We start from the raw sequence: 64310 nt of genomic DNA on the forward strand, positions 1-64310 counted from the left end.
AGGTTCTGATGACATTTGGAGAAATAGTTGATAAATTTAATATACCACGTAATCACTTTTTTAAATATCTACAGTTGAGAAATTTCATCAGTACGCACCAAAATCAAATGCTATGCTTTCCCGAAATGTCTACCACAGAAAAACTAATGAATGATAATTGTTTAAGGAGGGGTTTAATTTCCAAAATGTATAAACGCGTGGTAGATGGAAGCACAGAATCATCTGCAGGACGACTGGGGGCATGGAGGGAGGACCTGGAGGAAGATCTCTCAGTGGAAAAGTGGGAGGAGGCATGTACTAAAGCACAACTGAGAACTACTAACACCCGCCTAAGACTACTGCAATACAATTGGTTGATGCGAACGTATATAACCCCAGAAAAACTTAACAGATATAACAGTGCTATACCAGATACTTGTATTAAGTGTGAAAAAGCAAAAGGTACATTTTTCCATTGTATTTGGCAATGTACAGAAATACAAAAATTTTGGCAAGAAGTGAAACAATGTTTTCAAAATATTTTACAAATTCAAGTACCCTTAATTCCACAGCTGTTTTTATTAGGTTTATACCCAGATAAATTGAAGATTAGAAAGAATCAACGAGTATTTGTAGATTTAAGTATACTGACAGCAAAGAGAGTAGTAGCCCTCTCATGGAAGAACACCAGGAGACCAACACTGAGCAGGTGGTTGTCTGAGTTATCTTCAACGCTCCCCTTAGAGAAAATTACCTATACAATAAAACACCAACAGCATTATTTTCATCAGATATGGGACCCCTTCATTTATTATGTGTCAAGAACAGATCTGTCATGTGTGATGGAAGAGCCCGGGGATATGTAAACAGTAGCCCACTGCAGTAATCAATAGAATAGAAATGTGTGTGGGGGTCTATTTTTTACCCCTTTTTGCAATATAGTGAATTGAAATGGACTAGAACTCATTATCTTGACCCCCATCCAAGAGACAGAGTAATTTGACGTGTTTGTTTAATATGTTATTGTATTTTTGTTATGTTGTGAAAACAATAAAAAGACTGTTGGTAAAAAAAAAAATTATGTCAATCGTTTGTGCTATAATGAAAAAAATGATGTTAATATTATCTGATGTCATTTTAAAATGCTTTAATTGAAACCTTGAAGTGCATATGACACCAAAAAGCATGTTTATTTCATATTTCATTTTATGCTCCTGAATTAAATGGACCGCTTGGATGTGTGTGGAAGCAATCATTTTATAAATTCAATTTTTGAATCACGCTCCATGAAAATGAGTGATTTCCGGCTCCAGTCTCCGGTCTAGGACGAATGCAAATGTGACATCACCTGGGTCAGCATCTCACAATACAGCACTGCTTTATAGCATGCAGATGGACTGCGGATTCAGCTGATTGTGCAGATTAATTTGTTTATTTTTTGCATCACGCCAGCCAAACGGCTGCAGGCTTTTGTAGCTGCACCAGTGAGAGGCGTGTGAGCCTTTTTGGGTTTCAGAAAGTTACCGTTCACCCCAAGATCAGCCAAAACAAGTGTGCAAAGACTGTGGGACCATTGGACTTACGAGGAAGTAGTAAACAATGTGTTTTGTATTATGTCAAATACTGGGATCATGGCACACATTTTAATACGCTGGCTTGCATTTTGTGGCTGACAAAGCTCCTTGTCCACCGAGAATGCCACTCGGCCGACGACCAGCGGTTTGTCGCACACCCGCCTCCTGTCGGGAAAGTGCTATGCTCTGCTTATATCAAATTTCCCACCCCATCAGAAATTGCAACTTTGTGTTAAAAATGCCCGCAAATACAGCGATTACAAAGTAAACACTCCAAACTTTCTTTAAATAAAGGATTATTTACTTACGTTTGATCATGGACAGACGTGTAGAAAAGTTCTCCTCAGACACATCCTGCCTTGTTAGCTGCACACAACAACTGCACGCCGCTCTTTCACTGTTTACATCTTCGCCGTGTTTTTAAGAATTAATTCACGCCATATACGTGTTGACCATGTGGCAGCTGCGCTCCTCCAACGTCAGCCGGTTTTTCCGGCGGTCATTCTTCAGCTGCTTCCCCGGCAAACGAGCTCTCCTGCCCGCAGCAAGGGAACGAGTCCGACAATCTGTAACTTGCTCACCACTGGGCGGCTTGTCGCTTGGCGGAGACAATCGACAACCCCACCGCCGTGTGACATGCTCCTGGGTAGTTTTGTGTGCTTTTTCGCTTCGAAAGCCGAGAATATGACTTTAAAACATCACTCAGTCCGGGTTAGCATGTCGGCTAGCTGTCACGCCTCCTGATTTGTTTACGCTCTTCTATGGCATAAAATATAGTTTGGGAGGTGCAAGAAGTGGACAGTTTTGACCATTATGGAGTAATTTTGCCATGTCGTACTGAATAAATGCATTTTTAATATTTCATATTCCATTTAGCACAAGACTGTTTTTTGTCATGACCATACCTTTTAATTAGCAAATTGGGAAAACTACTTCGATAAAAAGAATGTCCTGTAAAAACATTGGAGTAGAGAGACGGAAACAATGATATTTTGCGGCTCTCTTCGTCGCATTTTCCTCGTTCTGAATAATTCCCCCTCAATGAGCTGAATTCGAAATCAGATGAAACCATGGCCCTGCCAACGTCATCCTCCTGTTGGGGATGCTAAAGCCCTGTAATAGGTAGGTGCGGCTAAACGGCAGATTAAAAAACTAATTTCTGGTCATCTGCGCTTTGCCAAATTGTCGTACATAGTCGAATCGTCTAAAAATATGATTGTAATTCACATAATAAGGCCATTTAAGACTTTTTTTAATACTGTCATACACACTTTAAAACATGCTATTTAAGAAACAATGATGCAGTTTTTTTTTTGTTTTTTATTAAATTACATCCTTTGGATGGTGTGTTCCTGTACGAATGCATTCTTGAAATCTGAATATAATTTGGAATTCACCATGGTTACTAAAATGGCTGGGTGTTTACTTGCTCAAGGTCACTTTCTCACAGTGCTGCCAGTTACCTTTGTCTGCCAATACGCAATTTAAAATTTCCCATTTTTCTGGATCACCCTTTTAAACTGGCCCGTCATCCACACTAGAGCATGAATTATTTCGGGAAATCCGATGGGTCACAAGATTCACTCCCGCGGGATCATGCGCGGAGATTAAGGAGAGCTGCTTAAAATGTCATTGCATATAATTGACTTCGCAATATATGAATTTAAAAATAAGACTTTGCCGGTAAACTGTTGTCTATAAAAGTTGCAAAGCAGCTAAACAAACAACAAAAATACTGAATGAAATGAACAAAAAAATATTTTTATCAAATGATCAAATGATTTTCCAAACAGATCATGTGAGTAGCACCTTAGAGACGGTCATTTGCTTTGCTTATCCCCCCCCAAAAAAAACACCTGAGGACAGAAGAGGCAAGATGCATGAATGTAAATTTTTCAAACCTAAGCTTTCAAAAGCGATAACAACTACTGAGCGAAACCAAGGATTGAAGATGTGGACCATGAAACGACAGAGACCACCGACAAAATGGTGAGCGGAGTTTCAGTTTGCTCCATTAAAGACGTTAACCCTCAAAAATGATGGGAAACAAAAAAAAACCAAAACGCTAATTTTCAACGTATTATTATAACTGTTCCTGGCTGGAATATTCAGTCAAAATGGATGCTGCGCCTACTTCTCCACTAGGTAAGGCCAGTGCTTAATTTGTAAATCACATGGTGCCGGAACGCAAAGTACATAAGACAGCGCAGGGATGACGAGACGAGCACAGGCCCCGGAACATACGCAGAAAATGGTGCTGAAACAACACGCAAATGCCCACTTGCTGTGGGACTCAATTTCAGATAATATCCGTGGTATCAATGTTATGACTGTTAGGTTTTATGTTGGTTCCCTCCTTGTGTGTCCCTGTGACTGCCCATTGATTTCACTTGTTGTGCCTGCTCGTAGTGTATCCTCCAACCTGCATTTTCCTGTGTCACCCAGCTGTTCCTCGTTGTCTCGTTACCCCTTGTCTGCGTGTGTGTATATAAGCTCCCAGTTTCTTTTCACTCCTTGTTGTGTCATTGTCAATGTCAATTTCAAGTCCTGTCCAAGCCCTCGAGTACCAGTCCCTCAGATTAAGTAAGTTTTGTTTGAACATTGCCTTTTTGATCCCTAGTCCTTTTGGTTGTACTTTTTGTTAGTAATTATTAAAACGTTTTTTTAATTTCACCGCCACCTGCCTTGCTGCGTTTTTGTTTCCATGCACTTGGGTCCACACCACCTGCCTGCCCACGATCCGTGACAGAATGACGCAACCACTCGTGGACCCAGCGGGAAAGATTCTTTTTTGGCAGGCACACCGACAGCCAATAGCCCATTCTCAACCCACCAAACGACCACAATACGTTCTTTTGGACTCTGATTTTTCAGACTTTGAGGAGGATCACAATTTATATGACCTCCTCTATTCTGACTCTGACTCCGACCCAGATTTTGATTCCATGCCCTTTTCTTCAGCCTCTCAGTTGTTGTCACGCCTCAGTCATTCCCAGTCTCCTTCCCAGCCTTTTACCATGGACGCTTACCTGGGTTCCTGTTTGGCCATCTACCCTGGACTTCCGCGTGGTGGCCAGCGGGGGCACCTCATGTAAGGGCCGTAGTTCCTACAACCCTCCTTCAATTTCACCATGTAATGTGCCACCCAGTCTGCCAGAGAACATCGTACGGAAGCCTTGGCGTGCTCGTCTACGCCGACAGCATGGGCCCGCGCCGGCTCCTTGCATCCAAGTGCCCGCGCCGGCTCCCCGCATCCAAGTGCCCGCGCCGGCTCCCCACATCCAAGGGCCCGCGCCGATTCCCCGCAGTCCAGTGCCCGCGCCGACTCCCCGCAGTCCAGTGCCTGCGCCGACTTCCCGCAGTCAATTGCCTGCGCCGACTCCCCGCAGTCCTGTGCCCGCGCCGACCGCTCCTGTTTCCTCCTACGACCCCGCTGCTGTCCCGCCAGTGGACTCCTGCGGCCCCGCTGCTGTCCCGCCAGCATACTCCTGCGAACCCATGCCTGGTCCGCATGACGACGACCCCGTGCCTGGTCCGCACGACAACAACCCCGTGCCTGGTCTGCCCCAAGACGACGACCTTGTGCCTGGTCCGCCCGATGACGACCCCGTGCCTGGTCCGCCCGACAACGACCCCGTACTTGGTCCGCCCGACGACGACCCCGTGCCTGGTCCGCCCGACAACGACCCTGTGCCTGGTCCGCCCGACTCCAACGACGACTCAGTTCCTGGTCTGCCCGACTCCAATGATGACCACTCCGTTCCTGGTCCGCCCGACTCCGACGACTCAGTTCATGGTCCACCTGACTCCGACAACTCAGATCCCAGTCCGCCCGACTCCGACGACTCAGTTCCTGGTCCGCCCGACTCCGATGACGACTCGGTTCCTGGTCCACCCGACTCCGACGACGACTCGGTTCCTGGTTTGCCCAACTCCTAAAACGACTCAGTTCCTGGTCCGCCCAATTCCAAAGACAACTCAGTTCCTGGTTCGCCCGACTCCGACGACTCATTGCCTGGTCCGCCCCACAACGCTCCTCGTTTCCTGCCACGGCTGGAAGGTATGGACGACTGAGCCAGTCACCCTCGTCCCGGAAGACCACCCCATCGACCCGTGCGGGCACCCAATGTCTGGCACCCAAAACGCCCGCCTGATCAACCCGTGCGCACACCCCAAGTCTGGCACCCTGGACGCCCTCCCGATTGGCCCTTGCGGTCGGCCCACGTCTCGCGTCCTGGACACCCGCCTGACTAGCCCTGACGGGCTGATGTTGATTCCTCCTCCGAGCATCCTTTTTCTCACAGGGACTTTTGTTTCTTCGGGATGTCTGTGATCCGTCCCGGGGGCGGGGGGGTACTGTTAGGTTTTATGTTGGTTCCCTCCTAGTGTGTCCCTGTGATTGCCCATTGATTTCACCTGTTGTACCTGCTCCTAGTGTATCCTCGAATCTGCATCCTCCTGTGTCACCCAGCTGTTCCTCGTTGTCTCATTACCCCTTGTCTGCGGGTGTGTATATGAGCTCCCAGTTTCTTTTCACTCCTTGTTGCGTCATTGTCAATGTCAATTTCAAGACCTGTCCAAGCCCTCGTGTACCAGTCCCTCAGATTATGTAAGTTTTATTTGAACATTGCCTTTTTGATCCCCAGTCCTTTTAGTTGTAATTTGCTTTTTTGTTAGTAATTATTAAAACGTTTTTTGAGTTCACCGCCACCTGCCTTGCTGCGTTTTTGTTTCCCTGCATTTGGGTCCACACCACCTGCCTGCCCGCGATCCGTGACAATGACAACAATTCACAATTATTTAGTCTATACCCTGCACAGCACGGGCAATTGCCCACATAACCACAGGTGGGACTTACAGTACACAGTCAGCAATTAGTTTCTCAACAGGTCTAACTTGTAACACATAAAAAAAAAAAAATCTGAGATTACAAGAACACAAATCTCCCATCATTATTATTTATTATAATAACGGGTGGGTTCAAGGAAGCTCTCTGATTGGTTAGTTGCCGTGTATTAATCACAATATAACATGGCTAGATGATTATTACATGGCAGGGGCCGCACCTCTGCGATCCTTGTGAGGAAAAGCGGCGTGGCAATGAATGAATAAAAAATGCGCGGGACAAGTAAAGTACTGAAGTTACTCGTTGACAAGTCGTAATCTTAAAATCATTCATCCAAAAAGAACAAAACAACAAAGAACAAAAGAACAACTTTCATAATGACCAACTTAAAGGTGTTGAAGTCTGGTTGGCTATTTCTCATCAGCTGCAATAAATTGTGAATGCTGTTCGATAGATTAAATCAGGCATGTCCAAAGTCCGGCCCGGGGGCCAAATGCGGCCCGTGGTCAAATTTCATCCGGCCCCCAGCCTCTGTCATAAAATCAATAACATCTGGCCCGCACACAGACTTAATAAATTGGTCAGCAGTACTGCAACCAGCATATGAAGAAGCTTACACACAAAATGCTGCTCCTCATTTACCCACTAAAAGGCAGCAGCACTTTAACCCTTTATTGCCAAATGTATCACATTTGATACACCTAAAATTTCATGATTTTCAGACTAATTTACAATTTTGACATTTCTTTTTGGAAAAAAAAAATGATGGATGCAAGTCAACACATGCATCTGCAGGTTCCATATGAAAAAAACATGATTTAGCATGGGTTATAGATATTAGATCGCTTATTACACATATTCATTTTGACTTTTCTTTTCACAAATTTGAAAAAAAAGTTTCATTAGGACCTTATTTTTCGAACTTTGGGATTCTCTGATAATTGCTTCATGTTGCAGGTATTTAAGGGCTAAGCAACATTACTCCGTGTGACCCTCTACTTCCAATTTTCTAAAATGGCGACAATCAACAACAAAAAAGTTGATTGTGACGGCCGACGCTTCAAGGATAGATGGAAATTGGACTATTTCTTCACTAAAATACGCAACAACTGTGTCTTGCCTCATTTGCAAAGAGACAGTCGCTGCTTTTAAAGATTTCAATGTGAGGCCAATTTACCAAACAAGACATGCTGACATGTACGACAAGATTACAGGGAAGATACGCAGCGAGAAATTGAAGCAACCTGAAGCTAGTTTAATTTCACAGCAGCAGTATTTCGCAAGAGCCCGAGAGTCGAAAGAGAACGCCGCAAAGGCTAGTTGCGAGATTGTTGAAATTATTCATCAAAAAAATGATAAAGCAAATGTGACACACTGAATGGCTTGCTAAATATTGCTTAAATATATTGTTCTACGTAAAGGACGTCAGCCAAGGTCGGCCCCCCACATTTTTACCACACCAAATCTGGCCCCCTTTGCAAAAAGTTTGGACACCCCTGGATTAAATAGTAAAGTATTAACAGTGGAATTCAAAAAATGGCCTCAAAAGTTAACATTTACCAGTTTTTTTTTTTTTTTTTTTTTTGTAACGGAGGACATATTTTAAAATAATAATTAATCAGACTTGCGGTGTATTTTCATCAACAATAACATTTTGCACAGTTTATAGATCATATTTGTGTAATTAAATCGTAAAAAATACTAATTAAAGGTCAAACTTTTTTGGGACAATTTATTTAGTTTACACGACCGTGTTTTCAAATTGCAACGTGCCCAAGAACAAAACAGTGTTCTGCTAAAATATCCTACACGGCGAAACGTCCTACCAATGCCCAGTGCACTTGCGCATGCATGTGCACATCAGTTAAAAGCAGCAAGTGCTGTACTTATTATTTTGAGTCTTTTTTGTGTTTTCCTCTGATAGCTTTTGAGCATTATTTTCTTGTGGTAGCTTTAAAGCAGAGTGTTTATCTGTTGACAACATTAGTCACGTAGTGTATTTAAACCACCCTTATTTTATATTATTACGTTTAAGTATTTTCATAAGGATTTTTTTAGTACGTTCTTCCTGTATGCATGTAAACAAAAGAAGCTGAAAGCGCACAGTAGTACTTAGGGTGTAAAATTCGACATTGGGAAATGTGTTGCCCGTGTAGGTTATTTTGGCAGAACAACTGTGTTAACAAGGAACATTTGTAACAAACAAAATTCTTAAGAACAAGATTTTTTTGTGTAAAAGCAATGTGAGCATTGAACTGCTCAAAAGAAGTGAACCCTTTATAAGAGGAACAACTTAACAAAGCTCAGCTGCAGTTATTTTGTTATCCAGAGGGTGAGGGTTCTTGAAAAAATGTTTTCAATGTCAATGCACCTGCTGCTCGCTTCATTCTTTTATGTTCCGTGCTCTTTGAGAGACGTTCTACAGCTGCTTTGCCCCTGCTGCTCACGTCCAAGTCACAATGGCAAAGCATGGAGAAACCGTGGAATGAGTCTCCACTGCTTTTGGCAAGTAAATCATGCTCTTTCCTCCATTCAATGTTTAAAGATGTCCGCCATTTTGGCAAGGTTACTAGCACTGTTGTAACATCTCGGCTGGTTGAAGCCTGGGACCGTGTGCTTTGGTCAGATGAGACCAAGATTGAGCTTTTTGGCAACAACACTCTAAGTGCCACGAAAGATGCGCATGCTGAAAAGCACCTCATACCCACTGTGAAGTATGCGGGTGGGTCAGTGATGCTGTGGGGCTGTTTCGCTTCCAAAGGCCCTGGGATCCTTGTTAGGGTGCATGGCATCATGAATGCTTTGAAATACCAGGACATTTTAAATCAAAATCTGTTGCCCTCTGCCCGAAAGCTGAAGATGGGTCGTCACTGGGTCTTTCAGCAAGACAATGACCCTAAACATATGGCCAAAGCTATACAGAAATGGTTCACCAGACACAAAATCAAGCTCCTCCCATGGCCATCTCAGTCCCCAGGCCTTGTTTTGTTTGCAAAAGGGGGTTGTACAAAGTATTAACAATAATAAGTGCTAATAATTGTGACACACATTATTTGATGTCAAATAATTATTTCTTTACGTGGGATTTTTTTCCCCACAGAATAAATGCACTTGTATTGAAGGTTGGACTTTTCTCTTTTTTTCCATTAAGGTCCCATATTATTTGAGTAAAAAAAAAAATATTAGAAGCTAAAAAACACATCTTAACCAGAGGGCACTGTATGCAGTAACGTACCGCACGAATGTTATTTTTAGACCGCAAGGCTGTGTGACGTCACCATCGTAAACCAAAACGGGGTCAACACAGAAACGCGCTCACATACAACCCATGCAAGTACTGCTTGTTTTCTAGCTGTAATCTTTCAAAGAAGAACATGCCGAGAAAACACTGCTGCTGTGGAACTTGTACAAACGACTCTAGACATTACGGCCGTTCACATATGAAGGATGCTTTCTACATATACGTTTCCCGATGCCAAAAACTCAGAGGGAAAAAATGTGAACACTGGATCAACTTGTGCAGACGTTCAAAGACCAGTTTAACGCCAGCTAGGTGAAGCCATTCACCTTCAGATGCAGTAAAAATTTTGTTGGGGGCCATGGTCCTACAGATGACAATCCTGATCCATCGCCTGCCACGAAAAGGTAACCCATTTTGATATTTTTACTTATTTTTTAGCGTGGCGTTTTGCCGTGCTGCTTCTGTCTGACAACGAATAACGTGAAAAAAATTTAAATTATTTATATCTCACAACAGTCATGTAGGCCTATTTTTCTAGAATACGGATATTTAAATAAATTAACCATGTTTGGCCTTGGTCTTTTTGTAGTAAGCCTGTTTATGCCTACAGGTAGGCTCTAGATTTAACAGATTTATTTTTTCCGTTGTAAAGAAACAATCTTACTAAGGGAGAATTGTAAATAAATTAATAGAATTCAGATTTGCTATTATTGAAAAAATTACAAGTGTTCGGTGCTACTCGGTCACCAAGTAGCATTTGTGATCGCTACAGAAAAATAGCAATATGAGTTACCCTCAATAACAGTCGTAGAGAGACGTAAGACAACCAGAGGACACAAAATATAATAAAAAAGACAGGGCATATGGTGGTAAAGGATAGCTTGTGGAAACAGGAAAATGTAATTGTGTCGTAAGGCAATGGACACGAGAAAAAGGTATTAATAAAAAGCTACCTCTGGATCAGGTCAGTCTTTTTCAGCCCTCGCACTCAAGCCATGTCTGTAACTAAACATTTGTATGTTCTTCCACATCTTTACCAGTGAATTTGTCACCGGGGACATCATTTCTGGACAAAATTGGTAGGCTTAGCTCAGTAAATATCTCGTTCCTACACTATTTACATGCATCTAGCATGAGGGACAAATGCGAGTTTGACCAAAAGTAGCTAAGTTCATGATTATTAAGGAGCAAAGGTGACGTGTTACAAGCGGTACGCTATTGGGAATTGATTCCTTCCCAGACCAAAAATGAGATAGTTCTCTGCTTTGAGTAGGGGGGCACAATCCTTTTTGGGGAAATGCACGGCCCTTATGGCCCACTCATGTTGACGGTTCTGGGCTTGACAACTTTATCGGTTCATACCCAAACCTTGTTTGTTTCATCATTCCTATTGATTTGACCATTGTCAGTGTCATTTTGAAGTTGAGAGCTGTCGCCGCTTTCTGATTCCTCACAGTCACAACCTTCACATTCCATTGTCAACACACAAGTATGTGGACACTAGTTCATTCAACTGCCATGCATTTGCAGTACCACCGAAATTGAAAGACGGCGGCTGATATAGACTTTTGGCAACCTAGTCTTCGCTCGAAAGAATAACCCAATTTATTTTACCTTGTGAATCCATATAAGTCTGCCATTTTGAACAAGGCACATTCCTAAACTCCTCCCCAGGTTTCATTTTTTTCCTATTCCACTTGGCCAATACTCCTTCCAAGCCACTTGAAAACAATTTAATTCAGCAACTCATGAGATATGATTTATAAATGCATATTCGGATTTTAAGGGGGGCCAGGGGGCCAGGCCCCCCCGGTGGCAGTAAAGTATCATTGCATGTAATTGACTTTCCAATATATATAAAATTTGTAAAGCAATAAAACTGCAACAAAAATGAATGAAATGAACAAAAAAAAATATTTTTATGATGGGTCAAAATTATTTTTCGAACAGATCATGTGACTAGCAACTTAGATGGTCATTTGCTTTGCATATAGTTAAAAAAAAAATAGAGGATGGCAATTTTATTTTTCAAATGATTTTTTTCTTTGAAAATAGTTATTTTGATTGAAGCAACTTTTTGGGGGGATTGAATGATTTTGACACAAATGTCCTACCCATAATATGGCCCAAACACAAAAAGGATTGCTTCAATCAAAGAAAACTTTTTCAGTGAAAAATGAAGTTTTCAAATGCAAATTTTTCAATCTCAAATATTTTTTCGCATTCAAAAACTTTTTCTGTGATTGAACATTTTCTTATTTTGATTGAAATTTTTCTTTTAGAATACATATCTTTTGAAGCAACTTATTTTTTTATTGAATAATAAAGACAAAAATGTCCTAGCCAAAATGTGGCCCAAACACAAATCAACATTACTTCAATCAAAAAAAAGTTGCTTCAATCAAAAAAAAAAAAAAAAATAATAAAATAAAATAAAAATAAAAAAATCAAAGAAAAATAGCTTTCACGTGCATTTTTCTTTAGTTTTTTGAATTTCAAATTTATTTTTGCATTCAAACATTTTTTTTTTCAAGCGACTTTTTGGGGTTGAAAATATATATTTTGATCGAAGCAACTTTTTTTTGATTGAATAATACACAAATCTACCTCCATACGGCTCTGCCCAGGGAATACAATTTTTGAATGTGGTAACTACATTGGCACGACACCGGCAGGTGTACCATATTCACTGGATGACGATCTTGGCGAAAACTATTGCCTAAGCAAAAATTTAGAATTCCCCTCAAGAATGATGGGAAACAAAAAGCGCTCATTGTCAACTTATTATTCTAAATATTCTTGTTAATTTTATTGCTGACACTGCGTTTCGGGGTCATCAACATGTTGTGCCCACCCTGCCCCAAAAGTCAAACTCTGCCTATGATAAATGGTCATCAACTAGTATGATGTTATGCAGGGGCAAAAAAAGGTGTCAATGTTAAATGTCACTGTGGGACGTTAACGCACATGGGTCATCATGCAGAAACTGTTAAAAACGTGTTGTTTGACTGGTTTTAAGGACACTTTGGTCATGGTTCAAGCTCAAACAAGGCCTTCAATGGCAGGGGATTTTTAATTAAGCCTGAGGGCACTTTTACGAGGCTGCATGTTAATGGCCCGACCAAGAAGTGAACTTAACAAAGAGAAAGGGGAAATCAAAGGTATAAATTGTTAACCTCGGGCAAATTACCTGAGCAACACGGACGAGTGTGTCAACCCGAAAAACGAACGCAATTTTACAAAGCAACCAATTGAAGACAAAAATACATTATGAGCTTTTTGGAACAATTTAGGATTCCTCCATGAATTGCAAGCCATGAACATAAAAACAAGTGGAGGGTATACAGAGAGTTCCATTAGGGATAATAGGTCATTAAGACTCAACTGGTTAAATCAAGCATATTGAGGCAACAAACACATTTACAAAAGCGCTCTGGGATACTGAGGGATGGTCTCCTGAAGAAAACCTATAGTTTGCAAATCAGGTCCGTCCAAGTATCCTTTGAGAGACCTTAAAAAAGTCATACTCATGTGATATGATAGCCAGGTGCAACTCGCACTGTGCTGCTAAAACATGATTAAATTAACAACCAATGGACATTGCACCTCAAGACGTAAGCGTGTGCTGACAGTCAGTTTTTTATTATTATTTTTCCATTATGAAAACAGCAGGAAGTCTTGGTCAAATTAAAGTGACACATCCACACACCGACATCATTTCTCAGTGGTGGCACTATATGAGAGGCTGGGTGGGGAGGGGATCCGTCACCATGACATCTGTTCCAATGTAAAGCCATTCATTGCACAATAGTGGCCAGTCAGCAAGGTACCACTTAAGCGTGAGGCTGACCGAATCTCACCTCTGCATCAGTACATTTATGGGTGAAAGTGTAGTGGTTGCCATTTCTGTTGTGTGCTGGTCCTGGATGAAGTTGTAAAAAGGCATTTTTCTTTTTCGGGACAATCAAAGAATAAATTGAGGAGCTACTACTATAATTCACTGTAGAGCCACACCTACTACGCACAACATATTACATGGTGTCCTTATCAGAAATCATCCAGTCATCATAAACATAGCAAAATAGACAAAATCTGAGGTCTTAAAATGGCCAAATGTGTGCACATATCTGGAAAATAAGGCTCATAAAATGTTTCCTTCATTTTATACCATGTTTTATCACTTAAAGTACACTCTGCCAACTAGAGGGTGTATATATGGTGAAATAATACTAAATCAAGGTCTTACATTGTTTTAGTGTACACAAGCAACTACCTGAAATTGCTGTGCAGTCATTCAGGAGGAACCAACCTTAAAGGTGACCTTGAGTTGTTAATTATTTCACATTATCTTTAATAAACTTTGATGCCATTTTATCAGATTTGCAAGCCTATTTGAAATGAAAATGTCTGTTTTCAAGGTATTTTAGTTGGTCACTTTTACATGCTTCTGCAAACAGCATTTATCTAACATTAACATTTAAATTTCTTGCTACGATTGGGCCTTAGTGAGTGGATGTGTCAGAAGGATAAAGTGGGCAGGTGGGTACTTGATCTTTTGCAAGAGTGGGGGGAAAAAAGGTGGAATTCATTGCAAGGTCACCTTTAACCCTTTATACGGCAATCATTTAACTCATTGGCTGAATTTGACTCAATTGTTGTCAATTGCAGACGAGTTAAGTAGCATAAAATTCAAAGAAAATATGAACGCGTAATTGGATTCATAACCGGAGTGTATTTGTTTATTATTCTTTAATTAACATTTTATTAATGCCTAATTTATTCATTAAAAAAATCTATTTCAAAATAATATATTTTATAAATATTTGGCGTCCACATTTGTACACATCACATTTTTTTTCATGTAGGCCACAAATGTATAACAAAATGTATTCCATGTTTTTTGTTTCTTCATGGTTTTTTTTTTTTTTTTTTAAACCAATATATTTATGAAGGGTTGGGAAACCTGATGTTTACGGTGCCATTACAACCACCAGTCTGCCATTCTCCAGTAAAGAGACAAACATTAGGTAAACATTTACATGTTTCATAATTTGTCTCAAATTATGTGTGCGTTTGATTGGTTCCCAGTACTTAAGAAGCTTCCATCTGAAAGCACCGAAATACAGTAAAACATTTTTTGATTACAGCAGCATCTAGTGGTTATTGGTTTAATAGTCATACGACGACTCGGACACACTTGTTGCAAACAACCTAGCAGTGTATTTTTTTTCCCCCACAAAGGTTGTAGGCGACAAACACTCATCTACTGACAATTTCGAGTCTAACGGTACACAGAAGAGGGTTTAATTTGAGAGGAAGCATAAAGAGATTCACTGCTAACTCAGGATTAGAACACCAAACCTTAGAAATCCACTTTTATCCTCAGAACGAAAACATGCCTTTATAATGAGGACAATGCTCATTCTTGATTAAAGATCTGTTTTAATAATTCACAATGTTGTTGCCTATTGTTACTGATACTTTCAGCAGGGGATAATTAAGTGAAAATATTTTTAGAGATACCGCTGCACCTCATGTGTCTCATATTGTAATAGTTAAATCACTAAAAACATTTGTGCCCCTTTTTCACCACACAGGTATCAGGTGGCATGCCTGTAGAAGGACAGCATGTCGTCCAGACTTTGGGGGGGATCTTGAGGTAGCTGCTGAGCCTGAACAGGTTCCACTGGTTCTGTGGGTGCCTGAGGTTGGCTTGGCTCTGCGGGTTTTGGTGGTAAGTGGGGCTGGTTGGACTCAGTGGATTGGGGGGGCACCTGTGGCTGGAATTGACCTGGCATTGAAGGTGGACACTGAGGGGGATATTGGTTTTGGTAATGTGGGGGGAAGTGTGGAAATGGGTACGGTGGGCTAATAAAACGTGGAGGCGCAAATGAAGGGAAAAATGGAGGAAAGGGGTATCGGAGGTTGGCGGGGGGGGCCGGCGGGCGACAGGGCGGTGGTTGATGTGTTTGTGCTGGAGGATTTTGTGGTGGCGGTTGAGGTGCAGGAGCAGCTGCAGGGGGAGGAGATGGCTCATCATGCTGGATCTCCGTGCTCCCAAATGGGACTTGCGTCTGTTTGAAAGCCATTTGTGGACTTTTCTTCTCAGGTACTGGCATCTTTGCTGCTCTCTGGCTTCTTGTGTCAGTAAAGTATGTGGAGGGAGGCGCAAACTCGGAATCCCGCTCTGATTGGCGCCGACTTTTCCACTCACTAAACATGGATTCTTGAATTTAAGAAACAAAAATAAGTCAAAAAGGCATATGAGTTGAACTGTCAAGAGCATAAACTCTAATAACTTTTTTATGGATGTTTCTGATTGTAAATTGTTATTTAATTGCCAACCAGCAGGATACTATTTACAGTGGAGGCATGGGAGTGGTTGAAACTGCACATCTGATGTTGACTGCGATTGAGCAAATTGTGTTTGAGACAATAAGAATATGTATGGCTAAATGAATATCCCCTTTGAAAGGAACGTTCATTTTTGTTCTGGAATTTTGGTCTAGGTGAACTGCTCCTGCATAATACATGGCAAACCCCAAGAAACACACCTGTTGACCACATTTTTGGAGTGTGCAGAACTCATCACTTCATTGGAGCAGTGAAACACAGGCATTAGAGGTCTTTTATCGGTGATAGAAAGTGCCAAAATAGCGATATTTATGACAAAGAAATGGAACAAATTCGCGACAAACCGCTCTATGTGAGTTGAGATGATGACTCTTTGTTGCAGCTTTTAATTGAAATATCCTGGACAATTACAATTAGCATGTAACACGGGTAAGGCTGCAACAACTAATCGATTAAATCAATAATAAACGATTAGAGCTGAAACAAATACTCCAGCAACTTGAGTAACTCGAGTTTAAAAACTGATCCGAGTAATTTTATTCACCTCGAGGAATCGTTTAATTTTGCCAGCTCTAAGCATCACGTTTTGCCCGGACTACTTTTAACGCAGGACAACGCGCTGACGTCACGTGCGTAGAGGAAAAAGCAATAAAAAAAAAAAAACAACCTTACTGCAGCCGACAGCCGCTATAAACTACGCCAACGTTGCTAAAAACTACGCCCGCATGATGCTAGTGTGCTAGCAGGTAGTGTCCGATGCGTCTCATAGATATCGCATGCATTTAGAACTAGATGCGAAATGACAGACTCGGCCGCGTCTGGGCAGTGTTAGTAAACAGCCGCCATCTTTAAGCAGTAGACTTCCCGGCGCTAATAAATATAACGTTACTGTCACTCGCTCACGTAACGTTAGCCCTTCGGAAGGCTAGGTTTCTATTGATTATGACCACTGTCGATGCGTGGCTAACGTGTCTTACATACAGGCTTTATTTAATCTGTAAAAACACAGCGCTGTAGAGTGATGAGAGTGTAAAATTAAAACATAATAAAGCTAACTGTCAGTTTTAGCTAAGTAGTCATTGCTGAATAAAACACCAAGTAGCGCTGCTCCCTAATGTGCTCCAATACAGCAGGTATTATACATTTATTTTGAACACTGCAAAAACTCGAAATCCTATCAGTACTTATAGTTTAGACCAGACATGTCCAAAGTCCGGCCCGGGGGCCAAATGCGGCCCGTGGTCAAGTTTCATCCGGCCCCCAGCCTCTGTCATAAAATCAATAACGTCTGGCCCGCACACAGACTTAATAAATTGGTCAACAGTACTGCTACCAGAATATGAAGTAGCTTACACACTAAATGCTGCTCATCATTTACCCACTAAAAGGCAGCAGTGGTCTAAGCAACATTACCCCGTGTGTTCCATAACTTTCAATTTTCTAAAATGGCAATAATCAACAACAAAAAAGAAAGTTGCCAGAGACGGCCGACGCTTCAAGGATAGGTGGAAATTGGACTATTTCTTCACTAAAATACGCAACAACTGTGTCTGCCTCATTTGCAAAAAGACATTCGCTGTTTTTAAAGAGTTCAATGTGAGGCGATATTACCAAACAAGACACGCTGACATGTATGACAAGATTACAGGGAAGATACGCGGTGAAAAATTGAAGCAACTTGAAGCTAGTTTAATTTCACAGCAGCAGTATTACGCTATAGCCCGAGAGTCAAAAGAGAACGCCACAAAGGCTAGTTGCGAGATTGTTGAAGTTATTAATTAAAAAATAATAATAAAGCAAATGTGACACACTGAATGGCTTGCTAAAATTTGCTTAAATATATTGTTCTACGTACAGGACGTCAGCCAAGGTCGGCCCCCCGCATTTTTATCACACCAAATCTGGCCCCCTTTGCAAAAAGTTTGGACACCCCTGGTTTAGACTAACTTAAAACTTAAATAGAACCTAAAAATAGCTTGACACAAATGGAAATTCAATTGCAACACGTGGGAAAAACACATAGCTTTCAAGTGATGTGTGTTATCAAGCGTAATTACATTTTTCAGGCATGAAAATGGGTCAGGGGTTAAAAAGGTGAGAAAGGTGTGGAGGAAATATGTTCCGGCGTTCTGCCAAAATGTCCGCCGTCGGCAAAACGTCCTACATGTGGCGAATTTGACCATTTTAATTTTTCACATAAGGCTTAATATTCGAGTTAACGGGGGTTTAATTAGTTGAAGGAGTTGATTTCAACCACCATTGACTCGCGCTAGCTTAGCCACTCCGGAGCCCTGAAACTAACAAATAACTGTCAAACTGCACAGAATTTGTTCAAATCATTTCCAACGACTAATTAAACCCCGGCTAACTCAAAGATTAAGCCTAATGTAAAAAATTCTGAACTTCCCCTTTAAAATAAAGACCATTGAATATGGCCCTTAAAATGTTGTCTATAAAAGTTTTAGAGCAATAAAACAAACAACACAAATGAATAAAATGAACAGGAATCCTTCAAAGTATTTCATAATGGGTCCAAATTATTTTTCGAACAGATCATGTGACTATAGAACCTTAGAGACAGCCGTTTGCATTGCTTAGCCAAAACTACAGCTGAGGAGGCAAGATGGATATTTAGAATTTCTTTAAACCTAAGCTTTCAAAACCCTCAACAACAACTGAGCTTGAACCGAGGATTGAGCACGAGCAGTATCAAAAAGTCCTGGCTGTCGTGTTACCTGTTGTGCTGTAATTCCAAGTGGTGCTTGAATTGGATGCTTATAGCGGTGGACAGTCTTTTTGAGCCAGCGCAAAGTTTGCAGCGCACGGAGATATTTTTGTTATCTTTACTGGACAAAAATGTGAAGTAATGGCTTTGTTTCCAGTGTGCAAATGCAGCCGTTTGTAGTATATCTCCTGCCTATTTCATTGCATCCTGGCGAGGTAACAAGGCTATGTTGTTTTGGCCGCAAACTCCCAGCGCTCACGCATCATGGTAATACACGTGACCCTTTTTGTTCCATCCCCGATTAAAAAATGTGACATGTGATGTCACTCCCATGACTACAGTATTCTTCATTCTACACACACATTATGGGGCAATAACAAAATAGTAACGCACAGACATCAAGGAAAGTAATTTTACTCAGATTGCTGATTTAGAAAAATGAACGCGTTAGATTGTTCTTTACTGAAAGAAAGTAATCAGATTAGTTACGCATTACGATACCGCGTTATTGACAACACTGCTTTTATATTACCGTTAAATACACAAGCTTGACGCTACCTTAACGGGAGCTATTTTTTCACCGGACGCTCCGGCAGTGTTCAACGCAAGCTGCAACGAACGGCAGTAACTTTGTCATACCACAAAATATGAAAACGAAAACCATTACTCACTAAATTCAATATGCTGGCAAATGCATTCATCTAAAAACAATTGGGAGTGACCACCTCCAGCGAATGTGAATTTGTGCTTAGTACAAGATCATCTGTCGCAATTAGCGATCTTTGACGCTCTTTTTTTTTTCCTCCCCGCATACAAACTTGTTTCTCTCTCAGCGGCTGTGATTAACCTCAATGAAGTTGGTGTCGTAGCTAAGCCTTGCCTATCATTCGTCTTTGTAAGTTTTTAGTAACTTTGTGTATTGAATTTGAAAGGAAAATGTGTGTTTTGTTTTTGACGAACTTTTTCATGAAGCTAAACTGTTGAAGCTACTCACATGTGGAAAAATACGAGTGTACAACATTTTAAATGTATTCATTTGGTATATTTCAGTTACCACGATTTGAGAGATCAATAAATTGAAGAATTTACGCCTTGCGTTTGGAGTGCTTGTTTTTGGGTTTGCTGGAATAGCGTCACTGACACACGCAGCATCAAACAGGGGAAGGGGTAAGCGCTGCGGCGCCAAGCTAATTCTGGCTGCATTTTCGACACATGAAAAATAACGAATACGTACTACTGTATGACGGAAAATTTTAGTGGTTTTGTAACCGCGACGTTCTCATAGCATGGTAATCCGTGAAGGTAACTGGCACATGCCTACAAACGACCCCCCCCCCCTTAAAATTTTTTCACCTCGGATCTACACGATTCACGTAGGTCATCCTTTTTGACTTCAAAACGGCGAATTTCGCCGAAAGGTGAGAGATTTTCATGCCTGATTTTTAGGTAAGAAATATGTTTTTTTTGTAAGATTTAAGTTTTTTGAGTGAAAGCAATGAATTTTTTTTTTCTAGTCACTCTAGTCTTGTCTAGGCTACTCCGTCACACTGTTATATTACACATTATAATTTATTTTCAGAGCAGTTACCCCATTAGTCAGCTATTCAACTAAAGAAACTTGATAATGTTGACAGCTGGAGGCTGAATTGTTTCTGCAACGCAACGAGAACAATAAACCAACGTACCTTTGCCTCTGTCCCACTCTCGGACATGAGGGACTCCAGGTTTGGTATCCCTTCTTTCCTGAATCTCCACTTCCACCTTCTTCACTCTACTGACCTCTGGTGGATCCTCAGGTGGAGGCGAGGGCGCCATCGTGTCCTCTAAAATGTGACCATAATCACAAAAGTAAATACTTTATCAAATAAACCAGAATTACACATTGGATTTAAACCTTCGTTGGACTCTTCGAGTTGCTCGTCCTCTGCAACACCTCCCTTGGCCTTCAACTTCCTCTGCTTTATTTTAGCCAGCCGAGCCTGCAGGATGGCCTTCTTCTTCTCTTTCAGTCGCTCCCTCTTGCTCCTTTGGTCGGTCGTCTAAAAAAAGGGGCAGTCATCTTCAGTCAGATTCATAGTTGCTTTATAACTCGCATTTTCATTTCCAATATCGATAGCGGTCAATGGCACTGAAGCATTATCATTTATTGCCGACCTCCTAGTTCAAATGAATTGAATGTCTATTGCCATCAATGGCAGACAAGGAGTTTAAATAATATTTTGTAAAATGTGTTCTGTGTGTGTGTGTGGGGGGGGGGGGGGGGGGGTGGCGGTACAAAAATGTCCAAAATATGATTTAAAACCTTATACTACTCCAAATTATGAAGCACAAGAGATTCTCGGAGCTTGGAGTGAGTAGCAGAATTGCATCAACTGTTTATTTCAACATTGATACCTTAAAACAAAAGTAAATGTGTCAGAGCCGATGTATAATAGCCTCTCAAACAAAAACAGAAAGGCGCAGAGGCCTTTAGTTTCATTAAAGGGCAAACTCTGTTGTTGGAAAATGCAGGCTGGCTTCAAACCAGCCATTTACATGGACCATCCATTTTAAAATGTTTGATTTCACTTTCAAACTAAACTGGTTTATGGTACAAAACTTTGGTCAATATGGCGAAATAACTGCTTAATGACAAGTGTACGTGACTTGAATTGGGATGTCCCCGTTACAATCAAGTCATAGGAAAATCGGGCCTATCGGGCCATTTTTCAGAGGATCGGAACCGGGTGAAAAGGATCATGTTAATTTTTTTAAAGAATGTTTTTAAGGGTTAAAAAGTAACAAAATAATCGTGAAATACAATGGCATTGCCAAAAGAAACAAAAATACATACGTTTTATACTTTTATAAAAAGCCAAAGAGGAACTACTGTAAACAGTACAGTACTGTAACATATTTGGAACTATTGTTAAAATACATTTATATATTTATTTAATTTTTTCCTGCATCAGATCTGGACTCTGTATCGACACTTAACAGAATCTCAAAATCAGCTGACTCGGATTCGGGTGCAAAAATATGCGAACGGGACATCCTTAGACCTGCATATTGTCATGGCCACGCCCTAAACAGTGAGCGGTGGGAAACAAATACAAGCCGTAAGGCCATTGGTGCCGTCACCAAAGGTTTGCCCATTTATTTTCTCCCCCAACTTCCGAGTTTTACAGAAGTACACGAAATAAAAAATAAGAAGTAATGAAATGCACACAGCTGCCATGAGCAGCTCACCTGGTCCCTGAGCATGTCTAAAGTCTCTCTCTGCTTTCTGCGGTCCTCCTCGTCATGAGAAAAAGCAAAGTAGCCCACACCAAGCTCCCGAGCCTCTGTGAAATGACACGAAAATGTCAAACTGAAGCAAACTTGTTCATTTCCATTCAGTGAAGCCCCTATCAAGAGCAAACCTTGAGCTCTGATATTCTCATAATGTACTGGTCCAACGGGTTTCTTCATGGCTTCTTCTTCTTCTCGCTCCCACTCTTGTCTCTGTAGCTCTCTGCGCATGTCCTCTGACAGCAAGTCAGCAGAGACTTGTCTACATGGGTCAAAGACATGCTCAAAACCCCATTCACTACCTAAAAAATAAACGACTATGTGATTACCTATTTCCTTTGAAGCCTAAGTCCATTTTCACAAAATCTGGCAAGTCTTTCTTCATGCACCTTCGAGACCGTCCTAGAGCATCCACAAAGTCCACCCTAAAACAAAACAAGATATGCCGGATTATATTTGAGAACTTGCCTAATCAGCAAAATAAACATACAAATTATACGCAAACAAAATTACACTTTACCATTCTTCATCTGGGTTCTGAGGAGGAATAGGAGATAAACTGGCAATTTCCTCCTCCTCACTGTCAGCATCCTTTTGTTCACGTATATCTTTTCTTTTGTCAATAATTTTTTGAGCAAAATCTACCAGGTACAATCCCTCCGTTTCCTCATCTGACAAAAAGATAAATACAATTTGAAGGAAAGCCCCATTTTGGGTCGTATATAGTCAGTCATAACCAACCTGGGAAGTTTCCCTTTGTCATCTGCTCATAGAGTTTGGCTTTTTCCTCTAGCTTGTTCCTGAGAAGGAGAGAAAAAAACAAACAATTACAGGAATGACGGGTTTATTTTATTAGTAAAGCTAGAGTAGACACCTCGACGTCTCCAGGTTCTTCTGCTCCTCAGCCAACTGCTCTGCATCTTTCTCAGCTCTTGCCGAAACGCCAGTGTTTTGCTTGACAAAGACATTTGGTTTCTGCCCAAGGGGATTCGAAAGTAACTTGAATTGACAGGTATTTAAAACACAGAAATTCTAAAGAATGTTTGCTCTACCTTAACTTTGGGCTTAGGTTTATGTCCAGTACTAGTATTTTCCTGTCCAAGTCTCTGCTGTTTGAATTGTTCCTGCTTTCTGTAGAGCTCAGCTTTAAGATCCACCAACTATAAAACATATGAGGTGCTCAAGAACCAACTAATAACAGTGCTAGCAAAGTAGCATGTTTACTAAGCTTAGCTGGGTTTCCCGCAGCGTTCATGTCACACTACGCCGATAAAATGCAAACACAACTTACCGAAGAGGCAGTCACATCAAAAGGTCTCTTCCTTTTGTCCATTCTAGAATATATTCTCCATTAAATTGGGAGTCATTTGTTGCAAGACTGTAAAATGAACACATCTATAGATATCCCATGCATAAGGATAGATGTTTGTAGGCTGAGTCGGCGGCGCAGTTAACTGGCGGCCACCTTGCGTCGGGGGTCTTTTGTAGCTAACGCGAGTTATTTTTTTCCCCACGAAAATATTCTTAACCCGATGAAATCTTGGCTCAAATCAGGGCCTTGTTCATAACAGGCTATATCAACGTTGATACGATCCGATTGTTTTTACTACATGTCTGACAATAAGTGGAAAATTGAGCAATTTATGTCTTACTTGAGTTATTTAAGAATAAACGCCTCACTGACCATATTATATTTAGCGGACCCGACGCAAAATTGCCGACATGCGACGACGCTCGTCCACGTTGGTTTACAGCACGCAAAACACTTCTAGAGAGATATGATATCTATGAACAAAACAAACAAAAAAACACCTTCTTCTACGATTTTTCTAGTTGAAAATGTTACAATACTGCCAACTGGCGGCCATACTGAAGCGCATCACCAATTTTTTGAGGCCACAAATGTCTAACAAAGATTTGACTAGGAGACGTTCGCTGCTAGCCCTTCAAGTCAAAATGGTTTGGAATCAGTTTTTAACCCTTGGGCGTTATTTTATCTTGACTAAATTCTTGTGATTTTGTCCAAAAAATGGCTTTTCCTTTGAAGTGTGATAACTAAGTCATTTCTGAATATTTTTTCACTTTCAGCCACTCAAAATGTTCAGTGGCGTCAGACCTATCTACACATATATAGTTTTTAATTTTTTTTAATTTTTCAATGCCCCCTATGGACAATAATAGCAGCATTATCCGAATAGCAAAACTAACTATGCTGTATATATATAAAAAACAAAAGTCTAATTTGAATATTCCATATCACATAGTTAGAGGCTTGAATAAGTCGTTAAGTCATAACAACCGATTTTTTTATGCATGCCCAGTTTTTACACATTTGCAGTTTTCTCATTTACACTAAACTCTTGTGATTTTGTCCAAAAAATGGCTTTTCCTTTGAAGTGTGATAACTAAGTCATTTCTGAATATTTTTTCACTTTCAACCACTCAAAATGTTCAGTGGCATCAGACCTATCTACACATATAAGGTTTTTTATTTTTTTATTTTTTTCAATGCCCCCTATGGACAATAATAGCAGCATTAACTGAATAGCAAAACTAACTATGCTGTATATATAAAAAAAAAAAAAAGTCTAATTTGAATATTCCATATCACATAGTTAGAGGCTTGAATAAGTCGTTAAGTCATAACAACCGATTTTTTTATGCATGCCCAGTTTTTACACATTTGCAGTTTTCTCATTTACACTAAACTCTTGTGATTTTGTCCAAAAAATGGCTTTTCCTTTGAAGTGTGATAACTAAGTCATTTCTGAATATTTTTTCACTTTCAACCACTCAAAATCTTCAGTGGCATCAGACCTATCTACACATATAGTTTTTAATTTTTTTTATTTTTCAATGCCCCCTATGGACAATAATAGCAGCATTATCCGAATAGCAAAACTAACTATGCTGTATATATATATATAAAAAACAAAAGTCTAATTTGAATATTCCATATCACATAGTTAGAGGCTTGAATAAGTCGTTAAGTCATAACAACCGATTTTTTTATGCATGCCCAGTTTTTACACATTTGCAGTTTTCTCATTTACACTAAACTCTTGTGATTTTGTCCAAAAAATGGCTTTTCCTTTGAAGTGTGATAACTAAGTCATTTCTGAATATTTTTTCACTTTCAACCACTCAAAATCTTCAGTGGCATCAGACCTATCTACACATATATAGTTTTTTATTTTTTTTATTTTTCAATGCCCCCTATGGACAATAATAGCAGCATTATCCGAATAGCAAAACTAACTATGCTGTATATATATAAAAAACAAAAGTCTAATTTGAATATTCCATATCACATAGTTAGAGGCTTGAATAAGTCGTTAAGTCATAACAACCGATTTTTTTATGCATGCCCAGTTTTTACACATTTGCAGTTTTCTCATTTACACTAAACTCTTGTGATTTTGTCCAAAAAATGGCTTTTCCTTTGAAGTGTGATAACTAAGTCATTTCTGCATATTTTTTCACTTTCAACCACTCAAAATGTTCAGTGGCATCAGACCTATCTACACATATATAGTTTTTTAATTTTTTTTATTTTTTAATGCCCCCTATGGACAATAATAGCAGCATTATCCTAATAGTAAAACTAACTATGCTATATATATATATATATAAAAAACAAAAGTCTAATTTGAATATTCCATATCACATAGTTAGAGGCTTGAATAACTCCACAAGTCGTAACAACCAATTTTTTTATGCACACCCACTTTTTACACAATTGCAGTTTTCTCATTTACATTCAACTCTTGTGATTTTGTCCAAAAAATGGCTTTTCCTTTGAAGTGTGATAACTAAGTTATTTCTGAATATTTTTTCCACTTTCAACCACTCACAATGTTCAGTGGCATCAGACCTATCTAAACATATAGTTTTTTTGTTTTGGCCCCCTATGGACAATAATAGCAGCATTATCCTAATAGTAAAACTAACTATGCTATATGGGCTATATATAAATCAAACTAAAATATTTTATATTACATAATTACATCATTGGATAAGTAAAAGTCGTAACAGTAGATTTTTTTTTTTAAGAACAAGACTGTGACAACGTGACAATAACTGATTTGATGATAGAATTTATGTTAACAATTTTACAAAACATACATACAATATAACAGTTAACATAATAACAATATACACAATTCATGATGTGCACTTTGAGATTTGTTGTTCAAATGTAAAGTGCGTTATAAATAAAATGTATTATTATTTATTATTATGTTCGAAGCGGCTTTGTGCAAAGGCCACATTGTTTGCGCTTGGACGGGGGTCCAGCTCGCTGCTCAACCAAGCCTTCGGCAGAAGGCGGTGGTTCCCGTTTTAGGACTTCTGGGCGAATTAGAGCCTTGCCAAGTTCCTCAAGAAATAGTCGGCGCTTGTAGCTTTTCTTCACGTTCCACTCAGGGTAGATCTCCGTGAACAGCACAAACGAGGGTAGATCTCCGTGAACAGCACAAACGCGCTGCATGACGAAATGTCCGGCATGTGAAAAAACTCACACATTGGCCACCTGAGTGCGCGCCGGCGGCAGGAGTATGTGCCACAGGCCTGCAAAGCACAAGCGCACACAACAATAACAGCTTTGATCTTTGATCAGCTTTTACAAGACAAACCTTGATATGCAAAACATTTGCTTACTCACTCTCGTCATTACCTCGATCGCCGTCATTTTCGTCATGCGCCTCAACGTGGTCATGTCCGTGCCCCCGCCTTCTGCTCCCCGCTTTCATCTCATTATGTTGTCAACTATTTCCTAATCCTCGTCATCAAAGCCGTCCTCCTCCGGCATCGAAAGTCCGGAAGAATTTGTTCAATGTCTTCTGGGCTCTCCAAAGAAGCGTCCGAACAAAGGTCGTCGTCGTCGGAATCAGGATTTTCTAACACCATTCGAATCGTGTCCTGCGGTGAAATACTTCTCGCCGCCATCGATCACAGTTGTGTTGGAAGAAATGCAAAATGGTGATCCTCGCGAGAACAGAGACTCCCAAAATGCCCAGAACCAATGAGAGTAAAGAAATTCAAACACCCAACCAATAAGAGTTGAAATTCAAACGACAACAATAAACACGTGTTTTTTTGTTTTTGTTTTTTTGCATTTCCGGGAAGTACCTTTTTATTGTCTTGTGCAAACGTGCAAAATTGCAAATACGCATGCCCAAATAGACTGAAAGTGAGCTCAGACAACATTATCACCAATTTTTTTGTAAAGCCAACCGTCTTTATTGCATTAATTTTTGACCGATCTAAAGCTAGCTTCGCAAGCAAATTCATGTATTGGCCTATGGCTCCATCTAGTGACTTCTGGGTGTCAACACAAAAAAAAATTTTTCTGCATGTTTTTGACTCGCCAAAGAAGCGATTGCATCAATAATCACGGAAAATGCATTATAAAACATCAGGTTTACAGCATATTAAAAATCATGATTTATAATGGGAGTCAATGAGCCAAAAAATGGCAAAATAACAAGAGTTTAGTGCAAATCTTCCCAGCCTGTTTGCAGTAAGTTAGAAATTGCCTGATGGTGCCATTTCGAACTTCTACATGATTTAGTATCCTGCAGGAAATATCAGCTCCCTAGTGTATTTTTTCAAATGCTTTTTTTCCTTTTAAACACAGAAAAAAACGAAAAAAGCCAAAAAATGGACAAATAACACCCAGGGGTTAAAGCGGAATGGCATTCAAAAGGTGTATGGGCTGTTGCTCACATGTTAGATGAAAATGGGAATTGGTTGCTTCATCATGATTTTTGCCGTAAATACCAAATACAGTGTAGTCTAAAAGAATTCACAAAGTTAATGAATGCAATCCCAATGGCAGTTAAAACAATGGTGAAGGAGGATATGCAGAACTCTCGAGTCTCTTAGAATCTGAGAAAATTACACATTGGGGGGCAGGATTTTTGGGATAGTAAATGTAATAATAAAGTTATCAGGAAATTGTTGATAAATGAATATTATCCGAATCCAATTAAGAGGATATATATTTTGAAATTATTTGAGATCGATAAGATTAAAGGTATACGAAAAAATTGTTTCATTTCCGGTGCCTCCTAAAGCTAAGGAGGTCCAATTCAAGATTTTGAATGAAATTTACCCAACGAAAGAATTTTTAAGATTGAAATTTGGTTTTGAAGCGAATAACTCTACTTTTTGTGATGTACAATTAGAAAATTTAAGTCATATATTTTTTCACTGTAATGTTGTTAATTCCTTCTGGAGTCAATTAAACGAATGGCTGCAATCTAAGAATATTGATCTACCCCTGACGGAAGAAACAATTTTATTTGGTGTTTATCTGAAGGATAAAAATTTAGAATTTGTTTTAAATGTAATTCTGCTTATGGGGAAATTTTTTGTTCATAAGTGTAGGTTTTTTAAAACCAAACCGTGTATGGCTCACTGGAGAAATGAGTTCTCTATATATTGCAAAGTTTTGAATGTGATCGACGGGAAGGTCCATTATTTGTTTTCTTTATTCAAACATTTTAAGTTGGTTTAGGAAGTCCTCTCAAGAGAAAAAAGTTGATTATTTATTTTTGTTTACTTTTGTGTTTGTTGTGGTGGTTGTTCTTGTCGTTGCCATTGGTTGTTCGGTTATGCTCAATCTATAATATTGTATTTGATGTAGATACTTGAGTGCTTTGTTTTGTGTGTATATTGTTCAATAAAAAAATAAAATAAAAGTCAAAATGGTTTGGACCTCAGTGCCGTTAACGGCATTGAAAGAGTCAGTCCTAGTTTGAATGAATTAGAAAACAATCAACAAATTAACATTTTACAATTAATAGTTTTAATTTTTCAAACAAAGTAGACAGAATATTGATTATTCATTTGGAGAGAGAGAATAAAAATTGAGACCAGGCATCCAAATATGTGGACATGACATTTTGGGTTATGTAAACCATTCTTGTATACCAAATGCTAATATTATTGATATATTTTTTTGTTTTGTCAAAACAAAATAAACACACCTTTGTGAAAACCTTTTGTATTCCATCCTACTAGCACACTTTCATATTTCAATGCCTAACTTTTCTCATGTGACTGAGAAATCACTTGATACTTAAAATACTGTATGTAAAATATACCCCAAAAAATCTTAAAACGAGTCGATAGCAGAGAAGAGTAGCCAAACACAAATTTCTACTTATAGCAAGTGGGTCAGAACTATCAGAGAATAGGTGACTGCGTTACTGAATGCATCAGACACATTTGTAGCACCGGGAACAAATTATGCTCTGACCTACATGTTGAAATAGAATTTATTTGGAACATCAACAGCACACACCTACCTCTCTGCCATGACTCAGTTTTCAACATCACATCGAGACCTTTCCTGGTCAAAATAAAAATCCCACAAAATGAACATCTAAGTGGAAATGCGCTTGTCCCCCAGAGCTACTTCATTCAATCAATAAAGTGCCTTCAATACGCATTGGTTGTCCACTTCACGTCTTAATGTAATGCTGGGTCTTCTCAAGGTGGTGGTGCTGCATCAAAAATAAATTGCAGGAGTCGGAATCATTTATTTGGCACGATGTGAACTCCAGCCATATGAGAACATGTAAAACTTGTTAACTTCCTTAAACTACAACAATGAAAACAATGAATGCTTATAAGGCAACTACAGGCTGCTCCACAATTTACATTGCGCATATAAAAATAAGAACTTAAATGACGAAATAAACATCTCTCATCTCTCTAAACAACCTCTCGTAACATCATCTCTCAGATGCAGTAAAGTTGAGTGGTGTTGTTTCTTATGGTGGAGAGCACGGTAGGCATGTCTTCACCTTTGAGCAGACTCAACTCCTGCAAAGTATGGATACCCAGTCCCGGATGGGAAAATCTGCATTGGTCTCTGTTCACCTGAATATAATAGAATAAGCATAATAACATGAGATCTGGGACAAAAAGTGAAGGTGACCTTTGGATGGGTATTTGCAATTGAAATGTAAATCATTCCCAGTTGAAAAGGTTTTAAGGCGGAAGAAGTCCACTAAATTAAGTCCTATTTTGGCATGATACCCTTGAATATCGATGAGAAATGATGGCATGCCATCTGCTGCTAAAGCTTACTTTGTCTTTAACACATATTGCAGGAGCATGGTTTACATTTTTAAGGCCCGGTTGGAAACGTACCAGTCTTGGCAGGAAATATGGCGCGTCTGTCTCCAACACAATGCGATCAAGAGGAATTTTACGAACGGCGTCTCTAGCCTCCATGGCACTTGAATATGTTATCAAGGCTGTGAAGCCCACATACATGTTGGGAAACTCTTCCAGGAAGGGCTGGATCACCGCATAGCTGTTTGTGAAACAGTGTCTATAATCCAAAGCAAAAAAAAAGCATATGACAAAATAAGTTGGGATAGAAGTTTAAGTCCAAAATTAGGCGGGGGAAAATGTACACATAATATAGACAGCTTTATTAAAAATTATCCAACCCCAAAAAATGTTTCAGCAAGTTTCTCATTTTTGTACATCCTGCTCATAGTCAAATGAACCCCTTATAATGCATTAATTTCCCTCATTGGCGGCGCTATACATCCATTCCCTTTTGACCTGGGAAAGGTGGGCGGGCAGCCTCCTAGTCAAAATGAAAGCACACAGCCAGTCCTCCCAGTTAAAATGAATTGGGCATCTATTGTTGTCAATGACAGCCAATGAGTTAAATACAATGAAACCCCCCCTAAATACTTTACTTTTACAGGTTAATGAGTAGTGTAATATCTTGTAATGTACTTTGTTTAAATTGAAACCCTATATAAAATTTATACAATTCTTTTTATTAAATTAGATCTTTTATCTTTTTGTGCCGGCCCATAAAAAAACACATGCAGCTGCAAATGACATTCATACGGGATTTTGGACACCCCTGAGGTAGTCGTAAACTGTTAAGAGGAAATAAGACCATGTCAGTACATACCTGTGAATTTTGTAATCTCTAGGGACACACTTCTTTAGGATTGTCATTAGGTCGTCATCTGCATCCCTGCAATGGATGACCACAGGCTTGTTCATAGCCACAGCCCACTGCAGTTGCCTCTCAAACACCTTTATAAAAAAAAAATAATAATAATAATAAATTTAAAAAAACAGTCAGGACACTAAAGCTTCAATTAATTCCAATTAAAACTATGTAATTCTGACCGTACCTCTTTTTGCTTAAAGACGCATGTAGAGTTTTTGTGGGAGTAATCCAAACCCATTTCACCAAACGCCACAGCTTTTGGATGCCCCATGGCTTTCAGTATACTCTGTTCTCTGGCGCTGCAGTACTCGTGAGCAAAATGTGGGTGGCACCCAAAAGCCCCCCAGACCATGTCCTCATCGAGTAGACCCTTCCACAAAGCTTCCTTGGACATGAGCCGTGGGTTGCAAAAGTCCGCAATGCAGCCTTGAAACTCTGATGGAAAGCTGTTGCAGTAAATACTTCGGAAGTGTCTGAATGAGCCGCGAAAGCGCAGTTTTCCGTAAAGCATGTCAAGATGGCAGTGCGAGTCTATGAAGCCCCTAGCACTGTGGGGGTAACTTGACCACGTGGGTTGAGGATTCCCCACGGACCGTCTGGTAATACTAGGTGTGCCATCATGCTGAAATGCGTAGCGGGGAGAATGAACAGAAGAGCCACCGTATGAATGCCTTAATGCTCTGGAGGTATTTTCTGTAGAGATGGAAAGTCTTGGCAAAGCAAAGGTGTCCATCAGGTTTGAGAAGTCCAGAGCCTGGGGTTTTAGGGTCTCTTGATAGACTGTGGCCACCGCTGAAGGGTTTATTTCTTTTTGCTGCTCTTGCAGGGAAACTGTCCTTTCCGATACAGGGAAAGATCTCATTACAGCACTCGAGTCTCCAGTGTTTAATCTTGGGGATGAAGAGGGTGTATCACCAAAGCTATTATTAACTAGTGAACTCTGAAAGTTCCAGCCATTGGGGGAGTCACCCTGAAGAGCCATCCAATAAGAAAAGGGATCTGGAATATACTCAAGAGGAGGACATGAAGTCTCAATGTCCTGAGCTTGTGGTTCAAATGCAGAAGCAGAGACGTCTTGGGAGTAATGAGGATTCACTCCAACGTCTTCCAGAACAACCTGAAAGACAACGACATTGCATCATCCCACGTCACTTCACCTCTTTAACACTTTTTTGGTATTTAACATTTTTTAAAGAGCAATAAGATGACATATTTTACGTTCATTTTTTAGAGGTGTTCAAACTGCGGCCCACTCCCAGCAGGAAATCATTGAATACGGCCTGTGCAAGATGCTTAAATTCAGCCTACATTCTGTTGCACTTCAATACTAGAGGGAGCTAGTAACTTAAACAGTGCCTCTCAATTAGCTCAAGAAATGGGAAAATGTGTAGCATTTCAGTACAGTAATTTGTTGTACATAAACATAAATAATCCAGTGTGATAAATGGAGCTATCTTGGTGGTGATTTTCTTTTTTGACTGTCGCTGGACATTTTCTCTTTGCTCTGCAAACTTTGTTTCATTTATGTATGTATGTGCATATATATACATATAATATATACATATAAATGAGGAGTGCATGAAAAGTTTTAAACATCGTATATAAGAAGCGTTGATGCATGGTCAAACCTATGATTTTCTAAGTATTCCAGCCAAATCTTAAGATTGTGATTTGCTTATATTTTTTGCTGATTTTTTTTTTGATAAGCAAGCATCAAGGATTTAGTGAAAAAGGAGAAAACTGAAATTCATGCGCACCTCAGTGGCTGCTATGGCAACAATTCACGAATGTGGATTGGAACATGTTCCCTATCCACCTTATTCGCCAGACCTGGCCCCCTCAGACTTCTATATTTTCCCCCAAATGAATAAAACCTTGGCTGACATTTTGCCAGAGATGTTAGTGCTGCAGGTTGAGGGATTTATGAGTGTCCATCAAAATTGTCCATCGTTGTTACAAAGCAGATATTTGTAAGTGTGTACATCTGGGTTGGGGGGAGTCCCAACAAAAGAGTTCTTCTAAAGGGATAAAAGCGCTTCAGTGCCGTTGGGAGCAGTGTTCAACCCTTTTAGGGGACTATGTTGAAAAATAAACCAACAAAAATCACTTGTCTTTCCGATGCTTAAACCTTTCATACACCCCTTGTGTATATATTGAAATATTCTTATACCTCTGGATTATTTTGTTGCTAGTTGCCCTTATCTCATTCACTATCATTGACAGTTATGACATCAAATCGGGGAGGTCTGGCATTGAGTGATATTTAACTGCCATTGACAGTGGTAGACATCCATGAGGGACCGGCAGCGATCAAACAACAACAGTGTTAACCAGATTTTAAACAGATTTTTCTAATTTAAGAGGCTTGAGAGTAACAGACTGTATTCAACATGGTATTTAAGCTCAACTGTCAAAAGGTTTGATTCCCTGACTGCCTTCGACATATGTGCCTGTAGAGTATATGAGCAACAAACTCATGTATTCTATTTCCGCAGTGAAAAGGATGCCCTTGAGCATGCAATTTGTTCAACTGCTCCCAAAGCAAAAGAACACTGCACCACATCACCATGTGTCGTTAATAGTTTGTTCAGTCGTAAGCTTCGTTTAAACTGCCAATAAAAGCCAACACTGTTTTGTCGTCCACATCAAACACATCAAAGACGGTAATGACAAAAAGTAGCATGCAAATAGTTTGCTAGAGGTAGCATCTGAGCTGGAGCAAAGGCAGGACAGCCGACAAGAGTCCAGCTCAGATCCTACATCAGACAGCGGAAGTTGGTTAATCATCTACTTTCTATAGTAGTACAGCTCCAAGAATTGTCGCAAGCGAATTACAGGAAAATTGGTCAGATAACCAATCGTACTCACAGTCAAGCCTATCAAAAATGTACAACAGTTCAATGACCCTAAAATGCCCTTCTTGGATGGGATGTTATTTTAGCTGACGAAATATAACACAAGAAATATTCATGAACTGTGAGACAGATGTGTTAACCATTAGGTCGGTAATATGGTAATGTCATAGAAAGCATAACTCTGTAATGAAAATCGAGGTTTTCTAATCAATCTGTTATGGAATACTCTATGACAATCACTGTACAAGACAAAAAAATCTTATAACTTGCTTAACTTGAAATTACCCTTCCACTTGTTTGAGGCACTGCATCATCCTTTTGTTCAACTGAAACCACAAGAGCCTGGGAAGCTGAGCACTGATCTCCAATGACATCACTTTTTTTCCCCAGCCGAAGCGACTTGGAGGAACGAGTTGAAAGCAAAGCCTGACAGTGTTCTTCAGTCTTCACATGAGGGCTTGTAACAGCGTCAGCGTTGAATTTTGAAGGAGTGGTCTTCAAGCCACTGCTGCCTATGGCTGCCAATAATGCCATCGTGTATATTGCCTTAGAGCCCTCCTCTGGTGTCCTGTCCTTTTTGTTGATTAAAGAATGAGTGGGAAGAGGGGATACGTCACCCTGTGTGGACTCTGGCTGATTGGCTTCCTGTGAGATGTTCAAAGAACAAAACAGTCAGATCTTCCTCATTAACTCAAACGATTTCACTCATCTTCTTAGTTCTTATGTTTTATTGCTGCTACTGCACAAATTCACCTGTAATGTGAACGCTTCAAAACTCTTCCTGGTCCGCTTCCTCAGCTCTACTTTGCCTTGAGAAGCACCAGTGTCAAAACTTGCCTCCGATTTCCTCTTTGGGGTGCTCAGACTTAGCACACCAAAGCGGCTTGATCCAGGGGAGTCGTTGAAAGGCAAATGTGCTTTGGGTGACACCGCATGAGGTGTGAGTGTCAAATCTCTTTGATGCAGACATGTGGGCGGGGAGAAAACTTTTGAAGGCTTTGAGATCTTAAAAGATAACTTCTTCCGGCAGCTATCCATGTTGAATCTACATGGATGGGTGAAAGGATGGCGAGAGAGTCAGGCAGATACAAATACAATAGGTTTAACAAAAATGAATATATACATTAAAAAGCAAAATCCTTATTAATGATATTCGTTGACTCATTACACAACAGGGGTAATATATTAAGAAAAAATAGAGATATAAAATTAATCCCCTCCCTCCTCCCCCAATATTTTTATTGTTTTTCCAAAAAATTCAAACACGATGACCACAAAGAGGTCATATTTCACAACCGAGAATCAGTCCTCTAAAGTAAATTAGTACGATGCCCTAATAAAAAAAATGGAGGACACAATTACTGTACCATTAGGTCACTCAATGACATTTTAGTGGCAGTGAATTAATAATAAGCCAGGATTGAATGTACTTCTTAAAGTGTATGACTAGCAAAAACGTTAGAATTTATCAAGAGGGATGACAGAAACGTGTATAACAAAGCAAAGATTACATAATTGTACTTCGACAGCAAGCATTTCGCTCTTTAGCCAACCCAACTAGCAAGCTTAGCCTTAGCATCTTTGACTTACACCTGCGCCACTCAATTATCAAAATAGCGTTTTTAAGCCACGTCATTAACGTATGCTTCTGTTTATAATATTGATAATATTGATAAAAGTGAACGTGTACGTAAGAGAAGTTTTAAATTTTACGAAAAAAAAGGTAAAAATATGCGTAAATGACATGACTCACCAGGTCCCTCTTTGTTAATGAGTCAGCATTTACTACAAAGTTTGGACAGTTTCTTTAACGAGTAAGTAACTTGAAAAAAGTTTGAAGGCTTGTCTGAAACATCTTGTAACGCTAGATGGAGACAAAGTTGCGTGTTGGTCTAACCTCGCGAGATTTGAGTACAGCTGCAAGTATTTTGGTGATAATCTAATCAATATAATTTCGCCTCCACCGTCCGTCTACTTTTTTAAAGGCGCCGGAGGACGGAATTGGAACATAATATACGTTTGAAAGAATGCATGCACAAAATACTGTCTGTAGAATATTTTCCCCAGAAGGAGCAGATGTCCTTTAAGTATAAATTATGTTTCAAAGGCAGACATACATATACTGTATATGCAATTTAAGCTTAATAAAAGAGACGTGCTTTCATTATTAGTTTGAATTATTATTTTTCTTTTAGTATATTTTGTATTTCATTTATTATGTGTCCATTCTACCCTGTTAAACATTTCAAGTTTTGGCCCTTTATGAAAACAAAAATAGCTCCCATATTTATGTCCTCCCCTTTAATTCATTCATTTTCTTTAGAACTTATCACGAGGTTCTAGGGCTGGGGTCCTCAAATACAAATCTTGAAGGTCCACAATTGTTTTTTTCATACAATCATGGGTCCATTTATTAATGTTGGTCAAGTACAAGGCAGGTCCAAGGTGGTAAAGGTGGTTCTCTTTTGACCAAACAGAAATACAATATACATTCTGATGAAATAAAAATAAATTAACAAAACATTCTCTTGACTTAAAATAAAAATGAAAAAAAAAAACATACAAGTACAATGTTTACTCATGTACACAAAATAATTGACAAGATCTGTCATTGAGGTGCAAACAATAACTACTGACAGTACATTTTGTAACTGTCAAACACTGCTGGAGAAAAAAGAAAACGTGCAAGTAGTACAGTGCATGTTCAAATGTACATAACATAAATGACAAGGTCTGTCATTAAGGTGCAAATATAATAATTATTGACAGTGGCTTTAACTGTAAAACACTGCTCAATGAGAGAAATGGCATTTGGGGTTTGAAGCCATGGCTTTGAACTTTGGCACAAATGTGATGGCCATGCGGAGACACTGTCTTTAAGCATATTAGGCAGTGAGCACATAGGTTTGGTACTTGCAGGTGGTAAAATGGACGCATATTTTTCAGTCTATTCCTCATTGAAACGGCGATTTTCGGTGTCCACTTTTCTTCTTTGGTAAAATTTGAGCATGCCGTTTGGTTAGATTCGGTCTTCTACTGGTGGCATGTAAACAAACAGATTGCAAAGTGCCGGGTGCGAGTCGTGTTTCACACTGCTGCGATGCGTCCACTCTAGGTAGCATGCAGGCTCTCTCAGCCAATCAGCGCATCGTTGTCATAGAGATGACAACAGAAGTGGGTATATGGAAGATATTTGACTAAAAATGAAACAGAATTTAGCGATAGAATAGTAGCGCATAGAGATAGATCGGTCTAGATCTTCATACAAATAATATATGTTTTTAAAAAATGTGTTTTTTTTTTTAAAGTGCCATTTCCTCTGGGTCCGCAGAGAGGTGTGCCGTGGCCCGGTCGTGGACTGCGGTACACTAATTGAGGACCCTGGGTCTAGGGACTGCTGGAGCTTAACCCAACTGAACATGGGCAGGAAGTGGTGTAGAACTTGAATTGGTTGCCACCTTTTACAGATAAAATCACACTACGGACAAATTCACTGCGATAAAGTAACCAACTGTGCATGTCTTGGGGCTGCTATAGGAAACCGGACTACCTGGAGAAAACACACGCAGGCACGAGAACATTAAAACACCAAACAGGAAATGCAGGAGCCAAGGATTGAACCTTTTATCTCAGAACTTTCAAGTGTTGTGTCATTTCATTTGGATTGTTTATTATTATTTTAGTTGAGACGCTGAATTTTCAAGTGTCCTGCCTGCATATCCCCACTGTTTCTTTACTGTCTCTCATAGAAATTGGTTGCATCACCGAGTTGTCTAACGACACAATTTGTAGTACAACACCTGTGAACTCAAGTACTTGGTAAAGTGACATTTCGACATCCATTCTCTAAAGTTCTATTACAGTATTACTTTTAGTCTTCAGTGAACCCTACTTCAAGTGCCGGCCCTCGGCATAGGTGAGCTAGGCGGTTGCCTAGGGTGCCATCTAGTTGAAAGGGCACCAAATTGCTTTAGGGGAAGAAAAATACTCAGGCAACGCTTCCTGAACTTTTTCTAGCGTATTAAGTACTCTTTAATATGCTATATATAGAACATATCAGTTATCTTCAAAGTGACTTCTGGTCTGAATCCATGACCGTGAGTCAGATCATAACCTGGCACCCTCAACCTCTTGTTGCTCTTGTTTTGTTCGTTTTGAGCTCTTGTTGACAGTGAAAGGTGTGGGGAGGGCTTGTGCATCATCTTACTGTGTTAATGCTTAGCGGTATTGATGAATGATTGTCTCACTTATGTTGCTGTCAATACAACATTTACCGTATTTTTCGGACTATAAGTCACAGTTTTTTTTCATAGTTTGGCTAGGGGTGCGACTTATACTCTGGAGCGACTTATGTGTGAAATTATTAATACATTATTATATAATTTCACATGTTATTTTGGTGTTTTGGGGTGACATTGATGGTTTTGTAAACTTGTTGCTATAGTTATCTGAATAACTCTTAATAGCTACGTTACGTTAACATACCGGCCACGTTCGCATTTCGTTGTTAATGCATCATGTAACATTATCATACTGTACACTTATTCAGCATGTTGTTCTCTATTGTATATTTTTTTTTAATTGCCTTTCAAGATGACATATCTGTTCTATATGTTGGATTTTATCAAGTAAATTTCCCCCAAAATTGCGACTTATACTCCGGTGCGACTTATATATGTTATTTTCCTCTTCGTTTGCATTTTATGGCTGGTTGCGACTTATACTCAGGTGCGACTTATAGTCCGAAAAATACGGTAAGACTTAATATGAAAAGGCCCTAGCCCTCAAGATCTGCTTTAAGAAAAAAACAGGAAAAACATTTCTGATCGGCCTTTGATCGTTGCGCTACCAAGAAGACTGTGGTCAGATCAAAGCTACATACCTGTCAATCATTGTTAACTTCAACAGCAGGAGGGAGGCTGAGAGGCTGCACTAGCACGAAGCAGAAAAAAAATATATTTTAAAAATTAAAAACCCAATCCTTTTCACCTGATTTCGATCATCTGAAAAATGGCGCGATCGGCCTCATTTCCAATCACGTGATCAGACATCACTAATATATGTACTGTATGTATGCATGTACGCATGTACTAGTCCTTCTAAAAAAAATAGCATATTGTGATCATTATTTTCTGTAATGTACTGATAAAGATTAGACTTTCATATATTTTAGATTCATTACACACAACTGAAGGAGTTCAAGCCTTTTATTGTTTTAATATTGATTATTTTGGCAAAAAAGTCAAGAAAAAACAAAAATCTCTATCTCAAAAAATTAGCATATTTCATCAAACCAATACAAGAAAGTGTTTTTTAATACAAAAAAGTCAACCTTCAATTAATTATATAAGCTATGCCCTCAGTACCTGGTCTGGAATCCTTTTGCAGAAATGACTGCTGCAGTGCGGCGTGGCATGGAGGCAATCAGCCTGTGGCACTGCTGAGGTTTTATGGAGGCCCAGGATGCTTCGATAGCGGCTTGAGGCTCATCCACAGTGTTGGGTCTGATGTCTCTCAACTTCCTCTTCACAATATCCACAGATTCTCTATGGGGTTCAGGTCAGGAGAGTTGACAGGCCAATTGAGCACAGCAATGCCATGGTCAGTAAACCATTTACCAGTGGTTTTGGCACTGTGAGCAGGTGCCAGGTCGTGCTGAAAAATGAAATCTTCATCTACATAAAGCTTTTCAGCAGATGGAAGCATGAAGTGCTCCAAAATCTCCTGATAGCTAGCTGCATTGACCCTGCCCTTGATTAAAGGTTAGTAAAGTAAAATTAAAAAGTATAGCTTAGTAAATCTACTCTTAGAAGTACATTTTTCTCAAAAAGTCACTCAAGTAAATGTAATGGAGTACATGTAACGCGTTACTACCCACCTCAGGTCCTGCGACTGGCTGGCAACCAGTGCAGTGCCAATGGTTAAACTAGGATAGGCTCCAGCACCCTTGTGACCCTCATTGGGATAAGCGATTCAGAAGATGAAGCTACACTTTCGCCTAGGGCACCAAGTTACCCAGGGTCTACATCCTTACTACATGCTTGTTTCCGGAATGTAAGAGGAAGACAAGAGTGCCCACAGAGTACCACGTGTGTTTCAAACACCATCAGGTAACCGACTGCAACCTTCCACTATATTCAGGTATGACATATCAAAGCCTTCAACATATGGCGTGAACAAGCTCTTGTATTTTCTCTCTACAGTGGCTGTGCAATGCAATTTACTCAACTGCTCCCAAAGCAGTACGAAGCTGTTCACTGCACTGCCGTCTTGTCATTAATTGTCTGTTTACACAGGCCCCTTTTACACTGCCTATAAAGTAAGGATTATTCTTCATTTTACTCGCTGCCGTTGTTCTTTTATAAACATCTATGGAGCGATTTGGGAGCCAAACAACACATTTTGCTTTGTGTTAGGGAAGCCACGAAATAAAATTTAGCTGTTCACTGTTATAGGTAAGTCACATTAAGAATAGAAATGTTATTTAACTTATTTTGGTGACATTTTTTCACAACATAAAACAATTCACATTTGATAAGGGTGTGTAGACGTTTTAAAGCCCAATTCTAAAATCAAAATATTTTTGAATGGGGAAAAAAACAACTAAACAAGACAACGGAAGCACCTTTGACAGTAATTACAGCCTGAAAACTTTGAATAAAATGCCATAAACTTGGCAATGACACTGTTATTTTGGGGAAAATTACTATTTAATGCACCTCTCAGGCACCATTATACTGCATGGCAGAGGTCGGTGCACTATCATTTCAGGTCGGGGTTCTGCTAGGCCACAAAACATGTATTTTGAAATAAGACAAATATGGCCAAATGGAAGCTCTAATGATACTCTCTTGATACCCCATCCAATTCAAATGTATTTAAATATATATATGAAGTATACAAACAGAGATAGAGCTAGATAAACCGATGCGAGACAGAATAGTGATTGACTTCTCAATTTAGATTTTCAGGACAGTGTAATTGAATTTAATTTTTGTCTATTTTCCACGTGGACAGATAGTCACTGTTTTCAAGGTTTCGTTAAATGAAGACACAACAAAGTGAAAACAAGTACTATTTAATAAAATGTAAGGTAAATAATTTTTCAGAAAAATTACACAGATGTATTTTTACCTGAATTTGGCAAGATTTCAGATAAAAAGTTAAAATGGACATTTAATTGACAATGAAGTGTTACAAATAAATGCTATAAGTCATTAAGATGGTGAAACCTTCAAATTCAAATGCCTCAAATGTTCCCCAACTCATAACTCGAAGATAAAATATCAAATGTGACACAGAAACTGTATCAGGACTGTTAGCGTACATAAAGGCTGTTGAATCTCACAAAGTCTTGTGTGATGTCAGCTCAGTGAGTGCGAAATAATTTCATTCCTTTACTTTAGTCTTTGGTGTTTTTTTTTTTTTCTGAAGGCACCACAAAATTGAGAAAACCCTAAGAAACATCTCATTACAACCTGTCTGGAAATAGAATGTACTGTATGCCAAAATAACAGTAACATAGCATAAAAAATGAATTATCAGTGTTACAACATTATGGAAGACATGAGGGCAGTTGGTGTTAGAAAGGAGGATCCTGAAGATAAACTGACATGGAAAAGGATTAAATGCTGTGGCGACTCCTAAAAGAGCAAGCCGAATGGAAAAAAAGATAACTGCTGACTGTAAATAATATTTAGCAATGTTGTGTTTATTTAGAACTGATTTTATGGTGGCGTTGTTTCCACGATTAATTTCAAACTATGAACAAATAAGAGGTCAACCAGTATGCTAGATTGATTGTGTTTGGTTTAAAATGTTGCATTGCAGTCATTTTAAAGAATATTTTTATGTTATTTCTGTAAATGTTGTCTCTCTTCTGGGATATGGAGGACTTCATTTCGTGTGTGTAGAGGCTGAGACTACACTGTATAGACTAGGTCAGGGGTCCCCAAACTACGGCCCGCGGGCCGGATACGGCCCGCAGCCACATTTGGTCCGGCCCCCTGAACAACAACAACAACAAAAATTTTGTAAAAAAAAAAAAAAAAAAAAAAAAAAAAAAAAATTTTTTTTTTTTTTTTTTTCAATAGAGTTATTTATGTCCTGGCTTTTTTCTGTGAAGAACTGAGCAATGGTTATTTGGTTATTATCTATTTAATTAATACAGTATTATTATATTATATTATATTATATTATATTATATTATATTATATTATATTATATTATATTATATTATATTATATTATATTATATTATATTATATTATATTATATTATATTCAGGGGTGCACATAAGTGGTCCGCACATGCGTACTGGACGTAGACAAACGCGCTGTCCCTCAACGGCTTCCATACGCTTTTGCGTACCGATGGCTGACCACTATTTGCGGCGGACACGAGAAAATAACCTCTCAAAATGTCGATGAGGCAGGCCACACTGAGTAATTACTTCCGTGTTCCCCCACCCCCGTCAAAAGACAGACAGACGACAGAGACGTCACCGGAGCTACCGAAAAAAAGGACTTTTGCTGAAAAGTGGCTACAGGAGGTACCATGGCTAGAAGTGAATGATGCTCGCACGGAAATGCGGTACAAAATGTGTCGTGAGAATCCCAATGTCGCCGATTAGAGCAACGCATTTTATGTAGGGTCAAAGAATTTCAGCCATCCAAACTTTGAAAAGCACGAAAAAAACAGAGAGCATGTGGCAATTAAGCAAACTATCGATGTCAAACAGGACCCCACTCGCCCTATGGACATGTGGCGGAATAGGGCGGAATAAAGGTAATGAACAGCGACATGCACTGACAAACGTGTTTTTGCTCGCATTTTACAAAGCTAAACATACACGTTCAATGAGGTCTTATGAGGAGGACATCCCACTTTTAAAAAGGCTTGGAGTTAATGTGGGAGCCGCATAATGCCCTTTATTTTGAATTGGTGCTTTTATGTTTATTTCTTTACATTTCACTTCAAAGTAATGGCAATTTTGTTGTGCCAGTTGATGTTAATCAAGCATTAACTGTTAATATAATTAATCAAAGTTAATTGGCTCTAAGTAAAGCTTGTCATAAATTTATCGCATCAGGTGGGTCGGCTCTCAAGCTCAATGAGGACCAAGTCACATCTCCAGGTCCTCCTCTGAGAACCTGGGCAAAAAAATTATGTGCACCCCTGATTATATTGTATTGTATTATATTATATTATATTAAGGGCTGTCAAAGTTATCGCGTTAACGGGCGGTAATTAATTTTTTTCATTAATCACGTTAACATATTTGACGCAATTAACGCATATGCCCCGCTCAAACAGATTAAAATGACAGCAGTGTCATGTCCACTTGTTACTTGTGTTTTTTGTCTCCCTCTGCTGGCGCTTGGGTGCGACTGATTTTATGCACCATGAGCATTGTGTAATTCTTGACATCAACAATGGTGAGCTACTAGTTAATTTTTTTGATTGAAAATTTTACCAATTTTATTAAAACGAAAACATTAAGAGGGGTTTTAACACAAAATTTCTATAATTTGTACTAAAATCTATCTTTTAAGAACTACAAGTCGTTCTATCCAGGGATTGCTTTGACAGAATATTAATGTTAATGCCATCTTGTTGATTTATTGTTATAATAAACAAATACAGTACTTATGTACAGTATGTTGAATGTATATATCCGTCTTGTGTCTTATCTTTCCATTCCAACAATAATTTACAGAAAAATAAGGCATATTTTAGAGATGTTTGAATTGCGATTAATTACGATTAATTTTTAAGCTGTGATTAACTCGCTTAAAAATTTTAATCGTTTGACAGCCCTAATTATATTATATTATACTATATTATATTATATCATTTTTATTTTATTTACTTTGGTTCCGTGAAGAATCCAGAAAGGGTTATTTGATTGTGGCTTTCTGAAAAACAATACATTTTTACATTTAGGCACTCCTGCAATCGTCACACTTTTTCTGTTACAAACTGACCCCGGCCCCTCATCAGAGAAGAGAAGGGTTATGTGGCCCTCACAGGAAAAAGTTTGGGGACCCCTGGACTAGGTGTTATGTTTCCTATATTGTACCATCTTTATCAGTTGCTAAAGCGCCCCATCTTGTGGCCGGTTTAATTATTGTTTCTGCCAAAACAGTAGAAGAAGAATGCAAATAGGAAGTTCTCCAAACGTGATTCAGTGAGTTACATGACAGCTTCACTCTCACAACTTCTGTGGCATTTGTGTTTGTTAGAGCAACGTCTGTAAGTATTTTGTGGTCAAATTGAGAGTTACACTCAGCATATTGTGTTTAGGTTGCATATTTGAGACTGAACGTGTTTTATATTACTAATTAAGCACTATTTCATACAGGCCAATTGTATTTGTATGTATGGATGGCTTCTTTTGTTACTTCCAGCACTGACGCTGATTGCATGTATTTTTTATTGTTTTAGTTTCACAAAAAAGAAAAGAGAGACACATAAAGGATTTTGGAAAACATCCGGAGTGTGAGCCTTTTCAATGTTTAGCTGTTTGGATAGCGGAAGCGAGGCCATTTAAACTAGGGCTGCAGCTATCGATTATTTTAGTAGTCGATTAATCGACAAACCATTAGTTCGAATAATCGAGTAATCGGATAAGGAACATGAAAAATTAAATTAACTGAGCTGAGCCTCAAACGGTATAAACATAAATAAATGAGGATTTATGTACAACAAAAGATCAATTGGCTAACTTACATCGCAAAAGTCCGCTAGTTCAAATGCTATAAAATGCTAAAACTTTTTTACGATGCTCTTAACAAATGGTTCGGACACATATTCCCACAAAAATAGGCTAAATATACCTATAAACCAAACTACGAATGCATTAAAAAAATACATTAGCTCAAACAAAATTTAGCTTATGTTCGTCTCAACGGGGAGCACCTGGATTCCGCCATGTGAATTGAGGCCGAATAGAAGGCAGTATATCCACCCAAATCAATAAAACTAAATGCAAACACTTTCAAAATAAACCATTACAACGTCACTTTAATTAAATGAATACTCGAATCAGCAAAATTTAATTCGAATATTTTTTTCTAATCGAATACTCGAGTTAATCGATTAATCGTTGCAGCTCTAGTATAGACCATTGTCTCACACTTGATGATATACGTAGGTTGGCCGGCTGGTGGCAAGTTCACACATCACGAGCCCCTAAAGACATGTCTTGTGTAATCATTTTTTTTGCAGCGTTCCTCCAACAGGGGAAGCAACTACAGGACAATATAATTTGTCAGGCAGATTTGTTGCCCTTACTGGAGTGGCCTATCAAATTGCAGCTTCACAGAAGACATTTTTATCTCCTACAGCCCACATTCCTCTTAATGTCGCTGGCAAGCAGCCAAGTTTACTATCTCTTGCCATTATGAAAGGTGCATGTTTCTGTCACACCTCTTCAAACAATCCAATGATGAAAAAGTTCTGTCCTTATCTGCTTGCCTGTTGATGGGTTTACAGTCCAAGAGTCCAGGAGCGCTCCTCATAACTCTCCCTGGCGTTGGATTCTGTCGATCAGATGGCGCTCCACGCGTTGGTTTAGCCGCCGTAAACTTTTCAACAAACTGGGCGGGTCTTCCAGCTCTTCAATTAGGCACCGCGCTATTTCCAAACTCCTGTAGTCCTCAGGCCGGACGAGGCGTCGAATCACCTGGAGGGCCCGCTCCTTCAGGCTGTAAACTGAGAGGCGGGTTGAAATTGTCTTCAGGTAAAAATCCACCATTTTCAAAATGAGATTTCAGCGGTTTCAGTGCATGTGAGGCTAAACTTACTTGGCAGTGTAATATTTACAAATGCAGCACTTCCACCATCTGCCAAAGCAGGAAGGAAGAGCTCTTTTCCATTCACTCTCAGAAGGTCTTCACTCTCGACATCTTTGAACATCCATGGGTGGCCTAGTGGGTCACATTCACAAATACATGTCAACAATATTCATAAGGGGTGTGCTGTCTTATATTACACAATTGTACTGAACTCAGTGGCTGCCACTAATGACGAGTAGTCCAGCTCATTTGAACTGGAAGGGTTAGCAGTCATCATTTGCAGTGCCAACCCTCCAAGTTGAAATTAATTGCTTACCTTGTCATGACAAGTAGTGTAACGAAATTGCATTTCAGGTTCAGCCCGATCGAAACACTTATGGCATCACATAATAAGCCTGCACGATATATTGTTTGAAAATCGCTATTGTGCGCATGCACAATAGTCCCATCGCAGGACGTGCAATTTGTTTTTTTTTTTAACACGCATCAGTGCAGTTAAGGTATGTGAAAACTAAGGGTGTAACGGTACATGTAATAGTATTGAACAGTTTCGGTACGTGATGCTCGGTTCGGAACGGAGGCGTACCGAACGAGTTTCTGACGTAATATAACTAGGGCTGCAGCTATCGAATATTTTAGTAATCGAGTAATCGACTGAAAATTCTATCGATTAATCGAGTAATCGGATAAAACAAATATATTTTTAGGTGAAGAGCAATTATAAATATACATGAGAAAACAAGACATTTCATCTAATCTTGAACCATTTTCAGTCAATCAATGTCTTTATTTTCGATGTATATTGTTGAAAACAGCCAACAATTGCCTCTCAGATGTAGCTAGAATTAAAAAAAAAAAGACTAATTCACTGCTTTCACTCAAAAAACTTTTAGATCTTATTTTTTTAAAAAAAAAAAAAAGAATATATATATATATATATATATATATATATATTACCTAAAAATGCCGTTACGCTTGATAACACACATCACTTAAAAGTTAGGATTTTTTCCCACGTGTTTCAATTGAATTTCTCTTTGTGTCAAGCCATTTTTAAGTTCTAGTTAAGTTTTAAGTTAGTCTAAACTGTAAGTCCTGATAGGATTTTGAGTTTTTGCAGTGTTCAAAATAAATGTATGATACAGGCTGTACTGGAGCACATTAGGGACCAGTGCTACTTGGTGTTTTATCCAGCAATGACTACTGAGCTAAAATTGATAGCTAGCATGATAAAGTTTTTATTTTACACCCTCATCACTCCACAATGCTATGTTATGTTAAAGCCTGTATGTAAGACACGTTAGCCACGCATCGACAGTGGTCATAATTAATTGAAACCTAGCCCTCCGCTAACTTTACATGAGCTAGTAGCGACAGTAACGTTAATCTTATTTATTAGCGCTTAGCGCTCTTTACTAGCGCTTAGCGCTGTACTGCTTTAAGATGGCGGCTGTTTAATAACGCTGCCCAGACGCGGCCGAGTCTGTCATTATGCATCTAGTTCAACATACATGTGATCTTTACGAGATGCATCAGACGCTAGCTGTTACCAACGTAGCATCGTGCGGGCTAGTATTTGGCAACGTCGGCGTCGTTTGTGGCGGCTGTCAGCTGCAGTAAGTTTTTTTTTTTTTTCCCTTCTTCCTCTCCGCACGTGACAGCGCGTTGTCCCGCATTAAAAGTAGTCCGAGCAAAATGTGATGCTTAGAGCTGTCAAAATAAACGATTACTCGAGGTGAATAAAATTACTCGGATCAGTTTTTAAACTCGAGTTACTCGAGTTGCTCGAGTACTCGTTTCAGCTCTAAATATAACCCTTACTTTTCGAGGCTTTGAGTCGATCGGGTTACAGTTTCTTTGTGTAGATTATATTTACTCCGTCTTCTCCACTATAATGAGGACCAACACGGTAGGACAGTATAACCCAGAAACATCAACGGCGTGACAACGTGGCCGCCGCGAGAACGCAGTGAAACGCGGGCGTCACGTGTTAGATGCGTCCCAGAAGCGGCTCAACGCAGATCACGCGAAAAGAACGGCAGAGTTTATTTTTTGACGCGAGACGCACCCCTCCTGCTTCAATACTACTACCGGTAGCTAGGATGGGCCAGAGGTCACTCGGGTAAAAATACGGTGGATCCAGTCGAGTTTCAAACTAATATGCAATCGTAACCTACTTTTTGAGTCCATCAGATCTCTTGAGTGGTAGATCGGGGCACAGTTGACTTGTCTTTGTTGATTTACTGCTGTCTTCTCTGCTATAATAATAAACAACACGGCCCCGTGTTCAATACAAAACCCTCCTACCACAACAAAACGAACTAATATTCACATAGGAACTAAAGTTATACAACATAAAATATACATATAAATGAATACTACATCACATTTGTAAAATATAAACACATAATAAAATAAATGATAGTCCATTTAAATAAAATACATTGAAATGAGCGAAAACACCTGTAATTAAATAATAATACAGACATCCTGCTTACACAATTAAATTTATTAATTTCTTTGTGGCGCTTTAACTTGAGAAAATCCGCCAATAAAGCTTTTGAAAACCGTTCATAAGAAAAAAAAATGTTTCATTGAGGCATTTCATCTGTAGAATACATGTTAAAATCTTTGTTATTGGGATTGATTTTTTCTTTAGCACAGGACTTCTTTTTTCTTCTTTCTTTCAGAAAGAAAGCTGACCAATACGCAGGGTCTGAAAGGCAAATTGTTGTTGGCTTATCTTTAAACACCCGCTACTTTTTGAGCAGAATTCTAGCTTTGTATAGACTAATGTTACTATTGTTGAAAGCACAAAAGTGTGTAATAAACAACTAGCACATTTATATTTTGCATTTTGTTTTCCTACTGTACCGAAAATGAACCGAACCGTGACCTCAAAACCGAGGTACGTACCGAACCAAGATTTTTGTGTACCATTACACCCCTAGTGAAAACGGTCTTAGTGTGTACTAGGCTGTGTGGAGAACATTCTCTTCCATTTTTTTTTGTTTAAAATGTTTAATAAATTTGCTTCCATGCAAGTGTGAAATACAGTGTTAAAAAAATTATCTATTTTGGGCAAAGACGTGGCTTCCTGGATACTTTTTATATACAGCAATCTTCATCATTCACAGATGAACCCCCTTAGCCTCGACTAAACAATATTATATGATTACAATGTGGTCATCGTGAGTCAACCAAAGTCTTCCCAAACAGAGCTATTCAAATCATCTGATGAAGATTTTTCTAGTTTTAATATCGCAAACTCCGAAAAAGTCGCAATGTCAGGTTTTTCCAGTATCGTTCAGCCCTACCACACATTACAATGGGGAAACAGGCCGAAGCTGGCTGCTGGTTCGCTGTGAAAAGCAAACGGATCAGTGTGAAATGAAAATCAATGGTGGGGTGAGGGGTTAAAAAAACCTGACCTTTCACTCCTCTTCAAAGGAAGAAAAAGGACAGGTTCGGGAAAAAGGAAACCCCGACATCAAAAGCAAAGATACACTAGACACCAATAATAAAAACGTTGATACCATTTATGGTAAGAACAGGGGTGGACAAGGGTCCGTCATGAGGATGTGGGCAGCGTGCCACATCTATACATCCTCCTGTCTGTGGTGGTTTTGGGGGTTGGAGGATGAAACACGCAAGCATGAATCATAGGGCGTGAAAGTTTATCAGTCCAGTGTGAATGTGTGAAAGTTTATCAGTCGAATATAGCAGGGAAGGGGAGGGTTAAGCCACAGATACACATTCCCTTCCAGGAGAACAAGGTTGCCAAGGTGACATAAATTGTTTTGATGCAGTGTGAAGGCTACTGCACTTTGGTCCAGCGATGTCCAATACATCGAATTTTCCGTGCCTTTTCTGGCTTCTCTCATTGCCTGTCCACGTGCAGTCGGCATTAGGAGTGAGAACCTCTTGGTACCTCACGATACGATACGATTTGCGAGCCAAAGCTCACGATAACGATGATCTGACGATATGGCGATACAACGATTATCGATACATTGGTCAGGAAATCATTCCAGGATATTCTACAAACAACTAATAAACAGAAAAACAAGTTTCTGCTGTGAATTGGAATGAGTTTATCACTAGTAGACGTCCAATCCATTTGAACTGGGAGCCATCCCTCCCACTTCAAACGGATTGAACGTCTATGGCCGTCAGTGGCAGCCAATGCGGCAATGAGGTAATTTTGGGATATTTAAGGTAATTTACCTGTTGATTTTCAGTTAATTCCTGTTGATTTTGGGGTATTTTATGGGTCACTTCCTCTTTATTTTGAGTTACAGAACAGGAAGTGACCTGGGAATCACCCAAATGAATAGGCAGTGACTAAAACTCAAGAGGAAATAACCTGTAAATGCCCTAAAATGAACAGCAAGTGACCTGTAAATGCCCTAACCCGAAAATCAGACCGAATGACTGTGAATGCTCTGGTTTTGAATGAACGAACGTTCTCAGTCTAGATGGATTGGGCGTCGAGCACCGTCAGTGGCAGCATTAGAGTTAACTAAGACAGTATTATGGTGGAAGATTTTGGTAGCAACTTGATGGTTACTTTTTTTTTTTTTTTTCTTCAAACATTGACACCTTTTTAATACGATATCTCGATTCTTGACAGGAGCATATCGTTAACCTTTTGGGATACAAAGTATTACAATATATCAGTGCTAGAGCTGTCCCGACTAGTCGACGTTATCGATGACGTAAACACGTCGACGGGCAATACATACCATCGACGGGTAATGACGGGTTCAAAAAAATTACATGCGGATAAAGTTTAGAATGGTGGGCGCTCGCGATTCAAGCGGTGAAAAAAAGCGGACCAGAATGGCCAGAGCCTGGAATTATTTCAAGGAAAATATGGAGGGTGCCACTGTGTGTACTCTTGCTAAGCTGAGTTCGCATACCTGCACGTAGCACGTCGGCTATGAACGAACACTTGAAGCGCCGTCACCAAAGTGTAATTTTGGAACACACGAAGAAACGACAAGCTAGCGCAGTGTTTTTCAACACTAGTGTGCCATGAGAGATCGTCAGGTGTGCCGCCAGAAATCGGGCGGAGGTGCAGTAGAAGGGAAGGAAGGAGTAGGTAGAAAGTTCTCGGTTGTGTGCAGATGAGCGAGGTAGTGCTCGTGCCGCGTTCAAGAACTGCTCGGATTTCTAGCTATCAGCGACCTTGCTGTCCGTGACAATGTGGACCCCAGCACGTCTACTGCACATCATTTGGTTAGACTCGTCATGTGTCGATATACTCGAAAGTGTTTTTGAAAAACACTGGCGGATTGGAAGTCCATACAACTTTCTAATTTTTTTTTTTTTAATTGAAGTTGCCTTTGTGTGTGTCTTCTCAACTTGCATCGTTTTTTCCACACGAACTTCATGTTTTTAATCTACTCTGCTGCTGCTCCTGAAAGCTGTAGATCTCAACATCTCTGTGCACAGCATGCAGATTGTATTTATTAGGATCATGGAAGCTCCCACTTGGGGGGGAAAAAATATACATACATAATATAACAAAAATGTATATGGAAACACAGCACTGGCCTGCTTACTATAATCCATGACTGTACTAATGTTACTTTATATCATAAAGTATTATTGTGAATATACATATAGTAGTATACTATCAAATTAGTAATATATACAGTGGTACCTCTACATACGAAGTTAATCCGTTCCAGGACCTTGTTTGTAAGTCGAAATGGTCGTATGTCGAGCAGGATTTTCCCATAGGAATACATTATAATTCCATTAATTCGTTCCACAGCCCAAAAACCTTCACTAAATCCTTAAAAAATACTGCTGGTACTATTACAAATGGCAATTACACATAGCAAAACAAATAAATTATAAATCAAAATCGGAATAATAATAATAATAATTATAATAATAATAATTCCTGTATTAATGTAACGAATCGGGTTCTAATGTGGCGGACGTTTTTTGCTGACCCTGAACGCACCGCGGGGCTCACGTGCCAGAGACAGACCGGTGAGCTTGAGTTTCACTTTCACTTTGAATGTTTTCTTGAGAACGCCTCAATTGCGGCAGACAGAAGGTGTTTTTGTTTTGAATAAGTTGTGAAATAAATGATAAAAACGTGGCGAAGTTGGCGATTTCTCTGGAGATGTTACCACAAAAGGAATTGTCAGCTTAACTTATAAAGACTGGCGAACGATGGTCGGAGGAGGACCGTGGAGATGTATTTTTGAGCCATTTCATGGATGCCCGCCCTACGCTCATATTTTTCTGTCATTTGCATCTTCATTTAGAAGGTAAGCGTCAACTTTTTCCTTGTTTCACCACCTGTACCAACCTCTTCTGAAACCAGTGTTGATTTGTCACACAAGAAAATCCGCCGTGCATTCGTCTGCGGTGCTGCCATTGTCGTCGTATTTCGAGCATGTCGTCGGATGTAAAAACAAATGGCGACTCAAATTTTACGTCGGATGTCGAAAAGTTCGTGTGTCGAAGCGATCGTATGTAGAGGTACCACTGTATTTAATTTTGGTTACTATGACTATGTGTGCCTTTCATTCAAAATAATTGTGGTAATATTTCAGTGTGCCTTCTGCTTTATCTATTTTCAGATTAAAACAAAAGTTGAACAGTTTTCCCCTCCCCAAAAAATGCGGAATGCGCACCAGAATGAGCATCTGAACTCACACAAAGTATTCTGAGAATGATTGTCCGGGACATTGCAATTCATTTTAACATTTAGAACAATATAGACATACCACAAAAAGAGTAAGAATTGTTTTGACTCCTGTTAAAAAGGTGAGGTCACAGTGTTTCCGTTTACATTTTTTTTTGCACTAGTTAATGCCAGCAGCATTTGACCTCATTAGTTGTGATTTATTATTGATATTTATGTTATTTATTTAGACGTTAATAAAAGAATTTAGATGTTTTTTTAGGGCTGTCAAAATTATCGCGTTAACGCGCGGTAATTATTTTTTTAAATTAATCACGTTAAAATATTTGACGCAATTAACGCACATGTCCCGTTCAGAAAGTATTCTGCCTTTTGGTAAGTTTTACAGCAAGACATTTTGTGCTGTCAAACAGCGAACTCTTGTGGTCGCTTTGCGACATGGTTTATTGTTTTCTTTCCAGTTCATTATGGCTGCACGACGTCTCGGGCTGATAATGCTGTGCTTATATGATCCTTGGACAAGATTTGTCCGTAAGTATGGTTGTTGTAAAGAATGTACATATTATGTTAGTAAGCGAAATGTTATATATTTGGTATGAGACGCTTTTTGTTTATGTTTAGTGAACCTGTATAGCATGCTAAGCTAACGTTGTTGCTAACGCAATGCTTGTGTACTTTTTTTTTGTAGTTTTACGACGGTCTAAAGAGGACAATGGTTTGAGGCCATTTTATTAATAAATCAGATGAAAAAGGAAGAAGTCTAATTATTAAGGCGTCGTTCACTAGCTGTCTAGCTTTGGAAAAAGTAGACGTTTCGGAGTGAGGACAGCATAGACAGATTTAAATGACAGTAGAGTGAAATGCCCACTACAGTCCTTTTGTACCGTATGTTGAATGTATATATCCATCTTGTGTCTTATCTTTCCCTTCCAACAATTTATTTTATAGAATATATACATAATTTACAGAAAAATATGGCATATTTTATAGATGGTTTGAATTGCGATTAATTGTGATTAATTACGATTAATTAATTTTTAAGCTGTAATTAACTCGATTAAAAATTTTAATCGTTTGACAGCCCTAGTTTTTTTGTGAACTAATAAGCTTCAACAAAAAAGTCATTATTAAATTAGTAAACGGAAAAAAAATATTAGATTAGTCGACTAATCATAAAAATAGGGTTGGGAATCTCTGGCATGAAGCAGATTCGATATGTATCTAGATACACAGGTTACGATTCCATTCAAACACGATACATTTTTAAGGCCGACCGATTCGATACGATTCGATACAGTTTAAGAACGATACGGTTCGATAGAGTGAAAACGATACGATAGTAAACATTTGTTGTTTGTGTTCGTACAGTATTTTAAACATATAAAAAAGACAACATTTCTAATAGCAAAATTAAACAACAAAATTTCATACCAATGTTATGTTTTATTTTTTTTATGAAAAAAAAATAATTAAAGGCTTACTATATGACCGTCATTTTGTTGGATGGGATTGATAATAGAATAAAACTGCAGTGACAGACAACAATAAAGTGCAGTAATTCAATTACTGTATTTCCTGGTGTTTCCAACACAAGAGGTAAGTAATTTAAGTGCAAACTTTCAAGTGCAAACCTGCAATGTTATCATAAATAAATAATAAATTATGCTTTACCACTGGTATAATTGGGGGAATAAAAACATGGCATTTTAGACAGGTCAATAATCATTACTTTAACCTTATACACAGCATAGTCTTTCATTTATGCCTGTGCTTCCACATTTTTTATTCCTCATCACTGTCCATATCTTTTTAGAAAGGCAGATTTTTTCTTGAGGAAGATCAACTAATCCACATGTTAATGTTTAAGTAGACTGTGTTTCGAGGAAAAAAAATCTCCAGAGGGTCGTGCTGCCCTTTCCACCATTGTAGTAGGTTATTTTTCAGGGTTAGAAACTCACGACCTCTGTACCGCTCCTCACTTCACACTAGCTCTGTCCCATGCGAACAGATCTGGCTGCCTTCCTCACTTCAAAGTCCAACTTTTGTTTTTCCTGGGTGCGTTGAAAATCAGTCGTTGCACGTCGCTGGCGTCGGTGCTCAAAATGTCCATTGTTTATAATGTTGCTTCGTTGCCACTACTAGTTTCGTTTTCGTTTTGGGCAGTGAAGAAAACGCTACGCAGCGTGCGTTACAGTGGTTTTGTTCGCTCTCGCGTTGTTATGACACGCCCGTGACGATCGGGTAATGACGGCGACTAGTAGCGGTTCTGCCGAAATGCATGGGAAGTTGTTCGTGCGGTCTCAATATAAGTGCGCTGTGTGGTGAATGACAAAAGCGCAGCATGTGAGGTAAAAGCTAAATTATTATCCCATTAAGCAATGCATTGAACTAGGCTTTAGAAGCCGATTCTTGTGCTCGCGATAGCCGAATTCTAGCTCTACTATCGGTTCATTGAATATTTAATGGCTAATTACTGTCAAATGGTAAGTTTACTATCGATACAGCTGTATCTCTCACCTGTAAAACCGGATATTCGATCGTATCGGTTTATCGTTCTCAAGCTTACATAAAAACAGTCGGCTGACTAATCGGGAGGAAATTGTTCGTTTGGGACAGCCCTATATATCATCATTTCGTTATTTTGTCACACCCCAAGTCGGCATACATCCCAAGGAAGAGATAAAGCACCGCATCCAGCTTGCATTTGACCCCAACACCCTGGTCACACATCACATCCAGCTTGCAGTACAGTTCCCCTATCTGAACACCAGCAGCCTCAGCAGAGCTCTCCACCAATTTGGGCAGCATTGAAACATAATCATTCACTTTCCAAAATAGATGCTGTAATCCATATACCAAAGCCTATCAGTCACGTCATTATTTTTTTCAATGTAGAATATGATAAGTGATTGCTTTAATTTGTATTGCTAGACTATCTGAGGTTACAGCAAGTTTGAATACTTGCTGGTGTGGAAACATTGAATTTACTGTTAATTAAATGATTGAATAAAATGTTACAAGATCATCGAAATTTTGACATAGTTTGTCATATGTATAATTCATAAAATTATCTTGATTGCATTGCTGGAAAATAAGCGTCACACAGTCGCTGACAGTATTATCTTACCGACGTAGGTGTTCATTATACGTCCCGTTCTCGGTTGTAAATCGTTGTACGGCCGTGGCTCCCCTCGGAAATCAATCCAAAGTGGCTGTACTACTCGGGGACTGCGGTTACAGAACACGAGACTCATTGGAATGTGAGTGTGGAGGGAGCGGACCAGGGGCAAATTCAGATCCGCATCCTGCGACATCTGTGCTAAGAGCAAATTGGCGCGAAGCTAACTTGTTTTTTGACAAAGCGCCTTGCTAACGCGATGCGACCTCAAACCGAAAAAAGGAACAAAATTCCTGGCCCTGTTATTGAAGTGAGCGTTAACGCTGAAAATACTAACAAACAAAAAAGGGATCCCCTTCCGCCTCAACTGTTTACAAGTTTTCCATTTCCCATATCCGGGTCAAAGTCACGTGACAACACTGTTTTTCTTTCACATGATTGGACGACATTTGGTCATGATGTCATTGGGCGGGCAAGTGCAACCTGCAATTAAAAAAAAATAGCAACCTGCAATAATACGCAGAATTGTTTTTTTTTGTGCTGTTTGTTCTTTATTTTATGTTTGTGGTCGTTTAAAAAAAAAAAAAAAAACAGCAACCTGAGAGTGCAAGAAAGCCAGATGCGTAATGCGTACTGTGAGCCAATTGGGACGGCCGTTATCATTTTTCGGCCATTTTGTGTCAGTGCCATTCGAGAAACAAACTTGTCAATGGAGCGTGTATTTTGCAAAAGCTATAAATTGCTCAATTTTCAACCGATTTTCAAACAGCTTGGTTTTTCATTATCGTCAGTCATGCAATTTAACTATATCCTTCAAAATATTTTTTCACCATCCAGCCTGAATCATAACCATGTTAAAACAGTTTGTATACAATAACAACAACTTTTGTTGATTCAATGGATCTCTTGTGATACAAGAAGCTTTGATTTAACGTATAAAGAATATGAAATCTATTATCTTGAGTAGGTCGTGAGTGACCGCCCAAACATTGTGGTAGATAATATTTTAATTTATAATTACATTTTATTTTTTTTAAAGACTGATCATAAAAAAAAAGAAAACTAAATGGTAATTGCCATCTGATGGAAAATGATAGTGGTGAAAAAAATATTTTCACCTATCATTGGACAACACTTATGAGACTGAAAGACTAAAATAAAATTATTTGCTATAAATTAAATTACTGTGGCACACATAACAATTTATGATCTCTAGCTGGTGGAGCTGGTGGTAGCAAACTGGTGTAAATCACATCTCCATCCATCCATCCATCCATCCATCATCAACCACTTAATCCAGGGTCAGGTCGCATAAGCATACAGTGGGGAAAATAAGTATTTAGTCAACCACTAATTGTGCAGGTTCTCCCACTTGAAAATATTAGAGAGGCCTGAAATTGACTACATGGGTAAACCTCAACCATGAGAGACAGAATGTGAAAAAAAAAACAGAAAATCACATTGTTTGATTTTTAAAGAATTTATTTGCAAATCATGGCGGAAAATAGTATTTGGTCAATACCAAAAGTTCATCTCAATACTTTGTTATGTACCCTTTTTGGCAATAATGGAATCCAAACGTTTTCTGTAACTCTTCACAAGCTTTTGACACGCTGTTGCTGGTATTTTGGCCAATTCCTCCATGCAGATCTGCTCTTGAGCAGTGATGTTGTGGGGCTGTCGTTGGGCAACACGGACTTTCAACTCCCTCCACAGATTTTCTATGGGGTTGAGATCTGGACACTGGCTAGGCCACTCCAGGACCTTGAAATGCTTCTTACAAAGCCACTCCTTTGTTGCCCTGGATGTGTGTTTGGGATCATTGTCATGCTGAAAGACCCAGCCACGTCTCATCTGCAATGCCCTTGCTGGTGGAAGGAGCTTTTCACTCAAAATCTCTCGATACATGGGCCCATTCATTCTTTCCTTTAAACAGATCAGTTGTCCTGGTCCCTTTGCAGAAAAACTGCTTCACAGTGGGTATGGTGTTCTTCGGATGCAAAATTAGTATTTTTTTCTACTCCAAACACGATAACTTGTGTTTCTACCAAAAAGTTCTAATCCATTTGAAATAGAAGGGTTAGTAGCAAATGAGCATTGAATTGAGTTTGCTCCTAGGTTACTTGTGGCACATGAACCCTCCACTAGGATCCAAATATCCAATTATGTTCGCCATCCAAACGCTTGGATCTCGTTCGACTTTTGTACAGGTTTATCTCAGAATATTTGGCAGCTTACTGCCATACTACCCTGAGAACACCTGATCTTGGAAGCTAATCAGTTTGGGCCTGGTTAGTACTTGGATGAGAGACTGCCTGGGAATGGCTTGGGGATCTGCTCAATCCCAGGATCATCAGATCTTGCGAGGGTCATGAGCTGGGGGGACAAGGTGCTGTAAGCTATTTGGTTCATTTATTTCCAAAGAAATGAAAAGCAGACAGATCTTGTTGGGATCAACTGAGGTCAATGTGTTGACTTGTTAAAATTTCTGGTTCGAGCTTACATTGGGTTGAGTTTGCACTTCTCGTTTTCACCGAACAGTGTGCGTCTTTAATCGTGATTATCTCCTTAGCTTCCATCGATGGCACAAGACAGCCAATCCATTTGAAATGGAAGGGTTTATACCAAATGAGCATCGAATTGAGTTGAATTGTTTTCTTTTAGGAGATGAGATGCGTGTGCGGCAGCTTGGCCAGGTTTTTTTAACATGGGGATTTGACAGTTGCCGTCATATTTTCAGGATCAAAGCGCCGTTCCAGCCTCGAATCTTTGACCGGAACGGTGTACCTGACCTCCTGCCCACTTTGACCCCTTGTGAACAGTGCCACTCACCTCGGGTTGACTTTTGATTCTTCATGTGCAAAGAATCTTATTTTAACTTGAATATTTGACATAGTTGTAGAACAACTCATCTGACCAAAGCACACGGTCCCAGTTGAAGCCTGGGACCGTGTATATTTTTGTGTGAGACCAAGATTGAGCTTTTTGGCAACAGACACTCTAAGTGGGTCTGGCGTTCCACGAAAGATGCGCATGCTGAAAAGCACCTCATACCCACTGTGAAGTATGGGGGTGGGTCAGTGATGCTGTGGGGCTGTTTCACTTCCAAAGGCCCTAGGAAACTTGTTAGGGTGCATGACATCATGAATGCTTTGAAATACCAGGACATTTTAAATCAAAATCTATTGCCCTCTGCCCGAAAGCTGAAGATGGGTCGTCACTGGATCTTCCAGCAAGACAATGACCCTAAACATATGGCCAAATCTACACAGAAATGGTTCACCAGACACAAAATTAAGCTCCTCCCATGGCCATCTCAGTCCCCAGACCTCGTTTTGTTGGCAAAAGGGGGTTGTACAAAGTATTAACGCCAGGGGTGCTAATAATTGTGACACACATTATTTGATGTCAAATAATTTTTTCTTTATGTGGGATTTTTTCCCCCACTGAATGAATGCACTTGTATTGAAGGTTGGATTTTTCTTTTTTTCCATGAAGGTCCCATATTATTTGAATAAAAAAATATATATTAGAAGCTAAAAAACACATCTTTTTCAGGGGTGCCAATAATTATGGAGGGCACTGTATATATATAAGTTGTAAAGCATCAAAGCAAACAATAAAAATGAATGAAATGACCAAAAAAATATATTTTTATAATGGGTCAAAATTATTTTCCAAACAGATTATGTGACTAGCACCTTAGACAATCATTTGCTTTGCATATTATTTACAAAAACAAAATATTTGGGGAGGGCAATTGTATTTTTCAAATGATTTTTTTTCTTTGTTTGAATTTTTTTTTTTTTTTATTGAAGCAACTTTTTCGGGGATGGAATGATTTAGACACAAATGTCCTACCCCATAATATGGCCCAAACACAAGAAGGATTGTTAAAATCAAACTTTTTAATTAAAAATTAAGTGTTCAAATGCAAATATTGAGTCTCAAATATTTTTTCGCATTGAAAAACTTTTTTTCCATGATAGAATTGTTTCCTATTTTTGATTGAAGTGATTTTTTGTTTGGAAATATATGGTTTTTGTTTGAAGCAAATTATTTTTTGACTGAATACAAAGACACAAATGTCAAATGCCAAAATGTGGCCCAAACACAAAACAACATTACTTCAATCAAAAAAGTTGCTTAAATAAAAAAAAAAAAAATTTAAAAAGACTTCAATCAAAAAAAAAAAAAAAAAAATTCAAAGAAAATTTTGCTTTCAAATGCAGTTTTTTGAGTTTCAAATTTATTTTTGCATTCAAACACATTTTTTTGATCGAATAATGAAGACACAAATCTACCTCCATATGGCTCCGCCCAGGGGATTCAATTTTGACTGGGATAACTACATTGGCACACCACCGGCGGGCGTACCATATTCAATGGATCACAATCTTGGCGAGTATAGCTGTCCTAAGCAGCCTGATTTAGAATTCCCCTTAAGAATGATGGGAAACAAAAAAACGCTCATTTTCAACTTATTATTATAAATATTATTGTTAGTTAATTTTATGGCTGACACTGCATTTTGGGGTCAACATGTTGTGCCCCCCCCCCCCCCCCCCCCGGCCCAAAAGTCAAACTCCGCCTATGATTTAAAGCAGAGGTGTCCAAACTTTTTGCAAAGGGGGCCAGATATGGTTTTGTAAAAATGTCAGGGGCCGACCTTGGCTGAGGTTCTTTACGTACAACAACAATGTATTTGAACAAATTTTAGCAAGCCATTCTGTTTCACATTTGCTTTTTTATTGTAATTTCAAGTATCTTAAGCATGTGTTTTGGTTCATTTGAAACATGCATATCACTTGCAGTTGAATATTCACTTAACTTTTTTTTTCTTAAACAAACTAGCTTTAAGTTGCTTCAATTTCTTGTCGCGTTCCTTCGCTGCAATTTTGTCGTACATGTCAGCGTGTCTCGTTTTGTAATGTTGCTTCACATTTAACTCTTTAAAAACAGCCACTGTCTCCTGGCAAATGAGGCAGACACAGTTGTTGCGTATTTCAGTAAAGAAATACCGTATTGGCCTGAATATAAGACGGCCCTGATTATAAGACTACCCCCTCTTTTTCAAGACTCAAGTTTGTATACTGACTTTTTGAACACCAAATTAATTTTTATACAGAAAATAATTACAGTAAATCTGAAACAAATGATGACAACAATTTATTTGAGAGAAAAAGCATATTATTTTGCCTCATTCAAATCTTAATATCTGAACATATAAAATGTAAACTAAAGTGCCATCACATTTGGAAACGAATGGCTTCTGGTTTTTGAAATGTAAATAAACCAATCTATTGTGATAAAACAACAAAATTGCAATAACTGCATTAACCATCAAAGTGAAGTCTAACTGTAACTGTAGTCTTGAAACAAATCTGAATAAGGAAAAACATTGCAAGAAAATAATGCAAACTGGTTAAACTTGAGAGTAGCTGGGATCAGGCATGACAGAACATCGCTTCAATGATATTCAATTCAATTCAATTCAATTCAATTTTATTTGTATAGCCCTGGATCACAACAACGTTGTCTCAAAGGGCTTTGCAGAGGCAATATGATCCACAATCAGAAACAGCAACTGAAGCAACAAAGATGAACTAGGCCTGCAAGCAGGACTGAACGGGCCCTCGCAATCTAGCGCAACTCGGACGTCACGCAACTCGGACAGTGTGCAGGTCAGGGTGGTGGCAGATCGTCCTCTCTAATCATCTCATTAGAACCTAACATGCTTGAATGTTGCCTCTTTACATTCACACACCTAAGTGATAAAAACCCCTATTGGACAGAGTACTACAAAAAAGGAGCGAATAAAGGGTCGTCACGGCAACAGACAGAGACATGTGGACATGGGCCTTAAAATAAATATTTCAAAAGGTCTTGAAACTATAATGACCAACCTGAAAAGAACTGGACATATATTAGAAAAATGAGTGACTTTCTATTGCCACTAGTTGGCGCTGTAGGGTTGATGCAAATGACCCCTACAGGACCCTTCAGAGTATGACTCAACAAGCACGAGATGTTTGGTGCAGATATGTTGTAGAAGTTATGACTGTTCAAAACTTGTGGTGAGACGAAATGGCTTCAGTCATTTTCACTTCTCCTGTTGGACTCTTCTGCTTCAACCAAACCTCAGTATTTTTCATCAGGCACCTGAACACAGGTCTTAAGGCTCCCCTGATGCAGGTTTGAGGTCAACAGATTTTTTTCCCTTGGAGGAGGAACCTGTCTCGTAAAAAAAGGCATTTCCTGTTCTCACTAGGGGGCGCTAGGCCTAATGGGTAATATTTCAATGCACTCGTGTTAAGGGTGGGATACCGCACATAAATGCCAAATATGAAAAAGATTGAACGTTGTGTCAAGGAAGTATTAGTCATTTACTGAATTTGTCATTTTGCCGAAAAAATGGCCGACTTTGGCACCACGTCCAGGTCAGACCCGTGAATGAAAACGCACCATTTTAAAAACTTAAGATCTCATATGTCTCCTGAACAGTCTCACCAATTTTGAAGATGATCCAACTAACTCCCTTGGCGAAAAGGTCTCAAATGTGCACCCTGTAAATCGATAAAAATTTCATATTTGATCCAAAATAACCGATTTCCTGTTGGGTTTGGAATATGGGTGTAAATGCTTTTTTGGAGCGGTTTTGGACAAGGTATAGACCCCCCAAATTTCATTGCTCTACGCTGACAGACCCTAATGTTATAGGCCAATTTTAAAATTTCAAGGGGGCGCCACTGAGCCATTTTGTTATATTTTTTTGCAACGTTGCAAAATTATCGAAATTTACAATTTTCCGCACGTATGTGCAAATTTTGGTGACTTTTCGTGCATGTTCAGACCTCCAAATTGGCCGTTTTCATTTGCCCTGAAAAAAAAAAAAATCCTTTGCAAAACAATAGGGCCTTCGCACGCTTAGTGCTTGGGCCCTAATAAGTAAATTCAAGTCCTGGGTATCCCCCATCCTTAGACCCTCCATGTCGGCAAGGAAAAACTCCAAAAACTCCAGAGTCTTCGGGAGAAAATGAGAAACCTTGGGGAGTACCACAGTCAGGAGAGATCCACTCCCAGGACGGATAGACAGGAAGCCCCAGGACCGCTAATGGGAATTAGCAGGCAAAGTTACAGTCCGTAAAGATGCAGTGGAGTAAAGGAGCAAGAAGATCCATCTAGCCAGATGAGACAGGGGTAGCAACGAGGACGTCCATCCAGCTTGGGGTCCGGACAGTCAGGAGGCTGCAGCTGAAAAATAGCCCCTCCCCAGAGGGGAGGGGGGAAAGGGGACACCGGGTGACTAGTGATGAAGAGACCACACAACTAGATATTAACATTGGAAAATAGAAATAAAGTAAGATAAGTGGTAGGTAGAGTGAGAAAAAGGAGATAGAACTCAGTGGCTGTACTTCCCCCAGCTTTATAGCTTCTAGTGCAGCTTAGACTAAACTTTGAGTCTACTCCGACTTCAACTAGCCTGACCATAAGCTTTGTTGAATAGGAACGTTTTTAATCTAATCTTAAATGTGCAGACTGTCTCGGCTTCTTTAATATTAGCTGGAAGCTGATTCCATAAAACAGGGGCTTGGTGGCTAAAGGCTCTAGCTCCGACAGTACTTTTAGAAACCCTGGGAATTACCAGTAGACCTGCATTCTGAGAGCGGAGTGTTCTGTTGGGGCGGTATGGAACCAGAGCATCGGTGAGATAAGATGGCCCCAACCCATTAATGGTCTTAAATGTAAGAAGGAGGATTTTAAATTTAATTCTAAACTCGACTGGAAGCCAGTGAAGGGCCTGGAGCACAGGGGTGATGTGCTCTCTTCTATTGGTTCCTGTTAAAAGTCTTGCTGCTGCGTTTTGGACAAGCTGAAGACCTTTTAGAGAAATTTTAGGACAAGCTGTAAGTAGGGAGTTACAGTAATCCAATCTCGATATAACGAACGCGTGAATTAATTTTTCTGCATCGTTTTTAGATAAAATATTTCTAATTTTGGCTATGTTGCACAGGTGAAAGAAGGCCGTTCTGCAGGTTTGTTTAATGTGAGCTTCAAACGATAAGTCAGGGTCGAATAAAACTCCTAGGTTTTTACCTGTGGTGCTGGAGGCTACACTTACATTGTCCAGACTATCTGGGCAGCTAAAGAGTCTCTCACACTTTTCGGGCCTATTATAAGGACTTCTGTCTTTTCAGGATTAAGTAGAAGATAGTTAGTGCTCATCCAGGTATTTATATCTCGGACGCAGGTGCTTAGTTTGTCCACTTGCCTGATCTGCTCAGGTTTAATTGATAAATACAGTTATCCGACAGATAATCTGGCGCCATCTAACGTCGTGAATGGGTATAATGTCTAGACCACGAATATACGACGACCCCCACTTTTTCAGTCTTATTTCAATGCAAAAAACACCGTCTTATATTTAGGTCAATACGGTAGTCCAATTTCCACCTACCCTTGAAGCGCCGGCCTGTTCTGTCAAAATTTTCTCCCTTATAAAATTTTGCTCCGAAAGCTTTTGTGGCGCTGAAAAAGCCCTCTTTTACATTCAATTGGACTGTCAATGTTATCCAAAGGTGCTAACTAAACTAGATACATCATAAACATACATGTGCAACACGAAAATGGCGTAAATTAATACTTAACGACACGGCGAAGTCGTTAACAGTGAGAGCACGGGGTGCAGTTGCTGTGTGCAGCTAACATGGTAGGATGTGTTTGAGAACTTTTGTACATGTCTTTACATGATCAAACTTAAGTAAATATTCCTTTCTTTAAAAAAAGTCTGTAGTGTTTACTTTGGAATCGCTGCATTCGCGGCCATTTTTAACGTTACGCGCATGCGCAAAACCGCAAGGTAGCAATTTTTGATGGGTTGCAAAA

At 39.3% G+C, this 64310-nt stretch overlaps 3 protein-coding genes across 3 annotated transcripts; all 3 read right to left on the bottom strand.

Annotated features, from left to right (window-relative positions):
* Positions 1-12252: 12252 nt before the first annotated feature.
* ccdc174 (coiled-coil domain containing 174) lies at positions 12253-23888 on the bottom strand. The gene is made up of 11 exons (XM_057844867.1): positions 23281-23888; positions 23042-23149; positions 22864-22964; positions 22731-22789; positions 22510-22660; positions 22319-22414; positions 22121-22251; positions 21948-22042; positions 20614-20758; positions 20405-20542; positions 12253-15866 (listed from the first exon to the last, which is right to left on the bottom strand). The coding sequence occupies exons 1-11, from the start codon at positions 23320-23322 to the stop codon at positions 15241-15243; spliced, it is 1692 nt and encodes a 563-aa protein (XP_057700850.1). The 5' UTR covers positions 23323-23888; the 3' UTR covers positions 12253-15240.
* A 4804-nt stretch (positions 23889-28692) lies between these two features.
* tatdn2 (TatD DNase domain containing 2) lies at positions 28693-35758 on the bottom strand. The gene is made up of 7 exons (XM_057844986.1): positions 35593-35758; positions 34593-34884; positions 34125-34484; positions 31169-32101; positions 30940-31067; positions 30153-30336; positions 28693-29879 (listed from the first exon to the last, which is right to left on the bottom strand). Exons 2-7 carry the CDS (start codon positions 34875-34877, stop codon positions 29739-29741), a joined length of 2031 nt encoding a protein of 676 aa, XP_057700969.1. The 5' UTR covers positions 34878-34884; positions 35593-35758; the 3' UTR covers positions 28693-29738.
* A 6190-nt stretch (positions 35759-41948) lies between these two features.
* On the bottom strand, positions 41949-55809 carry vhl (von Hippel-Lindau tumor suppressor). The gene is made up of 3 exons (XM_057847006.1): positions 55434-55809; positions 45646-45768; positions 41949-45553 (listed from the first exon to the last, which is right to left on the bottom strand). The coding sequence occupies exons 1-3, from the start codon at positions 55618-55620 to the stop codon at positions 45357-45359; spliced, it is 507 nt and encodes a 168-aa protein (XP_057702989.1). The 5' UTR covers positions 55621-55809; the 3' UTR covers positions 41949-45356.
* Between the last annotated feature and the right edge of the window lie 8501 nt (positions 55810-64310).

This window comes from Corythoichthys intestinalis, chromosome 9, assembly GCF_030265065.1.
Source record: "Corythoichthys intestinalis isolate RoL2023-P3 chromosome 9, ASM3026506v1, whole genome shotgun sequence".
In the NCBI taxonomy this organism is placed as follows: Eukaryota; Metazoa; Chordata; class Actinopteri; order Syngnathiformes; family Syngnathidae; genus Corythoichthys; species Corythoichthys intestinalis.

Bases quoted from the DNA above. Each gene is read 5' to 3' on its own strand.
- ccdc174 (XM_057844867.1), bottom strand. From the start codon at position 23,322: ATGGACAAAAGGAAGAGACCTTTTGATGTGACTGCCTCTTCG. The intron at 22,252-22,318 runs GTAATCACATAG...TGACCCATGTAG, and splicing joins TTAGGCTTCAAAGGAAATAG to ACAAGTCTCTGCTGACTTGC. The intron at 22,043-22,120 runs GTTTGCTCTTGA...GTCATTTCACAG, and splicing joins TGAGAATATCAGAGCTCAAG to AGGCTCGGGAGCTTGGTGTG.
- tatdn2 (XM_057844986.1), bottom strand. From the start codon at position 34,877: ATGGATAGCTGCCGGAAGAAGTTATCTTTTAAGATCTCAAAGCCTTCA. The intron at 32,102-34,124 runs GTAATTTCAAGT...GTTGTCTTTCAG, and splicing joins TGCCTCAAACAAGTGGAAGG to GTTGTTCTGGAAGACGTTGG. The intron at 29,880-30,152 runs GTACGTTTCCAA...TATTATATTCAG, and splicing joins CATATTTCCTGCCAAGACTG to GTGAACAGAGACCAATGCAG.
- vhl (XM_057847006.1), bottom strand. From the start codon at position 55,620: ATGTCGCAGGATGCGGATCTGAATTTGCCCCTGGTCCGCTCCCTCCAC. The intron at 45,769-55,433 runs GTAAGATAATAC...GTGACCCACTAG, and splicing joins TATAATGAACACCTACGTCG to GCCACCCATGGATGTTCAAA. The intron at 45,554-45,645 runs GTAAGTTTAGCC...CCCGCCTCTCAG, and splicing joins TGTAAATATTACACTGCCAA to TTTACAGCCTGAAGGAGCGG.